This window comes from Daucus carota, chromosome 3 (assembly GCF_001625215.2).
Source record: "Daucus carota subsp. sativus chromosome 3, DH1 v3.0, whole genome shotgun sequence".
NCBI lineage: Eukaryota > Viridiplantae > Streptophyta > Magnoliopsida > Apiales > Apiaceae > Daucus > Daucus carota.
Genome location: NC_030383.2, coordinates 44,313,844 through 44,385,368, shown reverse-complemented (window position 1 = coordinate 44,385,368; position 71,525 = coordinate 44,313,844). Strand labels below are relative to the sequence as shown.

The window sequence follows — 71,525 nt, the reverse complement described above, 5'->3', positions numbered from 1 at the left end:
TAGTACTTCAATTCACAAGTCTGCATTGCCATTAACTACACATTATACTCCCAAAATCAGCAGTAGACTTCTAAACGAAACCTAAAGTCAGATTACTCCTAAAGTCATTGCAACTACATGAATGATTCAATATGGCTAAGAGCCTCAAACCGGACCTCATCAAGCTCGGCTTCCGAACAAATCAGCTTACGCGTCTTAAGAGCCCACTGAAATGTAAAACAATAAAATTATAAATTATCCAACTGCACACACATATATATATATATATATATGACAATTACAAAATCTAAGGAATGTAAATACCTTCTTTAAAAATGACAGTTCATGGTCCATTATAATTTCTCTCATGTAGCGCATAACTACATAGCCACATTCAATCCCACCAGGTTGTTTGGGACATCCCTGTTTAAAAATAAAATTAGAATAGTAACATACCTATATAATAATACCGTATTAACTGATCCTAATTAATAGAAAAAACAAAGGTTATACCGGCATATATTTGATACTAGGGGCTTTATTTCCCCTCCCAGCCTGAACATTAAAAGTAATCATCGCCCTGCAGTCACGTGTGGTGGTGACATTAATTAGTGCAAAATAAACGATATTTCAATAATTAAATATAGCTCTGTATCAAATAATGGAAATACCTAGTCAGTGCTTTTTCCAACTCAGGAAAATTAGTTCCTCGAGGCAAAGGATTGAGTACAAATATTTCTCCAGCCCATAATATGACCAATATCCAGTGACAACTATGTTTATTACAAAGAAAATTTAATTAGTAGGAAAAGCCGGTCAGGATTAGAAAAATATCCAATGGCCAATAAGGACGGAGTACTTACTTGGTATTATAGGGTAGTAGGAAAAGCCGGTCAGGATTACCCTCTTTCAAACGATTCACCAAGTTACGTTCAATATCTGTACTGTTGGTGAATATGGTTGCGGGATCACAAAAAGCATACATTTCCAATTCATCATTGTCACGAACCACCGTATGCAAGTACCTGCATTAGAAATCAAATAAAATATTTATTTTTCAAAATAAATATGCACACAAGCAAATAATATGAGACAGGGCAGAGGCGACAAGAATAAATTGGAAAGATTACTTACGCCATGTATGCAGATATTGCACCTTGCCCAATCATTTGGAACTCGAGCAAAGCAATTATATTCTCAGCCAATATAAAAATTGTTTTCTCAGCACCAAAAACCTCGGCATCACATGGCATTTGTATCGAACCCCCGCTGGACTTCATGAATGTTGTTGCATGTTTATACAACAAGCGAAAGCGCTGTGGAACTTTCTTATTGATCTCGACACTCTTAAACAATCTTTGCACCTTTTCCAACTCAGTTTTAGGTTCTTTTTCTTTTCTCTTTTTTTTCTGCATATATAAAGCAAATGATTTCAATATAACTTAGACCACTAATTTTTCTCCTATTTTTCTGCAAATATAAAGAACCTATAATCATGCATACCTCGACAACTGGGGCATTTGGGAGTATGATCAAGTCTCGGGGCCATGACACATAGGACCCAACAGCTTGGTCCACTGTCTCGATTTCACCCTTTATGGGGATTGGAATCAAGGCGTCTCCTTGAATTGCGCCATCCACCGAGACACGAGCACATCCGGGCTGCAAAGCCACTCCATGTATAGACTTGTTCATGTCTTCATCATCAAATAGCAAGCCAAATGCCACCTTGTTTTCTATGGTTTCCACTGCCAACTCACATTTCTTCGGCCCCTACACACATTTAAATTAAAGAAATAATAGGAACATAGGAGATACCTTTGACAAACTACAAAATGCACAAGTTATATTACCTTATTCTCTGGTGGAACTGCAGCATACTCAATAATAGCTACATCATCATCGAGAAGATTTTTTGCAATTGCTGGCTTAGTTTTTTCAGGCTTAGCTTTTTGCGCATCTTCTGCCTTCGAATCACAACTTGCTTTATCAGACAACATAGGAGATGAAACATTTGATTTAAGAATTGTCCTCAGTTCAGCCATCTCCTTCCGTGTCTTTTCAATCTCCTCAGCCATGTCCTGCTTGGCTTTCTTCAACTCTTCGTCCCTCTCTCGATCACGGGCTAACAACTCGGCTTTGGTTATTCTACAGCGCTTTCCATTCGGTATGTTGAAGAATACTGATGGGCTGACGAAGCTACCAACTCCACGAACCCTTCCTGAATGTTCGGGAGTTTCTAAGGCTGTAGTCAATACATCGTCACTTCCGCAAGGATTAAATTCTCCTTTACTTTGCTTCTCCAATAAAGTATCCTTTCATAAAAAAATTTGCATTCAAATTAAAATTGCATTCGCAGTGCTGATTAATAATGACTGTGCTATTTACTTTTTAAATACTCACAATTGTTTTACATATGTCTTCAAGATCTGAATCAACCTCTTCTTCAGGTTTTACTTTGCGAGCCTTTTTCCACAACACAGCACGATCAGGAATTTCTCCGGGCTCCAAATTTCCATTCTTTTGCTGATGAAAATGAACACATGATTAAAGTACTGACATAGGTAAAATGAAGCAATCCAATTACAATGTGTAGTTGTTCTTACTTCTTCTTCTATTAATCCAATATAACCCTTCCTCGACGTGCGGTGATGGTATTTTCTATTTTGCACTCGTAAACTTTGTTTTGCACTAAGTGCCTGCAACAAAAATTACAAACAATATTTGCATATTATGGAAATATTACCTGCCAGAAATGGAAAAATTAACAAAACTTGTAGAAATGGAAAGATGTAATATTACCTGCCAATCCCTAGTGGTCCTCTCAGCAACAAATTTTTTCCAAGCCTCTTTACCAATAAAAGCATATTGCTTTGGAGGCTTTCTTAACTTTTTCTTATATCAAAAACTGCTCGACCCCCATTTCATATTCTAGTGAATCCCTATCTTTCGCAATCCATGACTTGTCCATGTTATCCCCAAAGTACTACCTGATTGTCAAATTACTTGTCAAATAACTTGCTAAAATTTTCTATCTAAAATGACAGATGGGTTGTGAGTGTGCCTACTTATTATCAAAACAGCCTAGTTAATAAGAAAAACATAACATAATAGAACATATATATATCATATCATATGAGCACAAACATAAACATAGGCCAGGCCCCATTCAAGGCAGGTGCACAAAACAGAGAAACCACTCCTGTTTGGACACTAGCTAGCTAATTCAATATACAAAACCACTCCTGTTTTTCTAGTAGTGTCACTGTGTAGAGACAAGGATATGAAGAGATAATGGGCTGGCCTTGGTGATTTGGGAGCATTAGCTTTTTAGAGTTCAATTAAAGTAAATCACAGTCTTTATTAAAGAAGATACGAATATAAATTCTACTTAAATGTGTTAATGTAAAATCTAATCATCAAACCCCATGTCCTCCTTATTTATATTCTCCTTGTTTAGCAACTCTGGAGTTCTCACACCCAATATTTAATACTCCACACTCTCTCAGCTCTCATCCACTGCACACCACTTATTTCTTTTTATATGCTTGTGAAACTAGCCAGAACAAACAGCCTTGTCAAGCCCTTTAACATACAAATACATGCTACTACACATACAACTACATATAAACATACAAATACATATAAACATACAAATACATATAAACATTCACAGATACTCCAATCAGTTTATGACAAGCAACTACAAACATACAAATACATATAAACATACAAATACATATAAACATACAAATATATATAAACATACACAAAGAACCAAAACCACAACTACAAACTATCTCATTTCCCAAAAACACACACTGAAATACATATATACATACACATACAACCCCACAGACTCCAAACTCCACACTCGAACTCAAGTAATAAATAAGAAATTACCTCCTCCAACTCGAACAGAGCTTGAACAGACTTGAATAGAGACTCCGAGCTCGAACTCCAAACCCCACAGACTCCAAACTCCACACTCGAACTGAACTCCACACTCCACACTCGAACTGAACTCGATCTGTTGAAAAAGGGGGAAGAACAAATGAGTATTGTAATCGAACATACAAAGGGGGAAGAACAAATTTGAGGATGAAATCAACCTTTAGGGCACAAATTTGAGGATGAAATCGGCCCAATTGGAAGCTAGGGTTCGCTCGCTGAGAAAGGGGGAAGAACGGGGAGAGAGAATCTATTTTGCACAAATGATTTAATTTAGGTAGTTTAATTAGTTTTATGTCTTTTTCCTTTTAATTTTATGTTTAAAGACAGGTGTTGATGTCTTGTTCAGACAACACATCAACTAAGCGGGGGTTTTAAAAGCGGGGTGTTTTTGTTTGTGAAAATTTTGGCTAAGTGGGAAATAGCAGCGGGGAAGCGCGGCCAATTTTTTAAAAACATGTTTTAGACATCGGTTTTACACTGAGATGATGTCCAGTTTTTTAATAGACATCGGTTTTTAAAATTTCGATGTAAAAAAGGGTTTTAACATCGGTGGTTTTTTTAACCGATGTCTAATCTGTGATGTCTAATCCTGTTTTTCTAGTAGTGTATAGCTGAGCAGAATTCGACCCCCATGGGTGTGCCAGCATTCATGGAACCAATAATTCACCAGTATGACAAGGTGTTTGAGTTGCCTGCAGGCCTACCCCCCAGGAGACATCAGGATCATGCTATTGTGTTGCAAACAGGAACTAACCCAGTGAATGTAAGGCCATACCGATACCCTCATGTGCAGAAAGGGGAGATTGAAAAGTTGGTCAAGGAGATGCTACAGGCCGGTATAATACAGCCTTCCACTAGTCCATTCTCCAACCCAGTATTGCTAGTCCAAAAAAAAAGACGGTTCATGGCGTTTTTGCGTGGATTATCGGGCTCTCAACAAAGTCACCGTTCCCAACAAATACCCGATTCCGGTCATCGACGAGCTGCTTGATGAATTGAAGGGGGCAGCCATATTTACGAAATTAGATCTGAAATCTGGGTATCATCAAGTCCGAATGAAGGAGGAGGACGTGGCCAAGACAGCTTTTCAAACACACGAAGGACATTATGAGTTTCTCGTTCTTCCTTTTGGATTAACCAACGGGCCAGCCACGTTCCAAGCAATAATGAATGAAGTATTTCGCCCATATCTCCGCAAGTATGTGCTGGTTTTTTTTGATGATATATTGATTTACAGTCGTACAGAAGAGGAGCATTTGCAACATGTCCGGACTGTCTTGGAAGTATTAACGCAGCATCAACTATATGTTCATAAAAAGAAGTGTGAGTTTGGCACTAAGGAAGTAGCATATTTGGGGCATATTATATCCGCAAAGGGAGTGGCAGTCGACTTGTCCAAGATTCAGGCTATGATCAATTGGCCGATTCCAAAATCTCTCAAGGCTTTACGAGGATTTCTTGGCCTCACCGGATACTATAGGAAATTTATCCGTGGGTATGCTCAGGTTGCTGCTCCGCTGACAGACCAATTAAAGAAAGATAATTACTCATGGATAGAGGAAGCTACAGTTGCTTTTCAGACTCTTAAACAAGCAATGACTTCAGCCCCCATTTTAGTGCTACCAGATTTCAACAAAACCTTCATTGTTGAGACGGATGCGTCAGGTTTTGGTGTTGGGGCAGTGTTACTTCAAGACAATCAGCCGATTGCTTTCTTTAGCAAATTGTTGGGACCGCGGAACCGCCTCAAATCCATTTATGAGAAAGAACTCATGGCAATTGTTTTTGCAGTTCAAAAATGGAGGCACTACCTCATGGGGAAGAAATTCATTGTGCGCACGGACCAACAAAGCTTACGTTTTCTGTTCGAACAACGTGAAGTGGGTTTGGAATATCAAAAGTGGGTGGGCAAGTTGATGGGTTTTACTTTCGAAAACAAGTACAAACCAGGGGCCTCGAACAGGATTGCAGATGCTTTGTCCCGTGAGTATGTGGAGGAGGCTGCCTTACTCACTATTGTCTCTGGAGGGGGAGTACAGTGGGAGGAGTTCTTGCCAGAAATTCAAGCTGACCCATTCATTATGCAGTTACAGCAAGAAATCGAAGTGGGGAATGCGCCCAAAGGATACAGTATAGCTTTCGGGCTTATTCGTTATAAAGGGAGACTGGTTATTCCACCCAAGTCGAAGCTGGTAGCTTTACTGTTACATGAATATCATGATACCCCAATGGGAGGTCATTCGGGAGATTTTAAGACATACCAGCGCCTCGCCCAAGAATGGTACTGGCCTGGCATGCGTAAGTGTGTCCAGCAGTATGTCCGTGCTTGTCAAGTGTGCCAAACGAGCAAAGCATCGTCTCTCAGTCCCGCAGGTCTGTTACAGCCTCTGCCGATCCCAAACAGAGTTTGGGAGGATATATCCTTGGATTTCGTTGAGGGTTTACCCCGTTCGAATGGGTTAGATTCGGTGCTTGTGGTCGTGGATAGATTTTCGAAATATGCTCATTTCATTGGACTCAAGCACCCGTATTCAGCACAGTCCGTGGCACAGTTGTTTGTCCGTGAAGTGGTTCGTCATCATGGGTTCCCATCCACTATCATTTCAGACAGAGATCGAGTGTTTCTCAGTCACTTCTGGAAGGAGTTGTTCCATTTACAAGGTTCTTCGCTGCTCCGAAGTACTGCATACCATCCCTAGACGGATGGTCAAACGGAAGTGGTTAATAAAGTCATGGAGACTTTTCTGCGATGCTTTATAAATGGTCACCCACGATCCTGGTCAAAGTGGTTACCGTGGTTAGAGTTTTGGTATAACACCTCATACCAGGTTTCTATTCACTGCTCTCCATTCAAGGTAGTTTATGGTCGTGATCCACCTACATTGCTTCGTTTCGAGAGGGGTAGCACGGCAGTAGCTGCACTAGAAGAGCAGTTGTTAGAACGGGATGCCATTTTAGATGATGTTAAAGCTTATTTACTGCAAGCTCAGCACCGTATGAGTAGATATGCCAATGCAAGTCGAAGGGAAGTGGAGTTTGAGGTGGGGCAGTTGGTGTACCTCAAGTTACAACCTTACAGGCAAAAGTCCTTAGCAAACCGTCCATTTGAGAAGTTGGCAGCTCGGTTCTACGGGCCTTTTCTTATAGTTGAAAGAATTGGCAAAGTGGCTTATAGGTTGCAACTCCCACCATCAGCTCAGATTCACTCGGTGTTTCACGTGTCTCAACTTAAGAAAGCCATGCCCGGTCAACCTGGACCCCCTACTTTACCACCTCAGCTGACTGTGGATATGGTTTTGACGGTGCAACCAGAGGCGTTGTTAGCTATTCGTGACAGTCCGAGTGGAGGTGCTGGACCACAGGTCCTTATTCGTTGGGAAGGATTACCAGATTGGGAAGCCACATGGGAGGACTTTGAGCAAATTAACAATCTGTTTCCGGATTTTCACCTTGAGGACAAGGTCAATGTTTGGGCCCGGGGTAATGCAAGGAATTCACGGAGTCAACCTGCCTTGCTGACTTTTAAAAGGAGGGGTAAAAAGGGAAATGACATGGATAAGGTGGATTAAAGAAAACAGGATAATGAAGGAAAATATATAAGCAGAAGAGAAGGAGGGTTAGGGTATTGAAAAGTGTTTTGTGTTTTCTGTTTATTCGTGGAGGCAGCCTCTCCTCGAATTGAGGCCGTATAAACCCTATCGTAGCTATATTTTCATTTTGTAATTGTGAGCAGACTTTGCTGAAGAGTAATATAAGTGTTTCTTTCCTTATTATTGTGTGAAGCCAAGTTAATTCATTACATGAACCCACTAGCCTACAATGGTAAATAGCTTAAAGCCTTTAATTATGTGAAAGTTAGGTACAAACCAGATGCAGAGCATTAGCAATACAAAAGTAGTAGTTTAACAAATTATATTCCGATGCTGATATATTAAAAAACACTAAACATAGAAAAGAAATAAAAAAGTAGAAGAGTTTTAAGTTTTTTGACACTTACAAAATATACACATTACTAATAACATGGAACCACATATAACAGTAAAAAAAAAGTTTGGGCATGAAAATAGAAGCAGTGTGTAACATTACCCATATGTAGTGCATTATATTTGCTTTCTGACTCTTTCAAAGTCTTTGGATCAAATCCTGTATCTGAAATGACACCAAAGCATTGGAATTTTGTGCTAAGACACAGAATTTAAATCTTGATTGTAGCAGTCAAATTTAGATTGTTTATTCACCATGACCAAGAGAATCGAAACCAAAATTGCATGGGAAACTGACAAATAAAAATAACAAATTCAACTACAGTAGCATAATATTATTGTGCTTCTGCGGGTATTAACTATGACTTAAGATAACAATGCATTATAGCCTGAAACCATCACCAGACCTGCTATCAAGCCATTGAGGAAGCGGTGCTGCCAGGGAACCAAATGTGTCCTTCAGTAACATAATATTATTGTGCTTCTACGGGTATTCACTATTCACTATGAATTAAAATAATAATGCATTATGCCATGAAACCAGCACCAAGCCTGCTATTAGGGCATTCAGGAGGCGGTGCTGCCAGGGAACCAGATTTATCTTCCAGGGTCAGTGACAGCACAAACAATAGTGATTGATCTTGTTCTAACAGCTGCTGCTAATTTGCTTTTAAGTTCTATAACCACGTAATTAGAAGTTCTATAACTTATGCCTTCATTTTTTATCATGCAAGTAATTCACAAAACCTAAAAAGCCCAAGTTTTGACTAATGTTAATGTAACTTTATAGGCAAATAAACTCTGTAATGATGTCTAGCTAGTAGCTAAACCACTGGAATGCCTAGTTTCTGCCGTCCAGATTTCATAAACATACTTCAAGCACCAAGACCAATGTTGAAAACATACTTGAGCAAGGAATAAGCAAAAGGTATTCTAAAAGAAATAGGACTTAACTTATCAAGGACTTTACAGAGAATAATATACTAAAATTAAAAGCTAAATATTAGACAAATTACTCTTTAAAGTTAGTGCTCCCATAATAAAAATAATCTGTCTCCTTCATCAGATGCCCTCCTGCCTCCTAAGAGGAAATGAGGCCCCCGTGGTTTTGCACAAGTTCAGATACTATATGTCTATATCCTTGCTTCCTAGAGGGAAAAAAAGGGAAGGGCAGCAGTCATTAAGTGTATAAATTCACAACTTCAAGATTACACAAGCCAATCAACTTGGAATCAACACACCCTGTCTCCTCACTCGGGTTTATATTTATAAATTTTAATTATATTATTGCAGGAGGTTAGCTAATACGAAAAAAATATACACGTGTTATAGAGAAAGCTAGAAAAGAAGCACATAGGGGCGGGTGTCAAAAATAAACTCATTACAAATACTATGCAAACAACACAGAAGCATGAAGCACAATCTATTACAGAGGCCAATGGTGAAGTAAGAGAACCTTTATGCCTACAGACTTGTGGTCTGAGTGAAGACTTAATAGATAGGCTAGGAAAATCGTAGGTGTGTAACCTTAGTTTTGTAGGACAGTCAGCAATGTAGCCAATTCTTAGGCCAGCACCTATGGAACATTAGATTATGGTTTGGTGTTCTGATTGATATGCCTCTGCAGCCTTCTTGGAACTAATTCTTTCTAGTACAGTATTGGTTTTTTTGGCATGTGAGGTCTAGGACTCTGAAGACCTCCTAAGATAGTTTAATGTTATTATTGTTTGCTTCAGTTTCTTCATGTACTAAAATTGTATCCTCCAGGTATCAGCCCATTACAAGGTAACATGGACTTTGGTGATCCAAAATATATAAGGATAATAATTGTATGTTTAGACAATTATTATAAGATATGTCTTGGTCACAAAGATAGAAGACCTAGTTGGAATTGGATTCTGATTTGAGTTGGAAATCAGAATTGGATTAGGACTATGTGTAGTTGTTTTAGAATTAGATTTTGATTTGTCTAGTTTGAGGTGACTACATATACATAGACATATTGTGTTTGATAGGTGTGCTCAAGATGTAGACTTAGGTATCGCTCGAGGGCAGATACTTGGGTAGTAGGCTTGAGTATCCAAGTTTGGTTTGATTGTATTATTGATAATGAGTTTGATTAATAATACAAGTTGGGACGTGGCTTTTCCACGTCAAATATATTGTTGTGTGTGTGCTTCGCATTAGAAGTTGAATCTCGTATTTTTATCCCTACAAGTGGTATCAGAGCCAGGTTAGGATCGTGATTGATGGGGTTGAGGATAAATTCAGGATTCAATCGAGAATGTAGAGTATGGTGAATTTTGTTAGCAGGAAGAGGCAAAGTTACGTGCGGTATGACGGTTGACTTGCACCGTGGATCAATCATGATGGACTCAATATGGAAGAAGATTGGATAGTTCTTCTAGAGGCCGGAGGATTTTGAAAGCAAGGATCGGGTGACTCATGGATGGAAGAGCACTTGGGGTTGATGCACGTGATTTTGTAGATGGATATACCGTTTTGATAAAGAGCGGTGGTTGGGAGCATTAAAGTGAAATTTGGTGATACTCAAAGTTTGGAAGAACGAGAAGCGGAGATTCTTGTTCGAGGGGAGGCATTAACGGATGGACGCCGGTGTCTTCATCATGATTGTTGATTGTATTGGGCTGAAGGGGAGGATTGTTAGGTATCAGCCCATTACAAGGTAACATGGACTTTGGTGATCCAAAATATATAAGGATAATAATTGTATGTTTAGACAATTATTATAAGATATGTCTTGGTCACAAAGATAGAAGACCTACTTGGAATTGGATTCTGATTTGAGTTGGAAATCAGAATTGGATTAGGACTATGTGTAGCTGTTTTAGAATTAGATTCTGATTTGTCTAGTTTGAGATGGCTATATATACATAGTCATATTGTGTTTTATGAGTGTGCTCAAGATGTAGACCTAGGTATTGCTCGAGGGCGGATACTTGGGTAGTAGGATTGAGTATCCAAGTTCGGTTTGATTGTATTATTGATAATGGTTTTGATTAATAATACAAGTTGGGACGTGGATTTTCCACGTCAACTATATTGTTGTGTGTGTGCTTCGCATTAGAAGTTGAATCTCGTATTTTTATCCCTACACCATACTGGGGATATTATCGGGTTGGAGGGGCTCTGAGGCTGCATCTTCAACACTGTCATCTCCACTTGATTTTCCGTCACCATTATTTTCAGCATCTTCATTTGCTTTGCGTATCTGATGACAATATATTGCAATACACAAGCCTTTGAGTAAGATAATAGATTGAATTAAGACCAGAGTAATCCCAGGTCAGTATTACTAAAATTCCTTATACAACAGCAAGGATTTGTTGTTTCCATAACTTAAAAGCAATTAATATCATATTTAAAAACAAAGGTGCATACTTACTTCAACTTCATCGAGTCTCACTCCTTTGTCCTTGAGAAACAACAAAAAACTGTCAAGCCTTTTATCAGTTGGCTGGTAACATCGTAGACAAAATGTGACTTCAGCTCTGCCACTGTAGACCTACAGTGCTTGTATTAAATATGCTAATCAAATCCGACATAGTCCCCAAAAAACCCCTTTCTTTTTCTGAATAAAGATGATAGCATGAAACAATTGAGTAACAAAAGGAAAATATCAAATTTTGAACAATTGTCTAATTTTCTCAGTGGGTGAACTGAGCTCGAATTAACACTGTCAGCCCTCTGCATTTTGGCCCGAATAGCCCTCCCATGATCTCCTGACGTAAATTCCTTTAACCAGAAAAACTCTGATTCCCTTGAGTAATATTTGATACCTGCCGCTCAAGCTAGAATTCAGTGATGCATTCCCTGTGCTACACACTGCAATTGAAGAATGGACTTAGAACGTCGCATGCATATAGGCCTTCGTTCAAAGACAAACTAATAATTCAAATGCCAATAGTATATATATATATATATATATATATATATATATATATATATATATATATATATATAAGACTGTATTGAAAATGTATTTAGGTGCAAGAGTACGGTGAATCAACCACTAACCTTGCTCATCGTAATCAATAAATAGAAGCTAATAATCTGTTCACACTGAACTCGATATCCTGAAGCTTAATACCATCTTTTCCCTCCGGTGATCCATAAGCTTCATCCTCAATTTAGGAGAAATAAGACCAGTCTGCATAAAACCCACTTATGGAAAGTGAATCATATGACTGGAATCAGAAAATGTTAAAGATTCACCCATGAGTAACACTTGATAAAGACCCGGCAAACCATTCATTCAAATACCAGATAGACACACTTAAATTCCCATCAAAATTTATTTTATCTTTTAATAGAACCATTGCAGTGAAGCCATGTTTTTCATATAGACAGAGTGATAATAATTGACACTAAACCAATGATTTACCTGACCTGATGACTGATGAGTGACTATGGTCAAGTGCTTCTGCATAAAATCACCATTTGATTTAAGGGATGAGGATTCTGACGATACAGTGAAACATTTCACAAACATTCCAAATTGAATCGATGTAAAGAAGATCCAATTCACTTGCACAATTCATCAAAGATGTAGGGTGAACCCGTTTGATAGGGTCACTGTGATTGTGTCTCATAGTGGCACTATGCTTATGGTATAGCATGATCCATGTTAGTGGAATCGCAGAAAGCTGCTAATCATCATCCCTTTCATAGTTTCATTCTTCTCACACGAAATTGATTTTTGCTTTAAGTTATCAGCACTGTAGCGACGCCAAGAGTTGAAGAGCTGAATAGTTGCTCAGCTTACAAAGGACTAAGAAGTAATTTAATTCATTAAATGAGGGGTAACATTGTACTTTCACACTGATTTTTTTGGCTCACCAAACTTCTTGTTGCAGCATTATATATATAATAGAATAATAGATAATAGATAGAAATAGATTCTTATGATGAAAAGATTTCTTTAAAACCTTTTTTTCCTGACATATATGTCGAGTCGGTGATTAGTCGATCATCAGCACTAGGTACAGGCCCACGACATGTCCATAAGGATATGTGTTGGTATCGAAGACCTTTAATGGACAAAATATGTTCAAACTAGCTGATCGTCAAATATATTTTTCATTTAGACAAAAGGTTTTGCAATAATTTCAATACCTTTAATCTTTCATTTTTTTTAAAAAAATCCATTCCTTTTCAAAATTCAACCTTTTTCAAAAGTTTGAGAACCATTCAAATCTTTGAAATAGGGTACACTTGAAATTCAATAAAAGTTAGTAAACTAACAACATGATATACTAATTCCATTTTTCATTACCCATTAATGTAAGAGACATAAGTTTATACTTATTTGTATAATTAACTCAATATCACTATTGAGTAGATAATATTTCTAAGTTGACAGTGGAATAAAGGACTAATTCATAAAACTGAATTAACAGGGAATAGACTCATATACTCACATTTTTGTAGATTTCAGGTGGAATCCAGTAATAAGGAAAAGTCGAGAACATAAAACTTGTTCTTTAAATATAAAAGAAGTATAGGAATACATGCTTCAGTTTTTGCTAATAGTTGTACCTGATTAAGCACTAATTGTTATTTTACGGCACAACCTCGCCTTATTGATTTATTTCAAACTCTATTCATAAGAATATTCTATCACTTCTGAACGTCTTTTGATAAAATGTCTCGGTATACTCAAAAAGATAGTTGAATAACACTTCAGTCGATAGATCAGATGAAATTATCTAATTCTAAATAACTTTTAGAATCCATATATATCTATCATCCGCGTATCCATACACATAGAAATACACATATATGTGTATAAAATAGTTCATATTTAATACTAATCACTCATCACACCAAATATGCATATATCATATTTGTATATTCATAAATATAATAAGAATACCCAACCGATCCTATCATTTTCTCAATATCACGATCATATCAATTCAATTCAATTCGACAATAAATAATCAAATAATTCTATATAACAATTATTCAAATTTAAATATAGATGTATGTCATTAGCATATTGTATATGTTTGAATTCAAGAAAATCACAAAACTAATCATATATTAATAATAAATCAAAATTTTGGCGAAACCTAATATTTTAAATATCATCTATCATGGACATAGGCACGATTGGCAGACCCAATAGTTATTATTTAAATTATTAAATTATAAAAATTGATTATTAAAACCCTTTTTTCAAATATATATCTAAAATGACCATTATATGAAGAACTTTTAACATTATAATAAATCTATAAACTTATCTTTGTGTATCCAAAAAAATATAAAAAATATAATCTTTGTGTAGCCGAAAAAATATAAAAAATATATGGTCACATTCATGGAACCGTACTTCAGTTTCAAATCTTAACAGCTCATATTATATCTGTATCAATAATATATCACCATATCAAAAAAACTAAATGTTATCTATAAGACTATATAAAGGATCGTGCGTCCATTGATGTAGTCATTGTTCACTGTATCTGGTTGTAAGGTAGTGTCAAAAAGGTAATATGGTCTACTTCTTCCAATGGTAGCCAATTAATAATTATAAAATATAAGCTAATATTAAATTATTTCTATAACTATTCTACGAAAATATTGAAAATATTCGTGGATCTAGGTATTTGCATAATATTCTATCTCTGGTTAATTAAACATCCTTATCATTGTATCCTTATCATTGTAATTGTAAATTTAGTGGTGTATTGGTGTATTTTACTTTTATCAACAATACGATAAAAGTAGTTGTACCAATTTAACATGATATATACTTATTATTGGGATTTCAAAGCATTGTATATGCATTAACAATTGATTTGTATGAAAAGAAAACTAAAGATTGGTTAATATACTTGTTATTTTTAAGCGAGGAATTCATGGCTAAGAAGATTGAAAACTCCAAGAAAAAGAAATTGTCTGCGCTTGTCGTGGATGATGATGGCGTCTGCAGAATAATTCATGTTGCATACCTTAGAAGGCATGGTTTTGAAACCTATGCTGTGGAAAATGGTAGAGAAGCAGTGGATCTTATTCGTTCTGGGGAACAGTTTGATGTTGTTTTTATGGATTTGGTGATGCCAGTTTTGGATGGTATTCAGGTTAGTCAAGTTATTATAATCTCTATATATAAGGATCATTGAAGTGTTAGAGAATACACATCTTACTCAAGTATTATTTTCATGATAATAAATATACATATCATATTATTTCAGGCTACTAGGGAATTGCGTGCAATGGGAGTGAAAACCATGATTGTTGGAATAGACTGCGATCTAGGCTATCTCGGTGAACATCCTATAATTGCTGGTATGGATCGTGTTTATGAGAAGCCCATGACACAGGAGATCGTCATATCTGTTCGTCAAGCGCTTCTAAACAACTACAATATTTAGACATGTATGCATTCGATATGCAACAATGTTATAATATAATAAATAAATTCTTGCATCTGGTTGCTTATAATACTTTTTGTATGTGATGTTTTAAGTTAGTCGTAAAAATTATATTAGAATATCTAAATGATTATCGCATTATAAAATATATGGAACACAAGAAATATAATTGTTATGTCCCATTTGGTACTTACTTGTAAGCTCTACACGAGCCGGTGCTTTGTGACTTAAAATTGAGATTTTTTATGAAGATCATGTTTCGATACAAGAAAAGTATTAACAAGAATTTTATTGTTTTTATTAAAATTTAAGGATTTATTAATATATTGAAGATTCTTCGTTTTAATATGATTTGCAGAATGTTCGTCTTTAATTGTAATTAAATAATCTCAGCAAATTCAAGGAATAATCGTATTAGTAATATGATTATTAATATATTTAATATGTTCGATTATGTTTTATTGATAGTTTGTATCTATTTTTTTTAAAAAAATTAAATCACTGAAAAAATAACTCAAGCTAACTTTTGACTTTAAGTCGGTTTCTGCTTTATTTTTAATTTTAAACCGACTTCTACTTTATTACACAAACATATCTTCTTCAATTTAAAGTCAAAAATAGTTTAAAGCATGAGTTTAAAACCCAAGCCAACGGCTTAAGAAAGCATGATATTGATCAACAAAAAAATTAGCATTATCAAGGTACTTCGTAATTCTTTCTTAAATATTTTTTTTAGATCATTAAGAATGAAGTTATCCAACTTTAAAGTTTAGAATTAATAAATTAAACTGCATAAATTGAGAAACAAATAATATCTATCTCTCACCAAAACCTGATTTTTAAATTAAAACTAAATAAAATTGAAACTAAGAAAATTCGAAAACTTGTATCAATATTTATTAAAGAACTTTTATAACTGGATTTTATAAAGTAGATATAGACAAAATAAAATGTAGTCATATAAATAACTAGCTTATAACCCGTGCCATGCACAAGTGATTTATAATATTTATAATTTTATTATCTATATTTTAAATTTAATTGAAATGCAAACTGATCATACTGACTGAAAGTATTTTGGTTTAATTGATAATAAAAAAGATTTATTAGAACACGTTATATATTAGGAAGACCTGAAGAATAATACCGACCGGCTCATAAAACTCAAATGATCAATAAAATTATTGATATTTCAGTTTTAATATAATAATAATAATAATAATAATAATAATAATAATAATAATAATAATAATAATAATAATAATAATAATAATAATAATAATAATAATAATAATAATAATAATAATAATAATAATATAGTATAGTATAATACAAATAGATAGTATAGATCTATAATATTATTTTTAAAGTGATAACATGGAGTAATTAAAAATAACATTAATGTATTTAGTTGAAATATATCATCGGTTGTATATTAATAATTATATATAATAATATTATCTTTTTTATATATATGTTGCAGATGTTATTTTTACGAAATAGGATTTTTAGAAAGGAATATGAAAAAGATAATGTGTTTTAGTTAAAATGGGTAGTTATTATGTTCACCATTGTTATTTCTAGAATTGATAATGTGTTTTAGTTAAAAAGATCAGTTGATATGTTGTTCAATGTTTTTAGATGAAAAATATAAAAATATAATAATTTCAATTGTAAATGATAATTAATTATATAAGTAAGTCCATAATTCAGTCCTAAACGACTATGTTTGGACTTCTATAATATAGTGTCGCTAGAAAGGCATATCTATGCTATACTATAATAAGCCAGGGGTATAATTTGTAGTTCAAGATTTTAATTATATTTTTTGGTTTGATACTCTCCTTTTGGTACTACAAGTCTACAAATGTGGAGTCTATTAGTCTTACATTATTAAACAGTTTCAAGTACTAAAAACACTCATAACAATACATTATTATATAATATTTCATTAAATTTTTTTTAATGATGTTATAAATATACAATTTTGAATAAATGTGGAGTCTATTAGTCTTACATTATTAAACAATTTCAAATACTAAAAACACTCATAACAATATATTATCATATAATATTTCATTAAAATAATTTTAATGATGTTATAAATATACATTTTTGAATATTTTTTTTAACAAGAGCCTTCATATAACTTTTTTAACTTTAACGTGTTCTATTTCAATATAAACACGAACCATTACATAACTCTTTTCAACTCTAATCTTAAAAGTTACTGTTGTCAAAAAAACCAAAATTACAAAATTACGTTGAAATTCGATTGATTAGATTACCGAATCTTTCAAAAGTATTACACGATCAGCTATGTTTGGAAAAGATTTGAATTTTCTGATTTTTTTTATTTTTAAATCTACGTGTACTAAATTCGGATTAAATGTATTAAAATCCTAATGTATATATATATATTTATTCAGGTTTGTCCATTTTCAAGTAAACGGGAGAAAATATAGTCAGTTGAATAATATAATTTAATAAAAATTCAATCCATTAATACTTAAATACTAATAAAATGATGTTAAAATTTAAATTAATAAATAATAAATTACGAACTATATACTCGACTGTGCTTCGCACGGGTTACAGGCTAGTTATTTATAAATCCCAACAGCTCGTTCATGATTACTATTTTATATTTTATATATTTGAAGGGAGAATTAGATATTCCTAAAATCTTACTGAAGAAACATAAAAGAAAATACAATAAATTGGTTTGGCCCAGGCCTCCTCAGGTATTAATCTAAAGAATTGAGCAGCAGGTTAGGGTTCTTGCTATCCGCAATTCGCATTCACCCCTTTATATATTTCTGGAAAATTATACATACATATAAATTAAATCTCGTGTCTATAAATTTCTTCGCTCTGGATTAGAAAGTTTGGGGCTTTATTGTTTCTGCATTTTACTTAATTCGTGGGTTTTAAAGGTACACCCTTTTCTCTTATATATTCACTCTCTCAAATCGTTATCTGTGTCTAAATAATTTGTACATACTTTCATTTTTATCATCGTCACTGTTGATTAGTTTCTCGTTTTTTTCGGAAGAATTAGGTCTTAAGTGTGTTTCTGTTTGGATTAATTGAATTTATTATTTGCGTTGATTGAGATGTTACCACGTATAAATAATTGTGTGTATGGATGTTGATATATGATTATTGAATAACCAAATTTACGAAAAATAATTGTACTCGAGGAGTTTGTTAATTAATCAAGTTATCGGAATTTGTTGCACGATGTCAGTAGCTCTGCTCCTCTGCTTGCAAACTATACAAAGGATTTTGAGGTGTTAAGTAGTCCTCGTTCTAAACCATTTACCATTGCTTATACTATATATTAAGGAATAAGGGGTCGCGAGAATTGCTGTTTAGCTACATATATTTTGCAGAAGCTCTGTTTTCCGGTTCTTGGTGAAAAATTACATGGGCTTAGGATGTTAGAGCATTCTAGTGGGTTCCCCATAAATATAATAAAAAATACAACTTGTAAACTAGGAAATTATATTGAATCACAACTCCAACAAATATCCTTATTTTGTATCCCCTGTTATTATTATTATAATTTTATTTAAACTATTAGAAGGGAAAAATGTGAAAAAGAGTGAAAGAGTGTGAAAAAAGAGGAAAATGAATATTCTATTCTTGAAAGAAGACGAGGAATGTTTACTCATTCCTTAAAAATAAGGAATGAATTAGGTATACTAACTTCTTAGGGAATTGCTTGAATGTTGTTGGGTGATGTTTATGCACCATATACCTTATATTATAGTTTAGGCCTTAGGGTATCATCTAGATAATCTCTTGGAGATACTCTTACAATTGGAATTTGCTAGGTTATTCGGTTTCTAAGGTTTTTTTGGTATTATTCCATCAGACTGTGAGGTATGTTGGAAGTTATGTGTAATTTGAATTATAAGTGTATTTTAGTGTATGTTTGGTTAGGCTTTTGCTTCCGACTTATAGGTCATGTCTTATTTGTATATGAAATTATAAGTTAAGTTTTGACTTGTAAGTTGAAATCTGAGAAGTTGATAATCTTAATTTTTTTATTGTCTTCATTTAATTTTTGGAAATCTGACTTTATTTTTTTATTGTCTTAATTTAATTATTTGAAATCTGACTTTATCTTAATGTATATAATCACTTTAAAAGATAATTTGTAACATTTTTTTGTTATATTACTAGTTCTAAACTTGATAAGCTGTAAATTATATATTAATATATCCAAACAGATGATAAAAAGTTACTTTTCGCTTATAATTAAATTCTTACTTATAAGAAATAAGTAACTTCTTTAAGTTACAAACGGCCTTTTAATGTTGTATACATTCTCTATAGATTATAGGCCAAGGTAGTTCTTGTGGAGTGGCCAGGGAGAACTAATCACTCTGGCACCTTTTTATGTTGCAAATTGGGTACTCAGGCAAAACAAATCTTGGCCGGATAAAATTAAACCACTGCAGTTCATGTAGGTATGTAATGCACATTAGGTAAATAGGGTGATGGGGAACACAATTGAACATAAAGTAGAGTTTTCATATGTGTTATTAATTAGTTTAGATGCATCTAGTGTCGGGATAAACAAGGTATTTATCTATTTTTATTGTATGTAGGGCTAGGAGTTTATTAATTATGTTGTTATTTATAGTGAGCCCAATGATTTTGGGTATTCATCTATTAGGCTATATTCATAGGGTTTTATTCTATATACAATGATGTTTGTATAATATTGGATGAAGTCTCTTTTTTAATGGGATAGGGCAGTAAATTTTCTGCTCCTAATCGACCAAGTTATATATTAGCCATAAGTCCTGGCTAGTGTCTATTTCATTGTTTTTGTGTGGACAAGTATATTAAGCAGTGCTGAGAAGTTGAGGAATGGTGAGTGTCTTGTGTTTTTCAAGCCACATGAAGGAACATTATATCAGCTTTGGCCCAAGAAATGGGCCAGGCCATATGTCGAAGTATTATATTAGCTTTTGCACAGAAATTGGGTCAACTATTTTGTTACAACTAAAGTATATGCAAAGTATCGAGAAAAATGAGAACAAGGATGGTAATGTAGTTGGCGCGACCAATTTTTCGCTAAAATCAGTTGGGAGACTATCTTGGAAGACAAAGTAAGGATACAAATTTGGAGGATAGGGGGGAGCGGGGGAGCGAAAGACTCATGTTCAATGTATCCACGATTTTGTGCATTAATTGAGTGTACACATGGTGCCACAGGATTAAAACTGATAAGCAAATAAGATGATTTGCTCGCTTGCAATCAAAAGGCAAAAGCATTAGAGGAAGGGTGTAAAGTGTTCATGTGATGGGGTCCATTTGTATACCAAGAGAGTGCAGTTGATTACTCCGTCCCAATTTACTTGTCCTTTTTGAAAAAATTACGCATCTTAAGAAAAAGTTAGTTGATTATTTAATTTTTTTGGTCTATGCTTGATAATTATACTAAATTAAATTGTGTTGTGAGTATATGTATATTAATTAAACATTGGAAATTGTATTCCAAGAGTATTTTAAGAAAAACTATTCAAAACATTGCTTTGAAAAACGAGAGCGACAAGTATTTTGGGACATTTTTTTTTTTCTAAAGGGACATGTAAAATGGGCAAGAGGGAGTATTTAAATAAAGCAAGCTTGAGATGTAATACATTTCTCACAATCACCTTAGTTATAGAGACTTGAATGTCACGTCCTACATAGCTTTAGCTTGCTTAACAATTAAGTCTATCGTCTTAGCATACAACTAACACTCTATCACATTGAACCTTTCCACCCTTCCGTTAAAGAGTTAGCCTTATGTTTTCCAAGCAAGCAGACAATACTTTTGCATATTTTGAATCCGTGGCACCATATTTACATTAGTAGATGCACACAGTTGTGAATACAATTGCCACCAATCTGGATTTTCTTCCTCGTCATATTTGCATCTTTAACTTGTTTCTTTGAACGATCTCCCTAATTAATTTCAGCATCATATTTGGTACAACCAATATGATGCTAAAATTTGTTATGAGGCTGTCTTGGAAGACAACATTAAGGCTACAAACTCATATGGGGAAAAGCTTAAGATTTATGGTCATTGTGTACACGATTGTGTGCATTAATTGAGTTTGAGGCATCTAGAAATTTAAACATGCTGCCACAGGATTTAAGTTGATATGCAAAGGAGATAGTTTGATCGCTTGGGAACGGAAGGCGAACGAATTAGAGGAAGGATGGAAAGCGTTCCATGTGATGGGATTCATTTGTATGCCAAGAGAATGCAGTTCATTGTTAAGCAGCTGGATGTGACGAAACATATAAAATTTATGCGACTAAAATATTTGTGAGATTACACCTGTTCGATGCATTTCTTCCATTCACCTTAGCCATAGGGACTTATTGATTAGTGATGTTTGATCACCCCCCACATACCTTTCGCTCGCTTAACTGTATCCTCTTGGCATACAACTTTTGCTCCATCACGTTGAAGCTTTCCACCCTTCCACTAAAGAGTTGGGCTTAAGTTTTCCAAGTGAGCAAACTATTACCTTGCATATTTTTTTTGAATCCCATGCTCCATTTTTATATTAGATGTTCCTGCCTTAAGTGATGCTCACAATCATGGATATAATGACTATAAATCTTGAGTTTAACTATGAACAAATTCGATATATATATTTTTCTATTCAGTAGCAACTTTCTTTTCGTATAAAAGTGTAATAGCAATTAAATAATTTGTCTTAAATCCACTGTTCAACCTTATAAATTTGAAGCAAAACAAGCTTGTTCGTCTTATACGGGAAGAATGCATGATGTCTCAATAAAGAAATCTGGATGTCAATTCGATCTGATTTGATTCAAACCTGGAATCATTGGTTTCTACTATAGTTCCTGTATTTATAAAATTATATTCCATTATGATCTTACATTAGTATATCCTGCTGCGTGGTTTCAATTTTAAAACTAGCTCTATGAGGAATGAAGTTTAGACATCATATGTTATATTTATCCCTAATCCGTGTCTATAATTCTTTTGCAGCGCTTTGCAAGACTAAACGTATCTATGGCTGAATCTAATATAATGGATAAGACTGGTGATCTGATTAAACAACTTGGTAAGGCTTTCCTCGAGTTGCAATCTCACAAGGAAACAGCTGAAAACAAGATTATGTGGAAAGAAATTGAAGAGCATTATTGCCAGCTGCAAACAACAATGGTGAAGCAATTCTCAGAGCTAGAATCTAGAGAGAAGGCTTATAAAGAAGAAGAATCTGAATTTTACTCATTTCTTGAAGTGAGGGCGGCAAACGTTGTTGCTAAAGAGCAAGATATGATGGATCGTGTACAGGAACTAAAAAATGAAGCTGTTGCTGCCATCACCGAGGTACGGGCTATGCATCCGTCAGCATCTTTGGAATCTACGGATGTTGGTTATAATAAAGAAAGTAAGATAAGTAGCCCTAGTGGTGATAAAAATGCAATCCTCACTGCCAAAGAAGAACCTCATAAGACAGTTGAAAGTGATGGAGTGGTTGGGGAGGTTGAGCTTCGTCACAAGCTGACACAGTTTTGCGAGCAAATGAATGCAAAAGGGCTTGTAAGCTTTATACTGGAGAATCAAAAAATAGTACCTCGCATTAGCGATGAAGTCTCTGTCGCACTTGAAAGTGCAAGCGAACCAGGCCGATTGGTACTGGCTTCGTTGGAGGGGTTCTTCCCTTCTGACCCTAATACCCAAGAAGGGAACAAAAAAGACGCTGTCCTTCAGGGCATGCGTCAATCTTGTCTCGTAGTTTTGGATGCCATGGCCACTTTGTTGGCAAAGGCTGACTTTAGGGCTGATCACCTCCTAAACCCTGAGTTTAAGCAGCAAGCCAAGGCCATCGCTGATATGTGGAAGCCTAATATGGCTGATGCAGGCATACATGCTGCCAATGGAAATTCATTGGAAGCTGAAGCATTCTTGCAGCTTCTTTCAGTTTTTAGGATTGCTTCTGAGTTTGATGACGAAGAACTCTGCAAGCTTGTTCTTGCTGTTGTTAAAAAAAGGCAGTTGCCTGAGCTCTGCCGTTCCCTTGGTTTAGCACACAAAATGCCAGGTTGGTATTTCTTTGATTACCTGACCAGATGGGAATGATGGCCTCTTTCACCTAGATCCCCTTCCTATCCTCTAGAATTCGTATTAGGAAATTTTGATAAATTATCGTGAATAGCCATGCATTTTAAGTGTGCCATCCAAAAGACTAGTTGTGCATACTGAGTTTTTTTACTGGTGTATACTATTAAGAAAATGTGAAACTTGTCTAAGATCTTGTTCTTGTGCAGGTGTTGTGGAATCATTGATTAACAGTGGCAAACAAATAGATGCTGTCCATCTTGCTCATGCCTTCCAGCTTACCAAAAGCTTCCCTCTTGTGACTCTATTACAGACTTACTTGAAAGACCTAAGAAGAAACTCACAAGGAAAGAAGGGTGGTGCAGGTAGTGGGCAGGTACTATTCAGGCCATTGTAATTGCTTATATGTATTTACACACCTACAATTGCATATATATATACATGTATACCATGTGCTTACTGCCAATATGTTGTGCAGAAAGATGCAAATGCCCAGGAACTTGCAGCACTGAAGGTTGTGATTCAGTGTGTCCACGACTATGATCTTGAGGCTGACTATCCTCTTGATCCACTTCATAGAAGAGTTGCTCAGTTGGAAAAAGCAAAGCCCGATAAGAAGAGGTTTGGAGAATCTGGTAAAAACCAACAGGTAAAGAAGCCTCGGACGAATGGAGGATTCCGTGCACCTCCTGCTACAGCCACAGTTGTTAGTAGGCAAGCTCCAACATATGCCGGGGAGAGAACTTATGCTGGAATTGCAGAGAGGTTTCCGCGTGCTGTTCCAGACCCATATACTTACCAGGCCCCAACACAGTCTACATATGGTCAGCCGGGTTATGATCACAGATCATACTATTATCCACACGGAGAACGAGTTGCTGCCCCTACGTATGCTGCATACAATACTGCTCCTTTGGGTTACACCAAGTACACAAGTAGTGGAATGCCTACATCGCACCCATCCTATATTTGATCTCCAAATTGAAGCTAGTACTTTTAGTTGTGTTCAATGAATCTCCCCTAGGTGGATTTGTTTAAGCGTCCCGTTTCAGGTCTCTAAGCCTTGTAAAACACAAGATTGTATCCGGAGCTTAACATTGTAATTCAAACTAGTTGGAGTAATTGAACTCTTGGTTACTGCTTTTAGATATTTGATTAGATCATGTCATTTTGTGGTTATAAATCATGATTTTGGCATTTGCTTTAATTCACTAGGGCCTAGGGGTTTCAGACATTTAGGAACTAGCATTACAAGTTTCTTCAGTCTCTTATGGAGTCCGCCATGTACGTTGATCTGCATATTCATATTCTGCAATCTGCATAAACTGAGACTGATTCTCATTACTGACACAAGCAATAGTTAAAAAAGATGTTTTGAAAACCAAATATACTAGAGCCGAGCTGGCTGTTTCTATGCACATTTTGTATTAAAAAGGTTTTCAAAAAAAGATTAGTTTTTATAGCTCATTCCGGTATTTGCGATGAGCTTTATTGCTTATCGTCGGTTCCGGATTTGATTCTTACTCACCCCTTGATGAGCTTTTGTATTAAATTGGGTTCGATTCCCACTCATTCCGATATTTGTGTTGAGCTTTATTACTTATCGTCAGTTCTGTTTTCGATTCTCACTCATCCCGTATTTGTGAGCAGCTTTATCTATTATCGTCAGTTTTGGATTCAATCCCGTCTTAACATTACCTCATCCTAAAAAAATTATGAGTGATAATTCCATTTCATAACTACTTATTAAGTAGCCCTCTGACATCTGGAATCCTCGTAACGTGGCCACGTGGGAACCCTCCAGAAAGAAGTTAGCCAGCCACGTGGGACTGCGAGCTAGCAGCTTGCTCCTCCTGCTTGCAAACGAGACAAGGCGGAGAAAAGAAAAGGAAAAAAAATAGCGAGCTGAAGAAAAACAAATTCCACCGAACACACACATTTATGTACATCTCGAATTATACGCACCAGCAAGTGCACAGACCAGGCCATCAGCTTCTCTGATGGCACTCTCCGACTTGATACCATCTATCTTCATATTGTTCATGTTAATTATTTACCCGTTCTTCACATCAACCTCAACGACCAACCGGCGTGCAATACACCTCCCTCTCACTCGCACTCTCTGTGGATCAAACTCCACCGCGGTTCGAAACCATCTGAGATCAAGACTTCTCAGTCTCCGCATGCCTCTTTATGATGATCTTGCACTAGATGGGTAAGCACTTTGCTTACCAGGCTCCTGTGCCACTTCTTAAGATTAGCCTTTTTTTACAAAGTTGTAATCAGCATAAAATACTTTGAAATAGCTTAAATTTCACGAATTATAAAAAATATTTTGTGCTACCAGCTTATGATCAGTATGTGTTATGTATTATTTATGTTATGGTTTTATTGAGGAATTAAGTGAATTTGATGTGGATTAGGTACTATACTGCTCACATTATGATTGGAACTCCACCGAAAGAATTTGCGCTGGTTGTTGATACGGGGAGCACAGTTACTTTTGTTCCTTGCTCTACTTGTCAACACTGTGGCAGTCATCATCAGGTCTGTCACAATTCCTGTTAATTTCATGTTTCTGAAATGAACATGGGGCAGTTTTGGTTTTCAATCGATTTTGTATTCGTAACCTGTCAACTTTGTGTCATTCTAGAACTTACTGAAAATTGGTAAAAGTTTTTTTTTTTTTTTGATGAAAGAGCTGTATTCAGATCATTTCGTGTCATTTCTATGTCAACTATTGAGTTGGGTTTTGCATGGTGCCAAACTTTGCCACCCCTTCCGACCAGATTTCACTGAGTTCTTATAACTTAATGTTTATTTCTCCAGAACTGTCAGAACAGGTTTTTTTTCCTTTATTTGAGCTTGTTATAGCCTTATGGTTATAGGTTTGATAATCCTGGAAAGTCACAGAGAGGACAAACATACGATTACACGGGAAATTGCTGGTATTTAAGTGCCAATAACAAGATTTTTTAGCTTATGTGTGATAATTTTAAGTAAAAAACAAAAAAGATTTATGATGACGTAGAAATATGTATTAATGGAATGACGGCAATGTCTCGAACACGACAATTTCAATTGACATGTTTCGACTTGCGTAATATGCAGTGTTGAGCAAGTTACAAATTAAGAAACAACTGCCTACGTAGGAAATTGTTGATGCCACTTTTTCAATCAGGAGATATTGTATCGTCACTTCGCTCGTGTTATGGTGATGACTTTAAGTAAAAACTTATTACGCATTTCTGCCCGAATTTACTACCACCGCAAAAAAGGAAGTTTTCATGTTATTTAATTTGTGGATCTCTCTTCTCGTTCTGTACATATATATGGACGAATAAAAAGATCTTCCTTACGACACTACTGCACGACCATTGTAGCTTGACAATTGACATTATGGCTTGTATTTTAGTGTCAGTTTTGACCTACAATGATGTCTTATAGTGTCAGAACAGTATGTGCTCACATATATCTGAACAAGTTTTATAATCAATTGATGCTGACGTAAACAGTATTAACTTAAATACTTGTAAAACTAAATTATGAAACTTTGTTGCTTGGAGTTTTAAGAAATTTACTACACAATTTGAACTTCAGGAATTTTTAAGTAATCAAAATGAAACTTCATTTGTAAAACAACAAATGTGTGCACTGTGCAGTGGCTTCATACCACAATTTTGTGGTACCATAAGACCAATTAATAGGGTACACTTTCTGAGATATATTTTGTTCACCTAGGAATTAATTTTCTGCTCCACAGGACCTGAAATTCCATCCAGAGTTGTCTACTACATATGAACCTATAATATGTGATATTGACTGCACTTGTGATAATGATGGGGTGCTATGTATCTATGATAGACAGTATGCTGATATGAGTAACAGCAGTGGAGTTCTTGGTACTGATGTAATTTCTTTCAGTAACCAAATTGGACTTGCACCACAGCGTGCTATTTTTGGCTGTGAAAATGGGGAAACTGGTTCTCTCTTTAGTCTAAGTGCTGATGGCATAATGGGTCTAGGACGTGGTGACTTAAGTATTGTTGATCAACTTGTTGATAGAGGTGTAATAAGTGATTCTTTTTCCTTGTGCTACGGTGGAATGGATATTGGTGGTGGAGCAATGGTTCTTGGGGGAGTTTCACCTCCAAAAGATATGATCTTTACCCATTCAAATGTAATTAACAGGTATCTTTTAATGAAAATATACATTTTGTGACTGAACTCTGTGTTTTTTTTTTCCAAAGACAACTTACAACATTCTGGTCTTGGAATGACAACAGTTCATTTTACAATGTTGAGTTGAAGGAGTTTCATGTAGCCGGCAAGCCTTTGTCTTTAGATCCATATGTTTTTGACGGTAAAGATGGAAGAGCTGTGCTGGATAGTGGGACAACCTTTGCTTTTTTTCCAGAGGCTGCGTTTATAGAGTTTAAGCAAGCGGTAAGATTTTATATCCAATTATTTAGTTTCTCCTTTTCGTTGTTCATACAGTTCTAAGTATGATTGCTCCACCTTTCACGGTCTTGGTATTTTCCTTTGTAGATTTTTTAGGTTAAAATATTTGATATTATGTAATGATCACTGTTCTTGCCTGACAGGATAACAAAATTCCCACACTAAGCTGTAATCTTGGATCGAACTAGTTACTTTTGAGGAGCACCAAAATTATATATGTTTTACACTACTACAATAAAGTGCTTCCTTTTTTTCTTTTTCTTTTCTTTTTTTGCATTTAGGAATCACTGAGACTAGGCCAGATATACATACAAAACCTATTACCTCATCGAAATGCCAGCATTTTAATTGATTCGAGGGTTGCAAAATTACTCCTATATCTAAAACTTTATTTGTATTGAATACTCTGAATGAGCTCACAAATAAAAGTTGTGATCCCTTGGGTGAAATGAGATTGTGAGAGATTAAAGTAATATTTAAAATATGTTGTATCCTCCATGCTCGTCTCATGGATTTTACTTGAGTTCCATTCCTCTCAGTCTGAATTTGAATGATCATTCCCTTCATTCATTATCCTTCACAAATCATAAAATTAAAATTTCCATCTCTCACATTTTCACCTCACCCCATGTCTTACACATCTTATTTCTACATCAGTTCTCCCACCCCCTCATCTTTTCTAGTGAACAGAACCTATGATCATTTATCTGAACTCTGGCTATAAATTAGTCTAAATTATAAACAAGTACGAGTACCAACTCTGCAGAGAAAATCACTCAGCTGCTTAGACTCAAGTTTCAGTGTACCTGACATTCAACGATATATAGATTTTATTTAGTTCCAACTAGTAACCCACTCGTTAAAATATTACTTATTGTCATATGCAGATGATTAAGGAGCTCCATTCTTTAAGGCAGATTCCCGGTCCTGACCCACACCGTAATGACATTTGTTTCTCTGACGCTGGAAGGTAATGGTGGGCCCAAATAAAAAACTAGATTTATTACATTGATTAATAAATATCTTTACAGGGTGTTGATTTGAACTTTGTTTTCAGTGATATTTCAGAATTGTCAAAATATTTTCCAACTCTTGATATGGTATTTGAAAGGGGACAAAAATTATCTCTATTTCCAGAAAACTACTTGTTCCGTGTAAGCATCTGCACCATTTTATTACTCGTAACTTTCATCCCTTTTTCAATTTCTTCCCATCTGCTTTGTCTTCACTAAATGCTTAAACATTTCATTACATCTGTAGTTTAAGTGACTTATATTCTTTATGCTGCTTCCTCTTAATATAAGCACCCCGAGGTGCATGGTGGATATTGTCTTGGGATATTCCAAAATGGGAAGGATTCAAGTACATTATTAGGAGGTATATTTGCTTTATCAAGTGTGTGATGTACATTAAGTTATTAATAAATGTCCGCCTCTTTGTAATTACCATTTTTGTGTTATAAAGGATAAAAGCTGAACTTTATTTTGTTTTCTATCTGATAGTTTTTATAGTATTTCTTTTGAATTGTGCATTTACAGCAATAGTTGTCCGCAATACTTTTGTCACATATGACCGTGAGAATCAACAGATTGGTTTTTGGAAAACCAATTGCTCAGAGGTATGGGAGAGACTTAATGCTACTGGTGCACCTACACCCGGACCTTCAACCTTGGAGATACCAAAACCCTCCGCGCTATTGCCACCTGCAACGAATCCTACTGAAGCTTCACCTTATGTTACTATAGGTGTCACAACTTGTTTAATCTTATTTAAATTATAATTGTATCTGATGCATTAGGTGTTGGGGTAACACGCATATGTCTTTGCTATTAATTGCTTACATGCTTTAGCATTAGACATACATTTACTCCACGGTGCCCGGTAGAAAACAGTAACAACTAATTTAGAATCCAATATCATCTTATGGTTCCAAAGTTAAACATAACATCACTTTGTTTTACTTCTTCCCTGTTTAATAGAACACTCTATCTGGCTTGCAATATCCTTGTAATATTGTAGAATGTCTACTAGTTTAAAGACTCTTGTGAACAGGACTATAAGCTTGTAAACTTAAAATGTTTGAAGTTGAAGAGGTTACATATAAAGCATGAATAGTTACTATCTCTTATTTTGCTTGTGAATGATGTCTGTAGTAAGATGTAGACTCTTTCTTTGTCCAGGAGCTTCGTAAGCATGTGAAATAAAGATAAATCTGAAATTGCTAGCTTCTTTTTTTTTTGTTCCAATGAAGGTGCTACAATATTAAGAAGTCCAAACAGTATGGGTCAGAAGTTTAATGCAATGTATTCCAGGTCTTAAAATTTGATCCACCATACATTCATACTAAGTTGCTATTGACCCTGACAATTATATGCACATTAAAGTTATAGAATGAAACCACCTCTTTTTCTTTCATAATTTACTCTACAAATACAGTTATTTAGTTTAGCCATAATCTGGTGTATTTATTATGTTTCCTACAGGGCCAAAGGTTGGCCTTATAACATTCTACATGTTTTTCAATGTCACACATTCAATCATTCAGCCTCACATTGAAGAGCTTGTGCAGAACATGGCTGAGGAATTAGATTTACATGCTTCACAGGTAAACTGAGTTTTAATTGAGACACATGATTGCTTTATACTTGCATACTTCTTTCTATCTTCCTGTTTGTCATATTTAGGTTCATCTTGCTAATTGTTTGCAGGTGCAAATAATTAATTTTACGTCAGTGGGGAATGAGTCACTTATAGGATGGACCATTTCTCCTGCAGGGTCTGATGGCTACATTTCCGGTACAACTGCAAGAGTGAGCCTCCTTTACACATTTTTAAGGAGATCTTTCCAGACAGATTAATATAATTTGCTTATATATTTTGCAAATTTGTGGGCAGAGTATAATATCTCGGTTGGCTGAACATCATATACATCTTCCTGAAATCTTTGGAAGTTATCAATTTTTAAAATGGAAGGCTGGCCCCCCTTTAAAACGGTATATTACCATTTATATATGTGCTCATGTTTGATGTATGTTAAGCAATTGCCTAATAGTTGTATGTATGTTACTGTGCTTCTTCATCCCCCAAGTATTAGTCCATCTCCCCTTCCAAACCTGACCAACCCCTTTTTTTGTTGTTGGTGCAACCTTCTAATGAGTTGTAATATTGTTATTTGCGCTGCCACTTGAAGAAACTTCTTTCTCTCTAAAACGTATCCAGACATTTTAGTTTGTTAGCTAACCAATTTTTTAATATTATTATATTTATTGAAATAAAGGGAAAACTGGGATTTTATTATGATGAACTTGTTACGAATTACCATATAAAAGATGCTTATACAGTCATTAAACAAAGAAAATGTATTTGTTCTTACAAGGAACTCTCCATAATTCTCCCATAGTTAAGTAACCAAATTAATGTATGTTAACAAGATTAACTCAAAACATTGAATGTGATAAAAACTAATACAATAAGAATGTGAGAGGCTCTGATTTGATTTCTATCTCTGTGCAGGACATGTTGGCAGAAGCATCACACAACAGTACTGTTCTCGATGATTATTGTTGCCGTAGTACTTGGCTTAGCAGTTTCCGCGACATGGTATATATGGGGACGGAAGCAGCAAACAGTTGTTCCATACAAGAACTTCAGCTGTCGTAAACTGAGAAGTTCTGCTGTCATAAACTGAGGAGTTCTGCTTATTTATTCGGAGTACAACAGAATAAAATACATAGATATTGTAGCACATGTATAGTGCTGTTATATTTGGCCTCTGTGTCCAATCACATAGAAGATTTGTAAAGAATATCATATACATAGCAGCCGAGTTTTTGTTTGTATTTTGGTTAAATATGTAAATCCGACTGACATCTTGAGAATGTTGTTAAAAGCTGGTAATAAAGAACAGGCAGGCTTTGGATTATTTCTTCTTCTTCTTTGAGTCCCGGATAGTTGAACACGAAACCAGATTACAGATTTCAGTGTAAATTGAATGCTAGCGCATTGCGCACACATTTATTTACTGAAATTTGTTGACCAAATTATCTCTAGAGAAACTCAACTGCTTCATATATCTATAACAAGAAGCTTGAATTGATTTACAATATATTTACAAGTTTTGGCTTTACACATGGTGTGGGCTGTGAGAAATGATCGTATAGAGACATTTACTGGAGCTAAAAGCTTAATGGTTCTAAGTAAAAGGAGGGACAATGAAGTATAGGAGTATTACATAATTAGCGCAGACAATGATACTTGTATTGCCACAGACATTCTTTACATACATCAACCTCCCAATCAATAGGCAGGGTACTGTTCTTGGTTGAGAAGATCCTCTTCGGCAAACTCACTTGATTCCAGCAAATTGACCTGCAGAAAACAACCTTGTTTACTTAGTTGTCGTCATTTATGAAGTTTTATAGCATAACCAAAAGAATGAAGAGGCTACTTTGAGAATCTCCCGCCTGGGGAAAGGATGTGTATAGGCTGCTAAAACCGACATGTGAAATTCCTGGTATTACAATATAAACAGAACAAGTCATAAATGAGATCTCGTTAATAAATGAAAAACTGTACAACAAAATAAGAATGTCTGATAGATAACAGGAAAGTTGATACTAATGTTTCTCAGAGTGAAAGCTTACTCTAAAGGGATCACCCCGCAAAGACTGCACTGACAATGAGCCCCTTGAAGCTCTACCCTGCAAAACCAAGTGAGGTAGATTTTTAAATAACAATCCCTAACAAACAGTCATATCATTTGCAAGAACAGTATAAAAAACTCAGTTATTTGATTGACCACAACCTCCAAATGTATATCTCGTAGTCGCCTTCCAGTTTGGGCACAGCAAACACGAACCACAGGTTCATCACTACTCCCACTAATAACATAGTCTCTTCCATTCATGTAATATGATCTGGTGTAGTTTTGAGCACTTCCTGTAGAAGCTATTTCAAAATTCATGTGGAGTCGCCCGTCTGCGGCTAAAAGTTGCTTTACCTGTCATTAGTCCATAGGTGTGAAGGTCATTTACTATATCACTTCACAATTAACTCTATAAAAACAATAGGCCTATATCTAGCATTAACTTATTACCTCATTGTCTACAGATGACACAAGAACATAAAGATCATCAGGAGAAAAGCAAGCCATCACATTTCCACTAGAGCTTGTTGCTGTATAGCAAGGTCTGAACGGTTTCTGTCTTAGGTCCCACATTTTGATATCATGATCAAACGATGAAGTTACAAATAATGACGGAGAATGGTGAGCAAATTTAGCTACATTAATGGCTTCACGATGCATATCAGTGAACAGTTGTATTCGTTTGCCACTACAAATATCATACACAGCAACTTTTTTGGAATAGCCACTCCCCAGAATTTGATCATCCGTTGAATTGACATGAACTGAAGTTAAATGCTCAAAGTTCTCAAATGAAACTGTACTGGAGCTGCATACACTTCCAGATACCCTTGGCAACATATAGTTGATATCATACAGTCTTAATGAACCATTATCCATACCTGTGAGGAGCTAATTATATAAACCAAATGTTAGCAGCTGCGTCACTTAAAAGTATCAAACCGACAAAATAGGAAAATATCCTGACATGGTATCTACAATATATTGAGTGTGTAACAAGTCAGAGCATAAAGAAACTCTGCACTTCAGTTGAGGTATTGAGGCATACCTTTGATGGATACTTCTTCAGCCAACAGAGGCCAAGAACACTGTTATTTGTGCCAAAAGATGGGATATAACCGGTAACACTTTCATTTTCATGATTAATAACAACTACATCGCCATCCATAGTTCCAAATGCTAGCAGACTAGAGTTTGACGGATGATACTCAAATTGCCGTGGTTGGAGGTTGTCACTATCATCTTTGGTAATATGGCTGACATTGGATATGGAATGTACACGGGGCCATACAGAATTCCCAACTTTGGCAGCTAAAAGAGAATGGGAGCATAAATATCCACCTTTAGCACTACTAGAGGACTGGTTTTTCCTGAAAGGTTTTCGGTGGTGGATGTTGCTGGTCCCAGATTCACGCTTTTGCAGAACACTGACTACACTCTCCTTGTGACGGCGTTTATATGGTAAGTACTCAAAGTGTTTGGCAAAGGTGGTCTTTGCTAATTCACGGTCCAACTTTTCTATTGGCAAATTATCTAGTACTCGTAAATGGGGCAAAGAGGTAATCATATACTCCCTATAGTATTTCACAAAACAGATGGGAGAAGGATGATTTAAAGTGTACTTTGTTGAAGTAGTGGTAGCATCTGAACAGTTAAATGCACTCAGAGAAGGGACAACTTTGTCTTCAACATGCAGTTTATCGAAAGAAAACTGGCACAGAGATTAAAACCATATTATTGAACTGCAAAACTTCTTTTAAGTCTGTAAATGGAGAAAAGTGACCCAATCTATGGTCTTACCTCAATTTGTGAGCTAGCTTGTCCATTAGATGCAGCAATGACCTCTGATAAGTTTGATGATTTACTATTTTGGTGAAGGCTCGGGGTTTTCACCAGGTTGTCATTTGACAAATTCCGAGTCAAAATATGCGCTGCAGAGTCAGTAGACAAGTCATCTGCAGAAACTAAATTCTGGAATTCTACATCTGCAAAAGAACTTCAATGTTTAATACCCTTACCAAATTATCCAGTAAACTATTGTAAACTAAAAAAGTACTTGCTTAATTCACCTGGAACAAAGCTATCATAAGCCAAAAAACTTTTTTGCTCATCAAATGATGCAGAACATGGCCCTGTATCTTTACAACCCAAACAATTCTGGAAACGAAGTTCCACTAAAGAAGGAAGCTTGGCCAAGGTTGCAGTAGTTGTCCACAGATTGCCAACTCGTGTCTCACACATCGAAAGACGCATCAGCTTCGGCATGCAAGAAAAACAATCTTTCTCCAAAGTAGCAAGAGAAGTACAGAAATCCAAATTAAGGGTGTGCAATTGCATAAATCTCCCAGAAATGTTAAGCTTTCTGATGTCAGTAGACCTCAAGTTTAGAACTTCGCAGTCCAAACCTTGTTCGAAAATCTCCCTGGTTAGAAGATAGTAATAACCGAATCAATTATCATAGTAATAAACATATCCTAAAGAAAAGCTCTGTAACATGTTGAATGATGGACATAATTCTTAAAAATACCTCAAGACATCCTCACTAAATGTGACATTCTGGAGATTAAGGACTCGAAGCTGTGAATCTGTTCCACGGATCATTGACATGATATCGTCTTGGTTAAGCAAGCAAGATGATGTTGTATGGCTAATTGCCTCTATCTCAGACTTGCAGGTACAGAATACACCCAGAAGTGGCCTAATATCGGTATCCTGCAGCTGGTCCGATGCGACTTCTATAATGTACTTCTGGTTGATGAACTTCTTGGCGTCTGCCTGAACAAAAAATATCACGTGCCATTGAAGTTAATTTCAACACCTCTGATCAAGAACTCGCTTTAAGACTTAATTACATTATAATTTACAAGGGTCATCAATGTGTATTTGCAATTAACAAACAGAACCACCAAAGATAAACAGCTAGCAATTACTTATGTTTCTTGAGCCATATAATTTTCACTCAATGGTTCCGAATTTATTCCCGAACCAGAAGTCAACTGTGCCAATAATAAGAGTATGAACAACGATGAGCTAAAATAGATCAAATCTGCAAGTCATTTATGATGATATATCAATTAAAAACAACGACAGAGACGTGTTGCCTAACATGGTAGTAACAATAGATTCTCCCTCTTCCTGTTAAATGACCATAATAATAATTGCTTCTTTCTTTTACTATGTTTTATAACCTCTGCAGCTAACTTTTATAATTGAAAAAACAAGGGGCCCTTTTGGAAAATTTGACATTATCATCAAAGATGAACTTTGCAGACTTGCACGAACATTATCCATTGACCCAGCAGGACCTTAAAAATATGAAGGTAGTCTTATTTACCCAAAAACAAAATGAAAGAGACATGTAGACAAATAATAAATAAGTAAATAAAATATGCACTGAATCCATGAAGCTCCTACCTCCCCCACATAATCCGAGTGGAACGGTTCCCAAGATAGATACTATATTCATGTTTTAAGCCACTAGAGGAAAATAAGACAAGTTATGTAGTTTAATATACCTTGCTAAAACAAATCTAGTGGAGTTTAATATTTGTTAAATATTAATATAACAAGTCTAGTGGTCTTGCCTCCTGTATATGTGAACATTTACAAGTCACCTCTGTGTAAAAAAATTAAGCTTAGCGTTGCAATAAAAGAAGGGATATTAGTGAGAATACTTGCAACAGCAGAACAGAGAGTTCAAAAAAAGTAAAGTTAACTATAATTCTTGGAAATAAAAGTGAAGTGATACTTTAATCCCAAGATTTTAATCCTATCACATACTTTAACTCATCAAACCACTCTAAGAAAAACCGAGATTCCAACTGAATTTTCGTCAGTAAACACGAAATTCCATTACTAAAACAAATGCCAACAGAATTACCAACGAAACAAACTGTTAATATATATACAAACATAGCCATAGTATATATACAATCACGGTTGTAGACAGAGTAGCATTGATGAAAAGGTGAATCCAGAATATAAGAGATGTGAAAACAGATAAATCAACAGCTAACTTTGTGTGTGCGCATAAATGAGAGATTATATATAAAAGTAGTTTAACAGAGAGATTGAACCTTGGTATGTAAGTGCTGTTTTTGAAGAAGTGGAGCTAGGAAGAAGAGAATTAGTTAGATGTAGAAGCTGAAAAGTGGATGAATAAAGGCGAGCGGCCCACTAGTTGTCCATGGAGCAATGGCGTGAAGCACATGGAGATGAATTATGTTTTAGTACAATATGTTCTATAAGAAGCAGCAGCTTGTACTTTAGATGCTTGGGCCTTGGTGACTCATATACCACATGAGTTACGTACCGCAATTATTTGATAGTCTACTGCTTCAAACGTAGGCAGTGGGGTGCCATGCCATCATTGCATGTCACCACAATTCAATTCCTACTCTTTTTCTTTTTCTTTCTCATGTGTGTCTATTTAATTTATAGCTACCCAGATTGCTTTCTTTTTTACATTTACTACCTGTTTCGCAAGTTTTTGACAATTATATTGTTATATTTGGGATGAATTTAGTGAAGCTGACATGCTTGTTAAATCTGTTTAATGAGATGCCGAAAACCAGAAGCTTCGCATCGCTTTCATCTTCCGCTTACTTGCTTGACCCAACTCCACTTCCACGGTTCCACCTAGCTATCAGATAAGATCACCAATAAATGTCTATTTCATCCCCCACTCTCTGCGTTTTGGACCAGATTCAACTGTAACACCAAAATTCAATATAACAATTGTTACTACTCCCTCCGTCCCACCAGATTTTTTACAGTTTCGTTATTTGACTGTTCCACCCATTTTTTTACATTACAAAATTTTTCTAAAATAGTTAATGGATCCCACCACCTTCTCATTTTTCCTCTCTTTTCACACTACTTTTACTCCATCATCTCTCTTTTATATATTAAAAATCAGTGGATTCCGCCATTTTACCCACTTTTCTTTCTCTTTTTTCACTACTTTATACATATTTCTTAGCCTCTGTGCCCAAACCCAATATAAAGAATTGGGTGAAACTAGGGTTGTCAATCGTTTCGTTTCGTATACTTTCATTTCGTGTACCGGAGGGTGAAACCCGTATCCGCCCGTTATTAATTTCGTGTACCTAATTTGAAACCCGTATCCGATCCGAAACGTTTCGGGTACTTTTCGTGTATATTATATATATAAATATTAATATATTTTTTAATCAAAAAATAGATTTAATATATATTTTCCTTTATAATTTTATTAAATGTGAATAATATATTTATACTTGTATACAATTATCTGTAAATTTGTTAATGTATTTACAATATATATCCACACATACATATAAATATATATTTTTTACACAATTATATATTTAATATATCATAACATATATATAATAAATATTATCTACAAATATTTTGTGTACTTTCATGTATTTCGTGTACCCCAAATGAAAACCCATACCCGACACGAAATCCATCGTGTAATTTCGTGTTCGTGTACTTTCGTGTTTCGTGTATTGAAAATCAAAACTCATATCCATTTTTTTCGTGTCGTTTCGTTTCTTGTTAGACTGTTACATGTCAAATTGTCAGACCTAGGTGAAACGGAGAATATAACATGTGCACGGATTTTTATAATAATTAATAAATTTTTTATATGTTTATTTTAATATTTTATTTTAATATGTCATCCCGTGATTTGGACCAGATTCCACATGGTATAAAAAAAATTTGATTCATACAATTATCAACTCGGATCTATTTACGCCATATATTATATTGAAAATGTTTGACGTACATAATTGCATACAAAATTTTGTACACATGTATTAGGTTTATTCAAAACTCACCACATCAATTGTCATAATATCATTATGTACAAATCTTTTGTATATAATTTTGTGCACCTATCACTGCCTTCAATAAAAGTGGTTCTTCCTCTGTCTCATTGCGTGCCTGTTTGTTTTAAGTGTGGAGATTAAAGCTCTTTCTGATTTTAAATTGAAAAATTATTTGTTTGTGTAATTAAACTCAATTACAATTAGAAGTTAATTTGACCTACTTTTCAATGATTTAATTTTTTTAAAATTTTGATAAAAAGTTACCCTTAAATTATAATTATCCATTAATCTATTTAATTTTTATTATTATATTTTTAATAACTCATAAATTATTTATAAACATTTTAAACTCCCAACTTATCATATTAAATCACGTTAAATAATGAATCCCAGTTTTTAACTAAGCCAAACAACCTCCAAATATGATCATCCCACAAAGTGATACAGGATCTACAAAATTTTAAAATCATATAATTGAAGAATACAAGCCACCCTGCTCTCCCCAAAAAAAATATTATTATGAACATCGAATGAAGATTACAAATATATGAAACTCGAATAAGCAGATATTCAAGTAATAATGTCGCAAGTATCAGATTCGAAAAATATATTCCCAAATCTCACATTATAATGTTATTTCTTGTAATGTTTATAACTTTTTTTAAAACGCTACATAATGTAGTGTTTATCCCTTATTTCAACCCGAACCTAGAAAAAAAACACCGGCAAACCCTAAAAAAAAAAACTAGCTCTAAATAATGTAACATTAGGTTATAATGTTATTTTATCGAGCATTTCAGGTCCAAGTCAACGTAAAATCACTCTCGCAATGTTAGATAAACCTTTTATCCATACTAAACTAACCTCACCTGATGCAATGTATTAGAGTGAAATTAAAGGTATTTTTTCTACGTTTGATATTTAGAACATTTGAAATTCGATTTATGATATCGACGTCTTTTCTCCAAATATTGTAAATACGTAATTCTGTTTTCTTAAATGCACAAAGTAACAAGTGTAGAGTATGTTCGCAGACTGTGCGAATGATTATCCTTTGATAGTTCTACAAGTAGATAGGTGAAGAGGCGGACCACACGTTTTCCTCTACGACTTGTGCACTTCCCCGCTTATTATATAAGTGAGGTGAAGTATAATACAAGTCAACACCTAAATCTATATTACAAAACTAGATAGTATATGGCATATTATTACAGGGTCTACGTACCTAGCATACATATGCTGGTACCTGTTAAAAAGCATACAAATGCTACACCTGTTAAAAAATATACAGGTTTTTGGCCGTTGGATGAAAACAAAGTTTTAATATGTTCAGCGTTTTTTTACTATTAAATGGAGAAACTCTGTCCAACGCTAAAAATAGATTTTTTTTATCAAGCGCTAAAAACGTTGAACATACTAAAATTTTGCTTTAATCCTGACCGTTGAATATTTATCCAACAGTCAGGAAACTGTATGTTTTTTTACAGGTCCTCAGCTCACATTTGCTAGGGACCTGGACCCATTACTATATTAGCGTGTCTAAAGCCGCTAATTATCATGTAACCGAGCTTATCTAGATTTTTCTCCCACTTGTTTTTCAATGCGCACAAATTATTCCCGGCATGTTAAACGCTATAATCATATTTATACTTTCCCCTTTATAAATTAGCACTTAAATCACCGGCGAACATAATATTTACAGGCTAAAATAGTATATTTGTACCTCCTAAATTAAAAACTGTAAACTCTTGATGTTGTGAATTTCTTTTAGTAACGCACAACTATCTTCTACGTAGATAAGATGAGAGTGGTTTAAGAACAGCGAAGCTTTCAGTGGGAACATACTTCCCCCAGCCAATTGGGAATAATTACGACTTATTAATACAGGATGGCTCTCAGGCCTCCTCATGTTTGCACTCGATACAAAACTGGATGTTGGTTCATAATTGGAGTAGCTAATAATATTATACGATGTATTATATATCGCTATAATATTAAAAATGTCTTAATCGCAATCTGCAAAATGATCCAAGTTTGTAATATAAATTACTACCCTTGACTCGACTTATCAATTAGATAACCACTATATTGGCCTCATCTAAAATTATTTCAACTTTACAGCTTTAATATTTACTTAAAGGGTTTCGTAGGTTGACCACTCCATCTTTATTACTCCTCATCTTTCTTGCTAAAAACACGAATCTGCACTGTGTTCCTGTTAATAAAAAAAATTACTAGTAAATGTTTGGGTTCCTTTCTGTCAACCGTTTCTTGCGCGGAAAATTAAACAAAAAACATACTCCTCGACGGAGTATTCCTGTATTTTTTACTCCTCGGCGCTCATTTTTAAACAATTTGAGTAGATTGATTGAAATCATTTTTTTTAAGAATAAGAAAAAAATAATTTGAATAACATAATCAAAATTTTAATTTTAAAAATTAACTAAAATAATAATTTTAATATTCAAACAACCCTCCTTCTTAAATATAATATATGTCAAATATCAAAACGTCGTATTGAAAAAATATACGAGGAGAATGATAGACCAACCACGACATTGAAGCAGTATAAATAACATATCATTATGATATAAAAATAATACTATTGACAAAATCAACTCTAGCCTACTTACATTATATATTATACAAAATAGATAATAAAAATATTTTATCTTATTCTTTAGAGAGTACTTACTTTGCTAATATAAGATAATAAATAAATGTCAAATATAAGAAATAAATCCATTTTATTAGCAAATATATACAGAATTCAGTTTGATACGATTCTCGTATTATTATAAACTTGTATTAAAGTTGATTTTACGAAATTATAATTATTACATTTTGATGCCAGATTGAAGATGTACCAAGTATATTTATCATTGTCACAGTTGATTCAGTCAAGAAAATGAAAGAATTTGTAAATTCAAGGGGCTATATTAATATTATATTTGCATACATGTAACCAAAAAAAAAAAAACACCTAAATGGACTATAAACCTTGTATTGTACCTAATCTCTACGACCTACATGTATGATGTACCTAACCATGGAAACAGACACTTTGTTCCATACCTACCCTGCTACCCATGAAAACAAAACTGAGTGGTGCTGGTCCATACTTTACCGGCACTATGATTTTAGAGTTAATTACACTTTATAACTCCTAGATTTACTCCAAACGCAGTTTAGTACCTGAACTTTAAAACGTAGCAATATGCACCATAAACTTAACATTTTCGTGCAAGTTGTAACCCCTAGTTACTATTCCGTCCAAATCTACCGTTAACTTTAACTGTTTGAAGGTAACAGTGTGTATATTAGTTTCCAACAGCTACTTTACACCCTGTGACCCCTCAAAGTTTATGTATTGTATTTTGAAATTATTTCTGAACACACACAACGATGTAAAAAAATTAAACTAATTTTTAAGATATGTATTTATTTTAAAATTTTAAAATAAGTTGCATCGTTTTATGTAAAAAAAATCAGATTCTAAATCTAAATACGTATTTTAAAAATTATATTAAATTTTTTTACATCATTGTGTGTGTTCAGATATAATTTCAAAATATAATACATAATTTTTGAGGGGTCACATGGGATAAAGTAGCAGTTAGAAACTAATATACACACTGTTATCTCTCAAACAGTTAAAGTTAACGGCAGATTTGGACGGAATAGTGACTAGGGGTTACAACTTGCACGAAAATGTTAAGTTTAGGGTGCATATTGCCACGTTTTAAAGTTTAAGTACTAAACTGCGTTTGGAGCAAAACTATAGGTTACAAAATGTAATTAACTCATGATTTTAATCCAAAAAACCTTTTGCCGCAATAATTAATGTGTGATCAACTAATGTGTTTCGCATGCGGTTTTAACGATGATTGATCTGTGGGACTGTCCTTTTGCAAAACAGGTGTGGTCTGAATGGAAATTATGGGCTAACTGCGATATTAACCTTAATCATAATTTTGATGTTATGAATTGTCTCAGTATTGGCAAGCATCACAAAGTTGGCGTTCGCATATGCATATCAGCAGTGCTTTGGACGTTGTGGACGGTTAGAAATGACGGGGTCTTTAATAACAATTTCCTGAAAGCTCCTCAAGTCCATTCTCTCGTAAAATTTCGAGCTTTTTGCTGGGCAAAATCAGGTGTCTAATCAGGAAAGTAGTATCTGAAATCTAAGCCCTTGCGACGCTATTAAGTTAAGCTCTAAGAGGAAGCTTAAAACCACAATAGACAAATGGCTTAAGGTAGTGGACTTCATTGGTTTTGTGGATGGATCTTACAAGGAGATAAACGATATTTCTTCTGCAGGCATAGGGGGGTTCTTAATAGACAGAGAAAAGAAAGTTCGCTATTTGTTTTCAGGCCCAACAAACAATACCTCTGTATTTGATACAGAACTGGAGGCCCTTTACCACCTTCTTCATGTTTTTCAGTCCAGCTCATTGGGCTCTCATAAAATTGCGGTTTTCATGGACTCTCTTTCACTGGTCCAACATTTCAAAAAGTACAGACTTGGCTGCTCTGGATCAACAACTAGTTGGGCGTATAATGTTATAGTAAATCACATAAACAGGCTGCATAATTCTTCTGCAGATCAACTTGCAAAGGCAGGCAGGTCTAGAAGGAATTTGATCCAATCCTGGTTTAGCAATAAAGGAGAGTAAGCCCTGTTTAGTAAGTGGAGGATGGTTGGTTGGTTAGGTTTGTTTGGCAGCTTATTCCTCTCATTTTCCAAGTGAGATGTACCCTATATTATATCAATAAAATTCTGGCTTATCAAAAAAAAAGAAAATGGGCCTGGGTAAAACTAATTAAGATACCAATTGGGTTGCGGAACGAGAAAAGGGCTTATTGTCACTATTTGAGTTTTAAAAAAGTCCATAAGCACACAACTCTGAACAAAAATCCTTTGTTCACCATCACCATATACGAGTTTTAATGTTAAATGTTATGCTATTAATATTTTTTCAGTACAATTATACAATTATTAGGGCGCAAATCGAACCGAGCCGACTTTCGAGCCGGACGTAATTTGAGACGAGATTAATCGAGTCCGATGAACAGGCTAGTGTAATTTAAATGAGCCAAAACCTCTTCCCGAACTAGACTTGTTTAGTTTTACGAGTCGAGTCGAGTTTAATTTCATAAGTCGAGCCAGATCATTTAATTAAACGAAACAAACTTTTTCTCAAATTCGACTTGTTTAAATTCGACCTGTTGAGTCAAACTTAGTTTCTTTTTTTGTCACAAGATACTTTCTCGTATGATGAATTGTATCTGAATACAATAGCCGCGGCCAGGAGTTCTTTTCGTTCAAGAAAGTTTACCATCCAACTCTCGGACATGCAGAGATGACCGGGAACACTTAGACAATAAAGCTATAATGTTCGATAAGAAAACACCCATAAAAGGTCTCGTTATCATTCTTTTTCCACTCATATACCCTGAAAAATACAATACAAATAAAAGAAACATAGTAAGTTCATACTGAAAATAGAATAATAAAATTATCTAAAGCAAAAAAGAAAAAGAGTCAACAAACTCATAAAAAAGATATGAGTATCATAGTAATTCTTTTAAGAATAAGGAATGTAAAATAATATTAATGTGAAACAAATCATTAAAAAAATCTACTCCAAAGAGATAGCGAGATCTCTTTGTCTAGATACGTAATAAAATAATATATAATAAAATTTAATTCTAATGGAAAAATATTGACTATTAATAACAATAAATATTTAAAATAAAAATAGGAAAATATAATTGAAAATTGAAAACATGGCTAAGATATATCTACTCAAAAACAAGACAAAATCTTGACAAATAAATGTATCACGATTTTAGCTAATTATCATTATCAACACTATATAAATTTGGTATACATCAATCAACAAATCAACTCTTAATGGCGCAATAATACCTCATTAAGGCACAACAAAACCATCATAAATGGCCCCCCATAAATTATGGAATCCAGGTACAAAATCAGCAATAAACATTCTATCAATTAATCTTCTGATTAAAACACAAATTTTCAAAATAAAGCATGTAGAGAAACGTCAAGTTCCAAAGATAAGCAAATTTAAAGATAGTCAACTTGCCAATCAAAAGGTAACTAAAATCAAGGTCAACAATTACTACTATTAAAAACAAACAATATCCAAAATTACAAAACCTAAAACAAAAATCATGCAATAAAATTAGTTGAACTGAATAATTTACGCGCCCTAATTAAGTCACTGATACACCAACTCTACTGCCACCGTTCAAGAACTGCAAACATTCATCATGCACACTAGCAAAAAACTAAAAATTACAAAATAGGATACAGGACAAAAAAGATGTAAGATTGATTCCACATATCTAATCTCCTCAAATTCGGAAGAAGAAGTAATATAAAAATGACGAAATAGGATACGAAACAACCCATAACATAATAGATTCAAGCACACAATTATATCTAATCATGAAAAAATGAAATATGAACCGCGCCACAAGAAAATATACTGTAAGACAAAAATAATCACATAATCATAGTCATGTAATTTTATATTTTGAAAAGATCACACCTGTTAGTACGGATATTGCCTCATCAAATGAACCCATATGAATGATCATCGCGTATCTCCGACCAACTTGATGTAGCGTCAACACGATGATAACTGAAACCTAATTGATCCTATTTTTCACCCGCCGAGCATATTTTTTATCCACATGCTCCAATCATCGAGAAAAATGGGAATTTCACTAATCCGGCTACAGAGAGTCAGCGCTTGGACACTGGTACGATCCTTCGTGTATCTATTGAAAGCTTTTTATGCAATGTCTAATTTTTGATGGGCGCCTAGAGCAAATTGAGTAGTTATTTCATTAGCTTGGTTTACCCAAAATTCTGACAGTAGCATCTGGCCATTATAATGTGTTAAGTTTTCAGAAGACAGTGTAGCTAGATAGTCAAACTTAGTTAAACAAGTTCAAGTCGGTCGAGTCGGCTGGTTTAATTTTACACTTGATCGAGAATATACCTCTACACGAACTCGACTTTTAATTTCACGAGTTGAGTTGAGCCTGATAGTTTAACTATTTCCGAATTTAGCTCGTTTAACTCAACGAGTCGAGTCGAGTCCAGTTAAACGAGTTGGAGTCCGGCAAGCTCATGAGCTTCCCGCTGAATTATAGCTAACGGGCAACGAAGTCACGTTGTGTAAAAAATTTGGGAAAAACGTGAAGCGAAGTTGCGTTTTGAGTTGGAAGAAAAGCTTTAAGTAACATTTTGAGTTTAAAACCCAATTTAAAATAGCGTTTTATATTGAAAACCTAATTTAAAGTAACGTTTCATTCCTTTTTAATAAAAGAATTGTGAAAACGCTAGACGATGTTGCGTTTTGTGTAACGCATGTTAAAGTAGCATTTCAAGATATATTGGGGACCATTTGTGCAGAATGTGATATTTGAAATATTATGTGTCAAAATTGTGATATAGAAGGTCAACATCTTTGCCAAGTACGGAAGCATTGACCGGAACTTTCATGACTTGTCTGAATTTTGAGAAAATAATTTCATCTATTCTTAAATTAATATAAAAATAATTGTATTCATGTATTTTAATTTCATAAAAATGATACACTATTACTTAGCATACAAGTGCAATATACTGTCTTATTTTATAACCATGTTATATAATAAAAGTTAAAATTCAACAATTTGATGATGTTTTGTATCTTATGTTATATAGTTGAATCTATTTCTATAGTAAGAGTTAATAGTATATTGCACCCTTTATTTTTAGGTTTTGTTTTCATTTGGTTTCAAATTATATTTCTTGGAACATTTCACCCCTAAGTTTAGAAATCGCTTTGTTCCACACATTTTTGACCAAATTTCATCCAATGTGACTGTTATTGTCAGTTTATGTATGGTTAAATCTGGAAGAAAACTTATTTAAATAGTTATGATGCATACAACTATTCTATCCATACTAATATTTCGACGAGTGAGGTTTGAAAATAAGGAGGACCAAGACTGAGTGAAGATTAACTAGAGCCGCGAAAGGAAGAGATCAAAGAGAAGTCTTATAATGTAGCCTAACCGTTCCTATCATTCTTTTCTAAAAACATGTCGTTTTCTCATATGGAAAGCCCATAAGGACACGACATTTCCTCTGAGAAAAAATAGTCTCCTCTTACTTGCTTCTCAGACATTCCTACAATATCAGGTCCATAAGGCAATGGTCCGGCCGATTAGTATACAGTCAAATTTTAGGCATAATGCGTGTATTTCATCAACTTCAATTTTGTTCTTACTTAAACTAAAATTGATGGTGGAGCCTTCTGCAGCCATTCAATGTCGTTCTAGCAAAATTCTTAATCTTTGTTGGAATAGTAAGAGAAAAGAGAAGAGTTTGTCTTTAATCTTTCAAATGATTGTCCAACATTACGTTTCGCATCTGTAAAACCTAAATCCATTAGATGATCTGTTTCGTCTGAAACCAAGTATATACAAATATCAAGATTCATCTTCTTTTTGCCTAGCATGTCCTTTAACCTCCCAGGAGTAACTACAATAATGTGTATACCTTTTTTGAAACCTGTAACTAAAAACGCGCATCAGTACCGCAAATACTAAACATCAAAATTTATTATGGCTAATTATTACCATCCCTCAAACATCCAACAAATTCTTGCACAACGTCATAAATCCACTTAGCAAGCTCTCAGGGTGGACAAATTACCGAACCTATCGGTCCACCCACAGGAGTGATCGGCATCATCGCATTCTTTTCGTGAATAACGCTCATGATCAGTGGCTACATGCAATTTCAGTGTCTTATTAGACCCTGTGCGATGGATATCATGTCCCGTCTACCCTTGAACTTGAATAGGCTTAGGCTTTAAGATACCTTTTCTTCCGGCTTCTTTGAAACATGCCTAGGAAACTTTTCTCATGTCCATATAATTCTTGGCTAGGGGAAGAGTACTTTCACCATTAAAAAATATATGTCATTTGTTCATGATGGAGATCCCGTTTGGCTGAGATTAAAATTTGAGACTCATGACTTAACATGATTTAATGTGATAAGCCAGTGGTTTAAAATGTTTAATTGAGTAATTTTGACTTATTAATAACTTATGAGTTATGAGTTATAAAAATGTGATAATAAATATATAAATGTTTTATGGATAATTTATGACTTATAGATAATTTTTTTCAGAAAAAATTTAAAAAATTTAAGTCAATGAAAAGAGTACCACAAACTAAATTCAAACTTTAAGTGAGTTTATGCCTTATTTCTCACTGTAAGTCAATTATGATATATGGATAATTTATGACTTATAGGTAATTTTAGCAAAAAATTTCAAAAAAATTAAGTCAATGAAAAAATTATCTCAAATTCACCTCTGACTTTAAGTGAGTTAATGACCTATTTCTGATTTTAAGTCAATTTCTGACCTTTTACACAAATAAATATTTTTTAACTTAATGTCAGAAATAACTTCAAGCCCCTCATTTAAAGTAAGGGTGACTTATCTGTCTACTTTTTCACTGTCACCTCAAAAAACCAACCTCTACCCCACGTAAAGTTGCGAGAGTACAATTAATCTCTTGATTTGAAATCACTGTTTATATACTGGGTATTCACGAGAGCATGTTGTAGGCTTATAAGTTATAAGCAAGCTCATGTCACATATAGGAATGATAAACCTGGAAAAGAACATAATACATTAGAGAATCTATGATAAGTATGGAATTTGGGATTATAAATTAAACAAGTATTCTTCATTTTCTTAAGTGTTTTTTAATAAGATATAATCTTTTATATATTGACAATTCCCATCCCTTCCATCCCATAAAATATAACTATCTAATATAGTTGATTATATATTAAATATAATTAATCTATACTATAATATAATATAATAAGCCAACATGGGTATAATTTGTCGTCGTACAAAATTTTGGTTTGGTCATGTTGGTTTCGTGATTCACTTTATAACTAAAAGTCTGCTACACGTAGAGTTCTCATAGTCTTACATCTCTAAACAATTTGATATACTACAAGATAAAAACTCCACCATTATACTTTTAAATATAAATTTATAATTAGTTAAAAAATAAAAATAGTAAATTTACTATCATTAATATATATTATTATTATTATATAATAATTAATAATTAGTTTAAAATTATATAGCCGCCCGTGCTTTGCACGGGTTTAAGGCTAGTATATATATAAATACAGAAATGTAACTTATAAATATATTAGTGTATGTATTTAATTTTTTTTAGAGTTGTTTGGCAAAAAAGCCAAAATCATTCCTTATCTTAAATTAAAAAATTTAATATTCACTTCCTTCTTTTCACTTCTCTCTTGAATTTGAAGTTCTTAATATAATAATAAGAAACATATATGAGATTGTTGTTGAAACGGTCTTATAACATAATATATTAAATTACTAAAATTCTATAAAATAATATTAAAATTTTTAAATCCGCTACAATCTATGTCACACATGAGAACAACAAAAAACATGTCGTGATAGGTGACTGTACGTCGTCCGATCATGACTGTATAGTTTCTTTATACTCGCTTATTGCCCGTGCAAGGCATATGAGCTTTTTAATTATTTATAAGTTTCTTAAAAAATATTTTAAATTATGTGAAAAATTTTGAATTAAGAAAAGGAATTATAAATATGCAATAAGATGATAGAATTTGTTTTGGATTAAGAAAAAGTTTTTGTATTCGTTTTTCACATAAATCCGACTTATTAATTTTAAAATATATCAGATAAAAAGAATTTTGTGACGGTGCTATTTATATGATTCTACAAATAAAACTGGTAGCAAATATTTATTTTGGATTTAAAAAAAATCATAAACACGTTGTTTTGGATTCCGAAAAGGAATTATAAACATGCAAGTACATATTAGTTGCCTTATTGAACACAAATTAATTTTGTTGTAATCCAACGGTGCTTATTTGTTCAATATACGATATAACGGATGATAATCTTCTGGACCATACAACCATGCGACCAAATTATCTCCATTACGCTTATTATATATAAGTATATAATATAATTACTTGTTCCACATATCAAATTTTTTATGAAATATAGTTTTATAACTTAATTTAAAAAATTATTTTTAAATAAAAATCTAAATATCTTAATCAAAAATATTAAAAAACATGATAAATTATATATTATAAAATCTAAAATCACATGTCTAGTACTCAAAGCTTATACAACTGAAGGGTACATGGGTACCAAGTCTATAATATGAAAATATGGAGCCATATTTCGGGACTGAGCGACCTGATTTTCGAGTCCGGCATAATTCGGGGCAAGATTAATTGAGTCGACTAATTTAATTTAATTGAGCCAAAATTTCAAATTTGGCTTGTTTAATTTTATCAATAGTGTCGAGCCGGCTCATTTAGCTAAATGAACGAGTAATTTTAATATAATAGAATCTATATTTTTGCTGGAATTTGATTCGTTTAATTTCACGAGCGAGTCGGCTCGGCTCGTTTGATTAAACAGACATGAATTCTTTTAATTTCATGAATCGAGTCAAGCATGCTCATTTAATTAAAACAGCACAAAGAGCTCGTTTGAGTGAACTTATGCCTTATGACTTAACGTGACTTATTTGATATGCTGAGAGTTTAAAAGGTTTGTTTGAGTATTAATAACTTAATAGTTATTAAAAATATAATAATAATAATAATAATAATAATAATAATAATAAAAGTGATTTATGAGTAATTTATAACTTGGGGATAATTTTTATTAAAATAAAAGATTAAAAAAAAATTTAATCACTGAAAAAATACGTCAAACTAACTTTTGATTTTAAATCAATTTCTGACTTATTTCTGATTTTAAGTCGACTTCTGACTTATTTCTGATTTTAAGCCGATTTCTAATTTATTACACAATTAGACATTTTTCAGTTTAAAGTCGGAGATCCATTCTCAAAATCTCATTGGAGCTCGGTGAGTATAAGAGGTTGCCGGGTCGGGTGTTACAAGTCGCACGGTATCTCTCAGGTCGCAGGCAGGCAGAGCAAGAACGGTAAAAAAAGAAGCGAGAGAAGAATGAAAAAGAGCAAGTGGGGAGAGTAAAAAAGTGCCGAAGGAGATTTTCGCATGGGGGTAGATGCACTTGCTGTCTAGGAGTATTTCTTCTCGTCTGCGTTTCCCCCTCCCCTTGTTGTTAATTTTGTTGCTGCGGGCGCCTCTCGCTCACTCCCCTCACCTGCTCGATCCTTCCCCGATCATCGCCGATTCAGCTATTCACAATAATATTTTTTTAATTTCAACTATGTCCAAGGCCAGAGTTTATACGGATATTAATGTTATTCGCCCCAGAGAATATTGGGATTACGAATCTTTTACTCTTCACTGGGGGTATCTCTTTGCTTCCTTTTCTTATTATTGTTATAGCTTTTCTTTTGATTTAGTTCACACGCTGATTAACCTGTTCGAAAGCTTAAGTTTGATTTCTTACCCGCTCGCTGTTTGTAATTGAGTTATTTGTATGGGGATGACTAGATTAACAACATCGCAGATGAATTGACTTTAAGTGATTCGAGTTTGTTAGTGACTACTGCGCTGTGATTATGCCAACAAACAAGTTCGAGGCGGTTGTTTATTGGGCGTTATGTTATGTGTGTGTATTATATGCGAGTTTCGAGGCAGAGTAGCAGTCCAAATTCTGTGCTGTGTGTCTGATTAACTTATTTAATAGTACAATTCAATAGGTTTGTTGGATGTTAATAACTTCTACACTGTGAATCTGCTAATAAATGAGTTTACGACTGTATTAGCACTCTAGCTTCTGTGTGATATATGTTAAGTTCTCATAGATTTGATTCTTATGTATTTCATATTATGTTCCGTTTGATGTGACCATACAACTAATGGTAATGGGAGTATACTACAACTGGGACATATTATAATATGACTGTTGAGAACCTTCCGCCATGTATATGGTCGGATTTTACCGATGTTTGTCTGTCCGGAGGTTGCTGCTTATATTTTTTATGCAGTTGGTTTCACAGCGGAGTTTCTGACATCTTTATATGAACAATTACAAGTACTACAAAGTACAAATTAGTTAATCTATTGGATTATGAATAATGTGTGGTCGCCATGACTCTTAGTTTTCTTCATCATTTTTGCTTTCACTTGAGCCCGAGCCATATATATAACGTACGTAAGAGTGTGTCAATAATTTAAAATTAACATATATATATATATATATATATATATATATATATATATATATATATATAGGGATAGGATCAAATAAAAACTTTTTTAAGTTACAAACTTACAAACTTTTTTTTATTCTCCCATCGTGTTAATCCTTAGTTATATAAAGTATCCATGTTGAAAATTCTTCAAAAAACATCACAATTTTTAAAAATAACGCATAAATAAATCGCGTTTTCAACACATTTATAACTGGGGTTCAACATCGGGTGTTGAACACTAATTATCATTGTGTTGAATATATCTAAAAAGATGTTTAAACTATACCTCTAGGGTTGGGGTAGGGTCTAGAAACATAAATAATAGTTATATAACATGTTTACCTTAGTTCTTACATTTAAAAATTGGTTTATGTACTTCTCCGCCACTATTTTAATCGATGTTCAACAAAATATGTTAAAAAAAATGTTGAACTCAAGTTATATATGTGTTGAACAAAAAAAGTTTGTAAGTTTGTAAGTTTGTACCAGAACCCTCCCCTATATATATATATATATATATATATATGTATGTATGTATGTATGTATGTATTTAAGTAGGTATGTATGTATAGTTGTATACTTGCACTGCTCCATGTTTTCATGTTTGTTTATGTACTTATGTAGTTTTTAGTAACACCTAGCTTTATATACCTGCTCCAACTTTCTCTCTGATTTTCCCAGTGATCAGGATGATTATGAAGTTGTTCGAAAAGTTGGAAGAGGAAAATATAGTGAAGTCTTTGAAGGGATTAATGTCAACAATAAAGAGCGGTGCATAATTAAGATTCTTAAACCAGTAAAGAAAAAGAAGGTACTGGTTTAATACTTTGCGTTCATATCATGGAAAATCATGCTCATATGTCGAATGTTTGCTAATATATCGAAGGTCTGTTTACAGCTTAATAACTAGAAAGTAGAAACAATATCAACCCTTTTTTTCTTCAATATTGATGACCATGAGGCCATGTTAAAGTGTTTTCTGGTCCTTAATGCCATTTCAATCTCGGATGCAATAATGTATATTAAATGCCACTCGATTCTGCTTAACTGTATATCTGTATGTAAGTACAAAATTGTTGGTTTAACTGTATTTCGAGGGATTTAGATTATTCTAACATACTTACCAGTATCTATTTGTACTAAATTATTGCAGATAAAGAGAGAGATTAAAATCCTACAGAATCTTTGTGGGGGGCCTAATATTGTCAAACTCCTCGATATTGTCAGAGATCAGCACTCAAAAACTCCTAGCCTGGTATTTGAGTATGTGAATAGTACAGATTTCAAAGTTTTGTACCCAACTTTGACGGATTATGACATTCGTTATTACATATATGAGCTACTCAAGGTAGGTCATTTAATTGCAAATATTACTGATTGTGTTTATCTCTCTGATAGTTTTTCTTTCCAAGTTTCCTCCGTTTTGTTGCTTCAGAACTTAATTGTATATGTTTTTGGAATTAATGGTCATTGTCTCTTGCCATTTTTCATCCGCTCCGTTTATTTTTGAAACATAAAGGAACAACTTTGAAGAAACTGATGTTTCTAATAAAAAATAAGACAAGAATTAAATCAAAGACAGAGAAGATATTGCAAAGAAAAAAATAATTGTCTTATCAGGAATGACTGAAGAAATTTCTTTTCCTAGATTGTATAATCAAGCAGTCAAGCTTATATAGACTTACTAAAAACTTATTCCAAGAATGTATCTTATGTGGTTTGAGGCTATAAATTTTGCGAGCTGAAGTCAAACTGAATTGCTGAGTGTCCATCTATTTGCACAATCATTGATACATTTCGAACTGAGTGGGATCTTGCTTTGTTTTTTTTTCTGTTGGAACAACAGGCTTTGGATTTCTGTCATTCACAAGGCATAATGCACCGAGATGTCAAGCCTCACAACGTTATGATTGACCATGAGTTGCGAAAGCTCCGGTTGATTGACTGGGGTCTTGCTGAATTCTACCATCCTGGTAAAGAATATAATGTTCGTGTGGCCTCAAGGTAAAAATTCTCGTTGGTTTGTAATGGAATGACTTGCATTATTTTTTGTCAGAGGGTAAACCTTACATTTTCATTCCTTTACAAGCCTATAATCTCAAATAGAATTAGAACAATTTTCAAGAGTAGGCCCACTGGAGCATGAATCATCAATTCATCTATGATGCTTAAAAGTTAAATTTTTTTTGTTCATATTATCGTCAATCATTGAAAGAATAAAAGTTTGTGCTAGGGACAGAGTAAACATGTCTATATTATTACTCTTTGCAAAGGTTTCAGAACATTATAGAATTAATTCTCTTATTGTTGCCGGCTACCATTTTTAATACAGAAATTAGAATTTGACCTCAGCCTTGGATGAGTATATTGTTTACCTTGCTTATTAAGTCTGCCTTGGTGATTGAAGGGGAGAATGTTTGCATTTTTGTATGATATTCAGATCATATGTTTCCATCAAGCGATGAAAACTTAAATAAAAAAAAATTGACCTTAGAAGCAGCATCCCTACTAATAATAAGAATAAGGCTTAATGCTGATAATGGATATTTTTCATTTTTTCCTATACCTTGCTGATGTAGGTGCTTTTTGCTCTGGGTACAACCTTTTAATTTGCAAAACTAATATCTGTGTTAATTTAGGTACTTTAAGGGGCCTGAACTTCTAGTTGACTTGCAAGATTACGATTACTCTTTGGATATGTGGAGCCTTGGCTGCATGTTTGCTGGAATGGTGAGAAATTCAAAGTTAATTTGTCTAAGTTCAGTTGAATATTTTCCCTTAAAAATAAATTTTATTGACAAAAGTATGTAGTGATTCCCAAAATATGACATGTGCAATGTTCTATATGCAGATATTTCGCAAGGAACCTTTCTTCTATGGTCATGATAACCATGATCAGCTTGTTAAAATTGCCAGGGTAATATTTCTCAACTTTGATGAAATAATCACCTGGTTACCTAGTCAATTATTAGTTTGTGCAATATGTAAAGTCTTGAAATTTTTTTATTGAGTATCTTATTTTGTTGATCATTTATCTGTTGAAGTGCAAGCCTTGTTGAGTAACAAATATAAGATATTATTATGATGCTAGCGAATGCTTCCTCCCTGCTGCTGCTCTTTTATTAAGGCAGATCTTAAGTCTGACCAGCACATAGCTTATGTCATAGTGGTCAGTACAGAAACATTTATTACTTCATGAAGAAAACCTATGTTATGTTAACATATTAATTTCACTTCCTCACGGGACTGTAAAGATTATAAAAAAATAGTGTATCTACTACTTATGTGAATAAGATTTGGGCTTTAATCACACAAGTTATTTTAATCATGATATGGGAGTAGCAAACTTTCAAATTTAACATCCTTTGTATGAAGTTGCTTCTTTTTCTTTATCCCTGTGTCGCATTATCTTCCAGATGTCACAACCTTTAGAGTTAAGCATGTTTGTAGTTACCCTGTCTTAGTTGACTGTCGATTGAAGGCTTGAAGCAATTGCAACGACATTGTATTAGCTTCGTTGCCATTAGACTATTCTGGGGGGCAACACATGATTGACATTTTAGCCATATGTTTTGGTTCAGCAGCTGCATGCAAGCTTGATTTGTGTTCTTATTACAACTGTAGTGTTAAGGTACAAAGTGAGCTCAGGCAAGAAATTACACAGGCTTCTCTGCTCCATGACAGCATTATATGACTTTTTGTTTTGTACTTCTGTTCTATTTTTCTCTTTTGGAAGACCTGCTCTTTTTATAGGTTGTCCTAAACAGTTTATTATATTATCTGACATTTCCAGGTTCTTGGAACGGATGAATTGAACGCTTATCTGAATAAGTATCATCTAGAACTTGATCCTCAACTTGATGCTCTTGTTGGGAGGTACTTCTGGATTTAAGTTCTCTTTGACATATGCTTGTTGAGTTATAATATTACAAGCGGCAACATGGGAAAAATGATGTTTTCTTTAGATAAGTTTACATTATTTATATTAAATGAATTTTCATTGGTACAGGCATAGCAGAAAACCTTGGTCCAAATTTATTAATGCAGATAATCAGCATCTAGTATCTCCAGAGGTAATGTGTACTTTGTGCAAGTGAATTATCCAGAATGTTCAGCTTATATCCAGAGTGATATGTACTCTTTTGTGGCATATCACTTGCAGGCCATTGATTTTCTTGACAAGCTCCTTCGCTATGATCATCAGGACAGGGTCACAGCAAAAGAAGCAATGGTAATAAAACTCTTGGAGGACCTTTACCGTTCTTATTATTAACCTCATGTTTGTTTTGACTTCACATTGTCAAGTGAATAAAGTTTATTAGATTTAGAGATAAAAACCCAACATTAAGTTAAAACTTGCCACTTTCCTTGCATTAGGATTAGTTGAGCCTGTAGAACCTCATTTTTGTTGGTAGCCATCATGCACACTATTTGTTTTTCCCTTGTGTTATTTTAGGTCAGTTATATCATATATGTAGCCTGATAATGATTTTGGCCATGGACATTAGACACAAGTTATTTCCACTTCATTGATTTGATTTAAAATTAATGCTCATGTACCAATTTGAATTTCTGGAATGTAATTTACTCTAAATAATCAAAGTCATTGATTTGATTCAAAATTAATGCTCATCTACCAATTTGAATTTCTGGAATGTAATTTACTCTATATAATTATAAATGCATAATGCTACATATATGTTGAAATTTCTTGGTCTGGTGTTGGAAGCAAGTTGAACACATGAACTAGAGCCTCCCATGTGACTATTGTGTATAAAAATTTAAAGTTGGGTCAAGACTCAAAGAATGAAATAAATCTCATCATGTTATTGGTGTTTGGAGGATAGGTCCTGCTTCCTCGGTGACACAGGTGTACAAATAAAATTATTGTTGGCTTATGTGGGGTAAAAGATCATGGTAGTTAGCATAGATTTTGTTAGAGGTCTTGCTGTATTACTCGAATTGATGATAGGACTGTGCTAGGTCGTTTCATGAAGAAGTAGTTTTTTTTTAAGAAAATATACAAGATGCTACGTATGCTTTTTATGCTCTGTTGCAGAGGTGATGATACTCGTTTCTTGTTTAATGGTGAAACTTCAGTTGTTATCCTAAATATCATAATACCTGGCTTTTATGTGCATAGGGTCATCCATATTTCTTGCAAGTGAGGGCAGCAGAGAGTAGCAGGACGCGAGTGCAGTAGCTTGTATGGTTAAAGCAGGTTTTACCTCTGTAAAATTTGTAACCTATTCTTCAGAGTTGTACATGCTCATGCATGCATTTGTATTGATGCCAGTGTTTTGTGAGAATATGTTCTGCGTAATTCTTTTACAAATTAAAATATGTTCTGCATATTAGTTGGTCATCAAACGTAAGCTGAGTAGTGAGTATACAGGTTGAATTTGTTTTGTTGGCGAAATGTGTTATGTTTTCATATATCTCCTGTCACAATTGTCAATAATTAAAATCAAGGGAACGGGAGGGGGGTGAAATGCTCTTAGGTTGTGTTCATTTGGATGGAATGGAAAAGAGGAAAAATGGAAATGAATTTTGTACTATAACATGGTGTTGGTCAAAGAAAATATTTACAATTTTCATTCATTCAGTTATTCCATTGCTACTCTTTTAACTAGAATTGTAATACATATGTTTTGGAAAGAATGCTCATTCCATTTTTACATCATGTTTGCTTCCAATCTTTATAACAAGAAATTTAAACACATTCATATTTTATTATTATTATCACATATTTTCTTTTTTCTTCATAAAACTTTTATATAATTTTTCATTTTATTCTCACCTCATTTTATTTCGTCCAAGTGAACACAACCTTAGGGTATGAGCCCAATCTATTCCGTGACAAATTTTCATATACATCTTTCACAGCCTGTAGTCTATCACAATTCACAAGAACCTTTCTTAGTGTGTTTCTCGTATCTGTCACTTCCATAGCTTGTAGTTGATCACAAGAACCTTCTCTTGGGTTTTCCTCTTTCAATTCTGTTTCCATTCTATCAGTTCTGTCTATTTTGCTTGATATCATCATGGGCACTTTTTGGGTCTTGCATTTTCTTATTCAATTTTCCACATTCCTGTGAACCCGTGATTCTCTACAGAGCTGAACAAATAATGACATTCATAAAACCTGGCATCAAAAGTGTACATTAATAGGTTGAACTGGGCCACCAAATTCCCTACCCTGATGGCATTATTGAAGGGGATTGCATGATTGCATGACCTAGTTTGCTGGTACTGAACTAATCTAAAGCGCTCGTCTTGTAGATACTCATCATTATTCAAGTATACTCTTTCGGGGGTGTATTTGACTTTTTTCATGCAATTTTAATATTTCATCTGTCCCAATTTATTTGTCTTGTTTAACTTATTATAGTCAAAATTGATCAAATTTTGACTGAAATTTACATATATAAAATAATTAGAAAAATATGTTATTAGAATCTGCATCTATTCCACTTTAAAATGTATTTCCACTTTAAAATGTATTTTATCGATTTTCAAGATCATGCGAGAATAATTACTAATTACCTGTCAAAGTTTGGTCAATTTGATCACAAACCGTCAAGCAAGACATATAAATTGGAACAGAAGGAGTAAAAAATACTCATGTTTCTCTCGTTTTGTTATAGTTTTTTTTATTAATTGGCTTTCACTTTAAGGGGTATGTAAAATATAGTTTCATGATTTATTTTTAAAAATTTTCTTTTTGTATAAATTTTATCCAGAAGAAAAAATTTCTAAAATAATTTATGAAATTATATTTTATAAGAGCTTTAGGATGCATGTCCATTCCCATTCCCAGGATAAACAATCTAGGGACGGATGGAGTACAAGTTTTACTTGCATGATGTTATTGTTGGGCTTAAAACACGAGTTTTAAGTCATCTCTGTGTTTAAATTGAAAAAGTTTGTTTGTGTAATAAATCAGAAGTCGATTTAAAATCAGATAATAGTTTGAGGCACTTTTTTTAGTGACTTAATGTTTTTGATTTTTTTATAAAAATTACTCGTAAGTTATAAATTACCCCTAAATCAATTATTATTATTATTATTATTATTATTATTATTATTATTATTATTATTATTATTATTATTATCATCATCATCATCATCATTATTATTATTATATTTTTAATAACTCATGAGTCAATAAGTCAAAATTATCCAAATTGACATTTTAATCTCTCATCTTATCAGATAAGTCACGTTAAGTCATAAGTTACGTTAAATCATAAGCCATAAATTTCGCCAAACGGGCTGTTAGTTGAATACTCCCTCCATCCTTTTTTAGTTTTCCAGAATGTTGTCATGTCACACATAGGAATTATTTGTATATACTCTCTAGGGGTGAGCATCGGTTGGTTTGGACGGTTTTGAGGGTCCAAACCGAACCAAACCATAATTATCGGTTTTTCAAAACTTCAATCCAAAACCAAACCGTTAAGTAAAAAAACCCGAACCAAACCAATCCGTTTAAAATGGTTTGGTTCGGATTGATTTCGGTTAAAACTGTTTTTTAATCAATATAACAAATTCAACAACAAAATTAAACTTGAAATTGTAAAACAAGAATGGAAAGTTTGAAATATATTATGAATTTGTATATTAGATTTTAATTATATTTAAAAAAGATATTAAATTATAAGAGCTTGTAAAATATAAGGAGAGGGAGAAAGATGATAAAAATGTTATTCTTATACTTTTATTTATAAAAAACAAAAAGATAATACATACAAATTAGTATATCAATATTCTTTAAAAAAATATGATAATAGTTTTATATGTTTTATTTTTCACATATTTTGTAGAATATAATTTTATCATCAATATATTATTCACACATGTATATTATTATTTCAATATATATATTCGGTTTGGTTTGGTTATATCGGTCGGTTTGGAGGTAAAAGCCGAAACCAAACCAAAAAAATTCGGTTTTTTAAATTTCAAACCGTAACCAAACCAAACCGTTAAAAAACCGTAAAAATTGGTTTGGACGGTTTGGATCGGCCGGTTTAGGTCGTTTTGGAGAATTCTTGCTCACCCCTAATCCTCTCCCTGTCCCTTTTAGTTGTGACTTTGACTTTTTGCACCTATTTTAAGGTGATAAAAAATATACTTCCACGTATTTTTTTAATATTTTCTTTTTTCCGAATTAAAGTTTATAATTTATATTTGTATTCATAAAAAATAATTTAAAAAAATAATAAGTAGTAATATGTTCTTTAATTACTTTATACTAGCATAAAAGCCCGTGCGAGGCACGGGGCTCTAGTTTTTGCTGTATTTTAAATAATATTCATATGTCATTATATTGTTCTTGTACGGACCTTGAGTTTGTATTATGTTTTAAATAATATCCGTGTGTCATCATATTGTTTCGAGCGTAACTATTACGTTTTACTTTTTGACAAAATATGTAAACATGAAAAATGTAATATATGCAAGCTAATAGCATTAATAGTAATAATAAGTACTATTCCCTCCATTCCATTTTATATGACCCTTATTCTTTTTTGAGACATCTCTAAAATAATGAACTTACTATACTTACTATTTTTAAACACTACTTATCACTATTACACACACTACTTCTCTATTTTATACTCCTTTATATTAAATAAACACTATTACACTCACTACTTACCATCACTATCTCAAATCTATTATTAAATTTTGATATATTCCACCACTTTACCCACTTTCCAACTAAATTTCCTCTTTTTTACTACTTTTTTCTTAATCTCCGTGAAAGTCAAATAAGGTCACCTAAAATAGGACGAAGGGAGTATATTTTTAAAAAAAAATTATAAATCAAAAACTACATTTGAACTGATATTTCTATATTCAAATTCGTTAGGATATAGAGACCATCATCATATTATCAATGTTCAAAATTATATTCGAAATTAATACTGAAATTTTAAATTTTAAATATATTATACCTCATTAAAAGAATCTGTAATTTATTGTTGAAATTATTAAATTATTTCAACTAATATACCATGATTTTGATAAAAACCTGTTTTTGATATGTGAATTACGATATCCTAAATCATGATTAAATGAAGATGTGTGGTCCGCGTTGCCCTACATTTATTTCTTCTTTTTTGAGCGTACGTTTGCATAATTATTAAAGTGATACATGATGGAGCAGATCATCAACACATTCTTTTTAGCATATGTTGCACACATTTTGTATAAATAAAAATTGAAACATGTGTTGTACGTAAAAAACACGTACCTTATTTTATTATAAAAGTATCAATTGAACTACTAACCATATAATTGCACCCCAAAAATTTCTGACACCTTTGATGTGTCTTATCCTTTTATTTTTCATATCAATTACTCCCTCCGTCCCATTTTATGTGACCCTTATTCCTTTTTGGGACGTCCTAAAAAGAATGAACCTACAATACTTACTATTTTTGAACACTACTTTTCACTATTACACCCACTACTTTCTTCCACTATCTCTTTTCTATAATAATATAAACACTATTACACCCACTATCTTCCTCCACTATCTCAAATCTATTATTAAATATTGGTAGGTCCCACCACTTTACCCACTTTTCAACTAAACTTACTACATTTTTCTTAATCTCCGTGAAAGTCAAACCAGCTCACTCTTTTTGGGACGGAGGGAGTATATAGTACTTCAATGTACTCCCTCTGTCCCATTTTAACTGATGTTTGACTTTCTAGCACGTATATTGAGATGTAAAAAAACAATATCTACACTCAATAAAATAATTCAATTCTTATATCAAATAAAAATTTAGGTTCTAAACTTTTATTTGATATAAATTTTATAAAAAATTATGATGTTTAGATGTGATTTTTTTAACATCTTAAAATACGCGTAAAAAAGTCAAAAGCAGTTAAAATGAGACGGAGGGAGTATTATATTTTTATTGTTAATTTAAAAATATTTGATGAATATTACTTTGATACAGTATGTTATAACATTATCTCGTTATAAAATTTTAATTTTCTATAATTAGTTTTTTGAGCTTGTCTATTAAGACTTTTAATGATTTTTCATGTAATCGTTATAAAACAGATCTCAAACAAATGATTTTATGGAATTTCAAATAGCAAAAAGAGAGTAGATATGAGTTAGGCATCATGAAGTTCATAAAACCATAAAATATTTAGTTCAATTAGTCGTGTAGTTACTTTTTTAGCTTTGTGCAAACTCACATTTTTAATATTTTGATACTCGTATTTATTAGGAGTGATCAATGTGGCATATCATGTTCAATTGTTAAAGATCAAGTTATATATTCGATATTTTGAATCATGAAAAAACTATTTATTGTTCTAGTCCCGTTTAACCAGATATTAGTTTCACCGTATCGCATCAGATTATCCGGTTCAGAATTAATTATATTTTATTAGTTTAATTTGTAAATGATTAATTTAACTGTAGTTTGAATCATTTTATTTAACTGGTATGTTATATATTGGATGATGGCATATTAAAAATTATAGTTTTAAGACTTTAATATATATAACTTATTTCTCTGTATTATTTTATTTAATAAAGTAAAATTTATAACTCAAATTTTTTTAGTAGTTCTCGTAAACGCGTTTTATTATTATGTGGTTGACTTTTGATTAACAATATAAAATTTCCTTAAATTCACCTTCATATCACAAGTTATAGTATATCAAATACATATATCATCAAAATTATATCATTTAGATATATTTTCCGACACCAAATTTGATGTATTGTCACTATCCTTATATCTATAATTTTTAAAAAAAAAAAATTAGTTACACATCAAATTCTGAATTCATAAGTTTGAAATAAAAAAATATTCTACATAGGAATATTCTTTCAGTCACCTTATTTCGTGTTCTCCAAAATATTGTAATCTCTTTGTAAATTGTCTTTTATAATAAAAGAAATTAATATGACATAGCCCATGTTGAAAGCCCATCAATTTTTACTTTCAAAGATGCTCGTTTAAACCTCAGTTTTTGTACTTATTTCTCACATTAATGACTTAAAATTTCTATAATATTGTATCGGTGCTCGTTTAAACTATTAAGTTAGATTTGAATTCGAATACGAATTATATCTATTTTTTGAAATCCGAATCATGGCACGAACCCGATTATTCATATTTTTTTTAATTTTAAATTTATTTATGTAAATAATTAATTTATAGATATTAATCTATCATGTAAACAATATATGAGACTTAACTGAAATAATAACTCATCTCAAATAAATAAGATATTGAGACGAATATAAATACAAAAGTTTTAAAGTATGTGATTAATGCTTTTGAGTAATAAACTAATTGTTTGTGTAGCTCAAGTGGTTTGAGTGATGTATTTGTATTGGAGAGATCCCGAGTTCGAGCCTCATGAATGACATTTTTTTTTTATATATATGAGAAGATGTTAGGTTCGGAGTTAGGCTAAGGTTCGGAGCTAGGTAATTTATTTGCTCAGGAGGGAGGTTTGACACGAACCTGTTGGGCTACTATATAGATAAGTAGATTACGTGTAAAATTAAAGTGACAACTAAAAAATACGGAGGGAGTATTAATTTTTTTGATTTTTTATATATTTTTAAAAAGTTGACTACTTACTTAAAAATATTAGTTTTAATTTCTTCTATACGCAAAAGTATGATCGTGATTTTTTTTGATTAATTTATCGTGATATTATAAATCACAAAAAGTGATTCTAAAATTAAAATTTTAAATATTACTCCAATCTATAAAAAAAATATGCGAAAAAAGGTTGAGAGAATAACATATTCAGACATAAAGAATAATTATTTGGATGATTGTATCTGATAATTACAAATTCTAGAGGTCAACTTATATAATCATTGTTTCATTTTTATATGTACGGGTTACATTATTGCTGTGTTGATTCAATTATATGACTAGCGAGTAGCGACACTGTCACACTGCTAGTGCCTGGTGGAGTAGTCTATTAACATGATTTCATGTTCGCCACCTTGTTTCTATAATTTATGCCCAAGTATATTGTTGGGACATCCATGTGATCATGGAAATAACCTCCGGTCACTTATCTGATAATTGGCTCACATTTAGACTTAAAATATGGGTTATTTTTAATGTATATTATGTTATACTGGTGTGTAATTGTCATGTTTTTAATATTTTTCTAAATAAATTAAAACAAAATATAATTCAATTATTAAAATCTAATTTATATATTTATTTTTCAAAACAAATATTATAAAAATTAATTTTAATATTTTACTGATGAAACTTAGATCTTATCCCTTTTCTTTTAGTATTATAAGTTATAACAAATTGTTATCATCAATTCGAGTTTAATTCGAGTTTTACCGTCACTATGAAGAGATAACAAAAAATGAGGGTAGTTGATTAGAAAAGATAATAAAATATGAAAGTAACTCAACTATAAATTACATGTGATACTCCGGTCCATATCGAGAATTTTAATGATTTTAATCCATATATATGAACACTGCATTTAGCCAAAAAATCATGATATTTTGAGAGGCATGCGGTGAGCTTATAAATTATCCAACTTGTTGTATTTGGATTTGTACATTGATTTGATTTATATCGGATAGAAATTATGATAAGACTTTAAATTGAGTTTTGTTTTCACATATATGTCTCGTGCAATCACTATTAACAATCTCTTACTTTGACTTGATCATAACAGCAAGACACATCTGCAAAACAAACCAAATTTAATCTTTTGGTGCCCAAATTGGTTTGAGTCCAGTTTGGTTAGAAGCAAGAATATATAGGACGTTTAAATTTGATTTCTTGATATATTTTGGGACCATAGTAGGATACATCTGTCAAGTTCTATGCATCTGTTTAGACCATTCTGTTAAGCTGTTTTCTTGTTCTTGTAGGCTGTTTTTCCTTCATGTTTTCTCTATAAATATTTTCTTTGAGGCTGTGATCTGCAATCTAAGCGATGTCCGTAATTCAACATTTAACACATTCGTTCCAAGGCATAGCATATTTATATGGTTTACCATGCCTTTCATCATAGTTGAGAGCATTCGCCTTTTTGTTGAAGTTCAATCCAACTCCTTCTTTATCCAGAGGGACCTTGATGCTCTTCATCATGAATTTGAGTCCTTCTTGCAAAAAAGTTCACATTCTTTATTCTAAGCCTTATAACTTCTGTTTCAAGAGTTTTAATCTATTCAGCTTGTTGTTTTGTTGTAGCAGTAAGCTATGATGTACTAGCAGCAAGTTGAGATGAGTGCAACTTTGTAGATTCTTTTAATTACTTTGAATGTCTCTATGCATGCATCTCTGACTTCAATGTCAAGCTTTAATTGTGAAATCTCTTCCTTTTGAGCTTGATTCTTTTTCACCAGAATTTTGTTGAGATCTTCTGTTTGATCAACTCTTGCTTGAAGTTCCTTGATTTTATTTTCATTTTTAACAAGAGTAGGTTATGTGATCTCTATTAGATTGTCTACCTTCTGCATTAGTTCTTGTATCGTGTTCTTAAGGTAGGCATTCTTTTTAACTAGCTTGTTGTTTTCTGCTTAACAAAATTATATTTATGCATGGTTAGTTGTTGTAGTACAAAATTATCATTTGATAAATCAAATCTAAATGAACTAACCTCGCTATTGTAATCCTTGGAGAGTACTTCATTCGTAATACCTCGAACAGTGTCATCATCCATGCCAACAAGTGCAAGGTTAATCATTTTCTCACTAGAGTCGTCACTCGAGGCAGATTATTCTTCATCATCACTCCATGTCAAAAGGGCTTTAGATTTATTCATTCTATCCCTGAAAATAGTAGGTTGTTTTGCTTTCAGCTTGTAGCAATCCTTCTTGAAGTGACCAGACTTTCCACATTCAAAGAAATTCTTATTCTTTGATTCTTTGTAATTCTTCCTACCACTGGAGTATTTAGCCTTGTTCTTGCATGGTGTTTAAACATCCATGAACGTTGTTGTTCTTCATGAACGTTTTTTAGAATGTTTACTTCAGCATTTACAATGCATATAGATAGTAAACTGAGTATTAAAACATGCTTGAGAATCAGTTCTCATAAATATGAGATAAGGCAGTTGGTGAAAAAAAGTATTTTTTTTGTTGCTAAATTGGTAAAAAGAAGTTTAATTTAAAATCAACAACTTCCTTGATTTTAGAAAACATGTTTAGAAATATTGTAAAAAGCTTGACCATGTACTAAAATCCTATATATAAAGAATATACATGTATAAAATCATAACCCAATAGAAGTCGAATAGATATGAATCATGTAGAATTTTTCTTTTGTTAGGTTTTTGTCATAATTTGCAATTTTGAATAATTTGTTGTTATCCTGACACTTTAACAACGTAGCAAGACTGGATCAATACATCTAAAGCAGCGGCTAAAATCCCCAAATATAAACGTGTTATAAGTTAGAATGGGATAAAAATTTGTTTAAATATGATCATCAAAACTTGCAATTTACAATAATTTTTATACTTTCCATTTATAATATATACTAGTATATGGATCCCACTTAGTCTTTGGATGCTCTTGTAATTATAAGATTAAAATTAAACTAGATAATTTGGATTGTGTTTGCACATACCACGTGGTCTTGTTCGAATATACGTTGTTCCCAATTTAAACTTTCATATCTGCAGTAACATACGTTGAATATACATGATAATGAAATAAATTTTACAAAGAAAATACTACATGCACAGAATTGGGTACAAAAATATTCACACAATAAGTATGTGTTAATTTATGATAAAAATGGACCGCATGTATATGTATTAACGACACCAATTAAAACTTTTCACCTAGATTGTCATGTTATTTTGTATAAAATTATGTATCCAATTTTGTGCATGTAGCTTCGCTCATTTTACAAAAACTACTTGTCCTGCACGTATTAAACCTTCCCCCGAACTCCTTCGTTGTGATTTATACTGGGAAGTCAGTTTATTTATTTCTCGAGGGAAAATAATCAAATATGGTAATAATATTAGTTGGTCGGGCGGGCAGCCACTTGCGTAACCATCACCTTTATAAATATACTCAGAGACCGCATTTTTGTAAATTTGGATACACCCACCCGTGAACCATGCTTTAGTCTTGCTGTACTGTCCCATTGCAGGCGCTAATATATATAATATTGTTTCCAAAAACACAAACGAGCAAAAAACAAAAACTTGAAAATGAAATGTCATCCAACACATGTATTGAAATACACGAAAGGATAATTATATATTTTAAGTTACTTATTAAAAAATGATTCACCAAGCCAAGGCTGAACGCGAAGCTTTAAGCTGCTTTTGTTTTATTTTTTTAACCTTGACTGGAGAATTTTGTTGAAGAATCTCGGAAGCTTTATCTTTTTCTTACTATTCTCTGTAAATAATTTGCAAAAGCTGGGGACACACGTGAGCCAAAACTTTGAAAATTACGATACGGAAGTGCTTAGAGCAAGTCCAACAATGTCCTAGCAAATGTTCTATAAATATAATAAAATAATGTGTCCTAGTGATTTAGGACATCATCTTCATATATCAACTCCAACAACATGCCTCATTATTGTGCCTTATTATTAAAATATTAATATATTTAAATTGTTATTGGAGGGAAATGAAAAGGAGAGAAGAGAGACATGTAGTGGAATGGTAGGAAACTATTTTTTTATTGAATAGGGCATGCATATTGGTGCCTCAAAAATAAGGCAATTGTTACATGTCCTAGTGTTTTAAGGCACCACTAGGACATTGTTGGAGCATTGATTTGCCTCACATGCCTTATATTTTGATTTAGGACATTAATATAGGGCACTCTTGGACTTGCTCTTAGGTCCCTGTACAGTGCGGTTGGTCACTTCCTTTGCGCACCACAATTTCCACTCTTTCATTTATTGGTATGTCTATTTATTTTTCCCTCATTTTCACGCTTGAAAGTTACTTATAGCCGACTCCAAATTTAATTCCCCGTAATTTTCATTCTTTACTCCAGAATAGACTCATAAGAGCAAGTCCAACAGTGTCTTAGCAAGTGCCCTATAAATATAATAAAAAATAGTGTCCAAATAATTTAGGACATCTTTTTGATACATGAACTCCAACAACATGCCTTATAATTGTGCCTTATTATTAAACTAATTATTTATTTAAATTAGAATTGGAGGGAAGTAAAAAAGTAAGAGGAGAGATATGCATTGAAATGGTGGGAAGTTAATATTTTAATGAGAAAATTAGTTTAGGACATGCTTAGAAATGCCTCAAAAATAAGGCACTTGTTGGATGTCCTAGTGGTTTAAGACACCATTAGGACATTGTTGGAGCACACATTTCATCCAATTGCCTTATATTTTAACTTAGGACATCAATTAAGGACATTGTTGGACTTGCTCTAAACTAGCTACTTGAACTTCGCAGTGACACGTACTAACTTAGTAATATGCAAAGTGCTTCTCGAAATATAGCTTAAAATCTGTTTGGTGCCTTCTTCTAATATTTTAAAATTTTAGATGGACTGATTCTCAACAAATATTGTCATTCTTCGACTTGAATTCCGTGTAAACTAGAGTAATGATATAATTTTTTTTAATCTCGATAAATAAATAATCTCGGTCGGAACAGGAGGATATCCGTATATATGAGTATTAAGTTGTATGAGTATCTGCAAATTGCAATCGATTTCCCAGGCTGTATTGGTTTGGAAGTGAACACGGGTTGAAGTCTCTCCGACGAATTGATAACTCTAAAATTAAACACTTGTGTTTTCAAGTGAATAATTGTAAAGAAAACAACAAGCCAGCACCGCCCCCACTAGCCCTACTCTTACTATCTCATCATTCAACTTTTGATTCGTTTCCTGCCTTTACTTCCAGCCTGTTCCTATCTACCTTATAATCTCATCATCCTTATATAATTACACTACTTCACTCATACTATCCATTCCTTTTCTTCTCTTCATTACACAACCACAACAAATATGCCGAAGCTTATGTTGATGGTTGTGCTACTGGGTCTTTGCCACGTGTTAGTGGCAAAAATGGGCAAGGATGGAGAGAGGAAAATTACTTATATAGTTCACATGTCGAAATCTGAAATGCCGGTGCGTTTTAACGACCATACTCACTGGTATGACTCGTCGTTGAAGTCGGTTTCGGACTCGGCTGAAATGCTCTACACTTACAACAATGTGGCGCATGGGTACTCCACCAGGTTGACGAAACAGGAGGCTGAGTCACTCGAGAAGCAACCAGGCATTCTCGGGGTCATGCCCGAAGTGATATATGAACTCCACACCACTCGAACTCCCGAGTTTCTTGGGCTCGATCAGAACGCTAATTTGTTCCCCGAGTCCAAGACGGCTAGTGAGGTCGTTGTCGGAGTCTTCGACACTGGCGTCTGGCCAGAGAGCAAGAGTTTCGACGATTCGGGACTTGGACCGATCCCAAGCTCCTGGAAAGGCCTATGCGAAACAGGCAACAATTTTAATGCGTCGAATTGTAACCGAAAACTAATCGGCGCGAGATTTTTCTCCAAGGGCTACGTGGCTGCTCTAGGGCCGATTGATGAGTCCAAGGAGTCTAATTCGCCGCGTGATGATGACGGTCACGGGACACACACCTCCACCACCGCAGCTGGATCCGTCGTCCGTGACGCCAGCCTGTTAGGCTACGCGGCGGGAACAGCGCGTGGGATGGCCTCAAGTGCGAGAGTAGCTGTATACAAAGTATGTTGGGAAGGAGGTTGTTTTAGCTCGGACATATTGAAAGGTATGGACATGGCTATTGCGGATAATGTTAATGTCATGTCCTTGTCATTAGGCGGTGGAACCTCCGATTACTATCGCGATAATATCGCAATCGGAGCCTTCGCCGCCATGCAAAAGGGCATTCTAGTTTCGTGCTCTGCAGGTAATGCCGGACCTAGTTCCTTCAGTTTATCAAATGTTGCCCCTTGGATAACCACTGTCGGTGCTGGAACATTGGACCGGGATTTCCCCGCCTTGGCGAGTTTAGGCAATGGCCTAAACTACTCCGGTGTGTCGCTGTTCAAAGGCGATTCATTGCCGGATAAGATGGTTCCGTTTATTTATGCTGGTAATGCTACTATTGCAACTAATGGTAATCTTTGCATGCCTGGTACTTTGATACCTGACAAAATAAAGGGTAAAATTGTACTCTGTGATCGCGGAGTAAATGCTAGGGTTCAAAAGGGATCTGTGGTGAAATCAGCTGGTGGTGTTGGGATGGTATTGGCTAACGCCGCCTCTAACGGTGATGAGCTGGTGGCTGATGCGCATTTACTACCCGCCACCGCTGTGACGGAAAAAACAGGAAATTTGATAAAAAATTATCTATTTTCCGAATCGAATCCAACTGCAACAATTCTTTTCCAGGGAACGAAAGTTGGGATTGAGCCATCACCTGTTGTCGCAGCATTTAGCTCAAGAGGACCTAATTCAATTACGCCAGAGATTCTGAAGCCTGACATAATTGCCCCTGGCGTGAACATCTTAGCAGGTTGGGCTGGTTCAGTTGGGCCGACCGGACTTGCTGAGGATACCAGGCACGTCGAGTTCAACATTATCTCGGGCACATCGATGTCGTGCCCGCACGTTAGTGGCCTGGCCGCGCTTCTCAAAGCCGCGCACCCGGACTGGAGCCCGGGTGCTATACGCTCGGCTCTCATGACCACAGCGTACAGTCAATACAAAACAGGCAAACTAATGGAAGACATTGCCACCGGGAAACCATCCACACCGTTCGATCACGGTGCAGGACACGTGGATCCTGTCTCCGCGCTCAATCCCGGACTCGTTTATGATCTAACCGTTGACGATTACGTCGACTTCTTATGCGCGCTGAAATACACAGCTTCCGAAATCAAATTAGTCACCAGAGGGAATTTTACTTGTGACACAAGTAAGCAATACAGTGTAAATAATCTGAATTACCCCTCTTTTGCTGTTTCTTATCAAACAGGAAGTGGTCCTATTACTGAAGAGACGACTACGGTGAAGCATACACGAACACTCACTAATGTGGGCTTGCCAGGGACTTATAAGGTGTCGGTGACTTCTCCAGGAAAGTCTGTTAAGGTAACCGTGGAACCCGAGAGTCTGAGCTTTGATAAGGTGAATCAGAAGATGTCATACACAGTTAGTTTCACGGCTAGTTCAATGCCATCGAATACTAATTTGTTTGGACGGATTGAGTGGTCGGACGACAAGCACATTGTGGGAAGTCCGGTTGCAGTTAGCTGGATATAATTCTTTTTTTAAAGTTAATTCTAGTTAAGTAAAATGATCGTATTGAGTGCACAGGACTCCGGCAATAACGAGTCTGTGGAATGTTGATCATAATTAAGTTTTTATTTATGGTTTATGTGTAAACTAACCAGCTAAACTGATGATGGTTAGTAGTGTTAGTTTGACGCTTGGTGTGTGGGAGAAGGCCTTGAAACACCTGAAAATGGGGGGCTGGATCGATCATTGTATAGTGTTGTATTATGAGTTAATGACGCATCATAATTGATTTGGAAACAAGGGGAGCAAAAGCATGAAATTGATGTTTAATCTTTTCTAGTCTTGTACGGGCAAACTGACAAATTACTTCGTGTTGGATCTTTTATTTGAGTGGCAGTTTTAGTACTTGCTATGCCGCATAACACTCCATGTAGTGATGTTGCGAATTCATGTAGCACTTGAATGATGATTAGGGTTAAAATTGATTCATTTCTTAACTTTTATTAGGTAAGTTGCAGATGCAACTTTGTGTCACTTCTGTCGACTTTTAGTTGATTCAATTGTGAGTTACTCACTCCCTCTTTTCTGAAATATTTATATACTCCCCGTCCCACGGGTCTTTTACGTTATTTTCT

General features: G+C 33.8%; 7 protein-coding genes across 10 annotated transcripts in view; 5 read left to right on the top strand and 2 right to left on the bottom strand.

Moving 5' to 3' along the window:
- Positions 1 to 977, bottom strand: part of LOC135151763 (uncharacterized) — a 1,147-nt gene extending 170 nt beyond the window's left edge. The window contains exons 1-5 of the mRNA XM_064090957.1: positions 843 to 977; positions 651 to 752; positions 493 to 559; positions 304 to 402; positions 1 to 206 (exon numbers count right to left, since the gene is read on the bottom strand). The exon at positions 1 to 206 is cut by the window's left edge and continues 170 nt beyond it. Coding sequence (XP_063947027.1) covers positions 114 to 206; positions 304 to 402; positions 493 to 559; positions 651 to 752; positions 843 to 964 — 483 coding nt within the window. The 5' untranslated portion in view covers positions 965 to 977 and the 3' untranslated portion in view covers positions 1 to 113. The remainder of the gene's footprint in view (positions 207 to 303; positions 403 to 492; positions 560 to 650; positions 753 to 842) is intronic.
- A 13,826-nt stretch (positions 978 to 14,803) lies between these two features.
- LOC108212526 (two-component response regulator 24) lies at positions 14,804 to 15,319 on the top strand. The gene is made up of 2 exons (XM_017384252.1): positions 14,804 to 15,025; positions 15,140 to 15,319. Exons 1-2 carry the CDS (start codon positions 14,804 to 14,806, stop codon positions 15,317 to 15,319), a joined length of 402 nt encoding a protein of 133 aa, XP_017239741.1.
- Positions 15,320 to 17,971: 2,652 nt separating this feature from the next.
- On the top strand, positions 17,972 to 24,579 carry LOC108210566 (FRIGIDA-like protein 3). 2 transcript variants are annotated; one of them, XM_017381906.2, is made up of 4 exons: positions 17,972 to 18,090; positions 22,353 to 23,412; positions 23,639 to 23,805; positions 23,908 to 24,579. In XM_017381906.2, exons 2-4 carry the CDS (start codon positions 22,377 to 22,379, stop codon positions 24,400 to 24,402), a joined length of 1,698 nt encoding a protein of 565 aa, XP_017237395.1. In that variant the 5' UTR covers positions 17,972 to 18,090; positions 22,353 to 22,376; the 3' UTR covers positions 24,403 to 24,579. The 2 variants fall into 2 exon arrangements, with proteins under 2 accessions (XP_017237395.1, XP_017237394.1); XM_017381905.2 differs by having other exon boundaries at positions 18,002 to 18,255.
- Positions 24,580 to 25,266: 687 nt separating this feature from the next.
- On the top strand, positions 25,267 to 31,805 carry LOC108212525 (aspartic proteinase 36). Its single transcript, XM_017384251.2, has 12 exons — positions 25,267 to 25,644; positions 25,853 to 25,976; positions 27,193 to 27,620; positions 27,716 to 27,875; positions 28,778 to 28,860; positions 28,948 to 29,044; positions 29,195 to 29,267; positions 29,429 to 29,635; positions 30,374 to 30,495; positions 30,599 to 30,700; positions 30,786 to 30,883; positions 31,404 to 31,805. The coding sequence occupies exons 1-12, from the start codon at positions 25,430 to 25,432 to the stop codon at positions 31,576 to 31,578; spliced, it is 1,884 nt and encodes a 627-aa protein (XP_017239740.1). The 5' UTR covers positions 25,267 to 25,429; the 3' UTR covers positions 31,579 to 31,805.
- Positions 31,806 to 31,960: 155 nt separating this feature from the next.
- LOC108215019 (protein DWD HYPERSENSITIVE TO UV-B 1) lies at positions 31,961 to 37,152 on the bottom strand. 3 transcript variants are annotated; one of them, XM_017387329.2, is made up of 10 exons: positions 36,612 to 37,152; positions 35,063 to 35,310; positions 34,605 to 34,957; positions 34,336 to 34,520; positions 33,584 to 34,246; positions 32,986 to 33,426; positions 32,695 to 32,889; positions 32,534 to 32,590; positions 32,338 to 32,400; positions 31,961 to 32,258 (listed from the first exon to the last, which is right to left on the bottom strand). In XM_017387329.2, exons 2-10 carry the CDS (start codon positions 35,140 to 35,142, stop codon positions 32,187 to 32,189), a joined length of 2,109 nt encoding a protein of 702 aa, XP_017242818.1. In that variant the 5' UTR covers positions 35,143 to 35,310; positions 36,612 to 37,152; the 3' UTR covers positions 31,961 to 32,186. The 3 variants fall into 3 exon arrangements, with proteins under 3 accessions (XP_017242818.1, XP_017242820.1, XP_017242819.1); XM_017387331.2 differs by having other exon boundaries at positions 35,063 to 35,306; positions 36,612 to 36,999; XM_017387330.2 differs by lacking the exon at positions 36,612 to 37,152 and adding an exon at positions 35,466 to 36,579.
- A 13,207-nt stretch (positions 37,153 to 50,359) lies between these two features.
- Positions 50,360 to 57,051, top strand: LOC108215023 (casein kinase II subunit alpha-2). Its single transcript, XM_017387336.2, has 10 exons — positions 50,360 to 50,784; positions 52,314 to 52,443; positions 52,786 to 52,980; positions 53,479 to 53,636; positions 54,272 to 54,362; positions 54,484 to 54,549; positions 55,426 to 55,508; positions 55,642 to 55,705; positions 55,795 to 55,863; positions 56,776 to 57,051. Exons 1-10 carry the CDS (start codon positions 50,534 to 50,536, stop codon positions 56,833 to 56,835), a joined length of 1,167 nt encoding a protein of 388 aa, XP_017242825.1. The 5' UTR covers positions 50,360 to 50,533; the 3' UTR covers positions 56,836 to 57,051.
- An 11,327-nt stretch (positions 57,052 to 68,378) lies between these two features.
- LOC108214707 (subtilisin-like protease SBT1.7) lies at positions 68,379 to 71,229 on the top strand. Its single transcript, XM_017386861.2, has one exon. The coding sequence runs from the start codon at positions 68,626 to 68,628 to the stop codon at positions 70,912 to 70,914; it is 2,289 nt and encodes a 762-aa protein (XP_017242350.1). The 5' UTR covers positions 68,379 to 68,625; the 3' UTR covers positions 70,915 to 71,229.
- The last annotated feature ends 296 nt before the right edge of the window (positions 71,230 to 71,525 follow it).

Excerpts from the sequence above, each read along its gene's own strand:
- LOC108214707 (XM_017386861.2), top strand. The coding sequence starts at position 68,626 with ATGCCGAAGCTTATGTTGATGGTTGTGCTACTGGGTCTTTGCCACGTG.
- LOC108212526 (XM_017384252.1), top strand. The coding sequence starts at position 14,804 with ATGGCTAAGAAGATTGAAAACTCCAAGAAAAAGAAATTGTCTGCGCTT. Across the intron at positions 15,026-15,139 it reads CAGTTTTGGATGGTATTCAG|GCTACTAGGGAATTGCGTGC; the intron begins GTTAGTCAAGTT and ends ATATTATTTCAG.
- LOC108215023 (XM_017387336.2), top strand. The coding sequence starts at position 50,534 with ATGCACTTGCTGTCTAGGAGTATTTCTTCTCGTCTGCGTTTCCCCCTC. Across the intron at positions 52,981-53,478 it reads ACATATATGAGCTACTCAAG|GCTTTGGATTTCTGTCATTC; the intron begins GTAGGTCATTTA and ends TTGGAACAACAG. Across the intron at positions 53,637-54,271 it reads AATGTTCGTGTGGCCTCAAG|GTACTTTAAGGGGCCTGAAC; the intron begins GTAAAAATTCTC and ends GTGTTAATTTAG.
- LOC108215019 (XM_017387329.2), bottom strand. The coding sequence starts at position 35,142 with ATGTCAATGATCCGTGGAACAGATTCACAGCTTCGAGTCCTTAATCTC. Across the intron at positions 34,521-34,604 it reads TTATGATAGCTTTGTTCCAG|ATGTAGAATTCCAGAATTTA; the intron begins GTGAATTAAGCA and ends GTTCTTTTGCAG. Across the intron at positions 32,401-32,533 it reads TGCGGGGTGATCCCTTTAGA|GAATTTCACATGTCGGTTTT; the intron begins GTAAGCTTTCAC and ends TTGTAATACCAG.
- LOC108212525 (XM_017384251.2), top strand. The coding sequence starts at position 25,430 with ATGGCACTCTCCGACTTGATACCATCTATCTTCATATTGTTCATGTTA. Across the intron at positions 29,045-29,194 it reads CAGAAAACTACTTGTTCCGT|CACCCCGAGGTGCATGGTGG; the intron begins GTAAGCATCTGC and ends TCTTAATATAAG. Across the intron at positions 30,496-30,598 it reads TAGATTTACATGCTTCACAG|GTGCAAATAATTAATTTTAC; the intron begins GTAAACTGAGTT and ends AATTGTTTGCAG.
- LOC108210566 (XM_017381906.2), top strand. The coding sequence starts at position 22,377 with ATGGCTGAATCTAATATAATGGATAAGACTGGTGATCTGATTAAACAA. Across the intron at positions 23,413-23,638 it reads TTTAGCACACAAAATGCCAG|GTGTTGTGGAATCATTGATT; the intron begins GTTGGTATTTCT and ends GTTCTTGTGCAG. Across the intron at positions 23,806-23,907 it reads GTGGTGCAGGTAGTGGGCAG|AAAGATGCAAATGCCCAGGA; the intron begins GTACTATTCAGG and ends TATGTTGTGCAG.